Source organism: Photinus pyralis, unplaced genomic scaffold (genome assembly GCF_008802855.1).
Source record: "Photinus pyralis isolate 1611_PpyrPB1 unplaced genomic scaffold, Ppyr1.3 Ppyr1.4_LG5, whole genome shotgun sequence".
Classification (NCBI taxonomy): domain Eukaryota; kingdom Metazoa; phylum Arthropoda; class Insecta; order Coleoptera; family Lampyridae; genus Photinus; species Photinus pyralis.
In genome coordinates, this window is record NW_022170596.1 from 37,743,615 (window position 1) to 37,814,324 (window position 70,710).

At 35.5% G+C, this 70,710-nt stretch overlaps 8 protein-coding genes across 10 annotated transcripts; 2 read left to right on the top strand and 6 right to left on the bottom strand.

Moving 5' to 3' along the window:
* Window positions 1-8,478: 8,478 nt before the first annotated feature.
* LOC116171519 lies at window positions 8,479-15,895 on the bottom strand. 2 transcript variants are annotated; one of them, XM_031488395.1, is made up of 8 exons: window positions 15,761-15,895; window positions 13,235-13,586; window positions 12,800-13,044; window positions 12,614-12,743; window positions 12,484-12,563; window positions 9,529-9,607; window positions 8,778-8,932; window positions 8,479-8,716 (listed from the first exon to the last, which is right to left on the bottom strand). In XM_031488395.1, exons 1-8 carry the CDS (start codon window positions 15,824-15,826, stop codon window positions 8,504-8,506), a joined length of 1,320 nt encoding a protein of 439 aa, XP_031344255.1. In that variant the 5' UTR covers window positions 15,827-15,895; the 3' UTR covers window positions 8,479-8,503. The 2 variants fall into 2 exon arrangements, with proteins under 2 accessions (XP_031344255.1, XP_031344256.1); XM_031488396.1 differs by lacking the exons at window positions 12,484-12,563; window positions 12,614-12,743 and having other exon boundaries at window positions 8,483-8,716.
* A 106-nt stretch (window positions 15,896-16,001) lies between these two features.
* Window positions 16,002-19,376, bottom strand: LOC116171520 (protein C15orf41). The gene is made up of 6 exons (XM_031488397.1): window positions 19,185-19,376; window positions 18,806-19,136; window positions 18,706-18,755; window positions 18,416-18,655; window positions 16,233-16,381; window positions 16,002-16,181 (listed from the first exon to the last, which is right to left on the bottom strand). Exons 1-5 carry the CDS (start codon window positions 19,280-19,282, stop codon window positions 16,237-16,239), a joined length of 864 nt encoding a protein of 287 aa, XP_031344257.1. The 5' UTR covers window positions 19,283-19,376; the 3' UTR covers window positions 16,002-16,181; window positions 16,233-16,236.
* A 265-nt stretch (window positions 19,377-19,641) lies between these two features.
* Window positions 19,642-20,484, top strand: LOC116170719 (ATP synthase subunit b, mitochondrial-like). Its single transcript, XM_031487224.1, has one exon. It carries the CDS (start codon window positions 19,642-19,644, stop codon window positions 20,482-20,484), a length of 843 nt encoding a protein of 280 aa, XP_031343084.1.
* Window positions 20,485-21,880: 1,396 nt separating this feature from the next.
* Window positions 21,881-32,245, bottom strand: LOC116170413 (bromodomain adjacent to zinc finger domain protein 1A). 2 transcript variants are annotated; one of them, XM_031486788.1, is made up of 13 exons: window positions 32,138-32,215; window positions 31,899-32,027; window positions 31,358-31,705; window positions 29,013-29,511; window positions 28,690-28,966; window positions 27,468-28,110; window positions 25,880-26,910; window positions 25,567-25,823; window positions 24,999-25,518; window positions 24,794-24,910; window positions 22,560-22,726; window positions 22,228-22,391; window positions 21,881-22,172 (listed from the first exon to the last, which is right to left on the bottom strand). In XM_031486788.1, the coding sequence occupies exons 2-13, from the start codon at window positions 32,021-32,023 to the stop codon at window positions 22,046-22,048; spliced, it is 4,275 nt and encodes a 1,424-aa protein (XP_031342648.1). In that variant the 5' UTR covers window positions 32,024-32,027; window positions 32,138-32,215; the 3' UTR covers window positions 21,881-22,045. The 2 variants fall into 2 exon arrangements, with proteins under 2 accessions (XP_031342648.1, XP_031342649.1); XM_031486789.1 differs by lacking the exon at window positions 24,794-24,910 and having other exon boundaries at window positions 31,899-32,245.
* A 1,666-nt stretch (window positions 32,246-33,911) lies between these two features.
* On the bottom strand, window positions 33,912-34,987 carry LOC116172624 (probable DNA-directed RNA polymerase III subunit RPC6). The gene is made up of 3 exons (XM_031489861.1): window positions 34,776-34,987; window positions 34,477-34,723; window positions 33,912-34,425 (listed from the first exon to the last, which is right to left on the bottom strand). Exons 1-3 carry the CDS (start codon window positions 34,946-34,948, stop codon window positions 33,934-33,936), a joined length of 912 nt encoding a protein of 303 aa, XP_031345721.1. The 5' UTR covers window positions 34,949-34,987; the 3' UTR covers window positions 33,912-33,933.
* Window positions 34,955-35,533, top strand: LOC116172625 (protein yae1). Its single transcript, XM_031489862.1, has 3 exons — window positions 34,955-35,078; window positions 35,128-35,249; window positions 35,303-35,533. Exons 1-3 carry the CDS (start codon window positions 35,016-35,018, stop codon window positions 35,487-35,489), a joined length of 372 nt encoding a protein of 123 aa, XP_031345722.1. The 5' UTR covers window positions 34,955-35,015; the 3' UTR covers window positions 35,490-35,533.
* Window positions 35,534-36,278: 745 nt separating this feature from the next.
* Window positions 36,279-38,221, bottom strand: LOC116172623 (26S proteasome regulatory subunit 4). The gene is made up of 5 exons (XM_031489860.1): window positions 38,081-38,221; window positions 37,331-37,964; window positions 37,147-37,283; window positions 36,536-36,943; window positions 36,279-36,486 (listed from the first exon to the last, which is right to left on the bottom strand). Exons 1-5 carry the CDS (start codon window positions 38,081-38,083, stop codon window positions 36,352-36,354), a joined length of 1,317 nt encoding a protein of 438 aa, XP_031345720.1. The 5' UTR covers window positions 38,084-38,221; the 3' UTR covers window positions 36,279-36,351.
* Window positions 38,222-39,089: 868 nt separating this feature from the next.
* LOC116172622 (microtubule-associated protein futsch-like) lies at window positions 39,090-49,792 on the bottom strand. The gene is made up of 3 exons (XM_031489859.1): window positions 49,619-49,792; window positions 49,281-49,544; window positions 39,090-43,206 (listed from the first exon to the last, which is right to left on the bottom strand). The coding sequence occupies exons 2-3, from the start codon at window positions 49,537-49,539 to the stop codon at window positions 39,266-39,268; spliced, it is 4,200 nt and encodes a 1,399-aa protein (XP_031345719.1). The 5' UTR covers window positions 49,540-49,544; window positions 49,619-49,792; the 3' UTR covers window positions 39,090-39,265.
* Window positions 49,793-70,710: the final 20,918 nt, after the last annotated feature.

Consider the following 70,710-nt stretch of genomic DNA (forward strand, 5'->3'; position numbering starts at 1 on the left):
TAATAGAATACTGATCTGCCACACAAAAATGCGCTGAGTCCCTTCGATCTCAAACGAGGACTTTGATAATTTTTCTTTATTAAAACCGTTTAAATATATTTTTGTTTTAACTTCCGGGTTTAGTACAAATTAAACCTCGGAAAGTGAAATGCTGGCACACCGAAGACCTTATCTAAGTATCCTAATAAAACGAAATGGGCTTTCCTAAGAGAACTTCTTTACAGTTTGGATTGCTTATTGCTACCCTATGTAGTAAAAATTAGCTTAGAGAGAAAGGCATCTTATATCGGGCAATTGTTAGGGAATTACTACAGTCAATTTGACTTTTTATAAAAATTGTAAAATCTTTTGTGAATGCCTCGTAATCCTCTACCGAATTCATTATAAATAGTACGTTCCATTGTTTGGAACGAAAAAGCGAAACGAGAGGAAATATCGGCGTTGTGAAAAAATGGGTTAATTACCGGCCAAAGTTTAATTCGTTATTACATTTTGCGGTTTTATTAAATTATTTTGTTACAGAACGTTAATTTAATCATCGTTATGGGATTATTGCGGAACACGTATGGCGAAATAAAGGCAAATTAGCTGAAAAATGTAACTCAATTTACATTTTACATGTCGTTGGTTTTTCATTGGGGGTTGATTTCGAGTGTGGAATTATTGACAAAGGATTCAAAATAGAGCGGCACTGTTCTCATCCTTGTTTGCTACTCATCGATAAAGTGAAGCATCGTTCACTGTTTTAGAAGACAGATATATGTGAACACGTAGTTAAAACAAGATTATAATTATTTGTCATAAAAATACACTGACAAATTTTATTTTAAAAACAATTACTCAATCTCTCAGTGCTAACTGATCTATTTAAAAATATTTAGTGTTGCTATTTTTCTCAACACTCCTCCTCAACACTGGCTTTTTAGTCCTCCAGTCCATTCAATCGTCTAAGCTGTTGAACTCGAACGCGTGCCACAGGCTTGGTGAGTAAATCTGCCGCCATGATTTCCGATGGACAGTACATGAACTGGATTACTCCGCTTTGATACAAATCCTTGACAAAATTGTACTTTGTATCAATATGTTTTGTCCTGTTACTAAATTTTTCAGTATGCAGCATTTTCAGACAAGACTGATTATCCTCGTTAAGCTGTATATTTTGAACGTCCTCGTCGAGATCATGTAGAAGTCGTTGAATCCATATTGCCTCTTGTGATGCCTCCGACAAGGCCACAAATTCAGCCTCCGCAGTTGACAATGAAACACAGGTCTGCTTGCGGCATGCCCATGATATAGTACCGCCACAGAATTTGAATAAAAATCCACTGTTCGACTTTCTATCATTTCGGCATTCCGCCCAATCCGCATCAGCATATCCAACCAAACCAGAATCATCGCCACGATTGCTTAGACGAAGCTTCAAGTTGATCGACCCCTTCAGATATCGTACAATTCGTCGCAGTTCATTCCAATCACGCTGCGTAGGATTCGGCAGTTTACGACTGAGAATGGATACAGGAGCAGCTATATCTGGCCTGCTATTAACAGCCACGAAAAGCAATTTTCCCACCAGCTTTTGGTACTCCGTATTATCAGGAAGTGGCTAGTCTTCAGTATTTGGCTTGAAATATCCCACGTCAATGGGAATCGGAGATGACTTAGCATCCTCCAAACCAGCTGACTTCACGATATCCGTTATATATTTTCGTTGCGAAATGTGAAAATCCCCATCATTATCACGTTCCACTTCGATACCGACGTAATTCCGAACCTCTCCCAAGCTCACAATCTCGAAGTTTCTCTCTAATATCCTTCCAGCCAACGTGATGAGTTTTTCTTCCTCACTAGCAATGATTAAATCATCTACGTAAACTAGGATGTAGCATCGTTTTCCATTAACCTGCTTGCTATATAAACATGGATCAGCTTCACTTCTCTTGAAGCCATCACCTACCAGTACTTGATGAAGCTTATTGTTCCACGAACGAGCGCTTTGCTTTAATCCATACAGGCTCCGTTTCAAACGACAGACCTTGTCTTCAGATCCTTTGACGACGAACCCCGGCGGCTGTCGCATGAATATTTCCTCCTCAAGGTCGCCGTTTAGAAACGCTGTTTTTATATCATACTGCCTTACGACCATTCTTCGCTTTGCCGCCACTGACATCAGCGCCCGAAATGTTGTTTGACGAACTACTGGTGCGAACACTTCGTCGTACTCCTTTCCATATTGTTGATTATAGCCTAGAGCTACTAGTCGTGCCTTGAACCTTATTACCTCGTTATTCGTATTTCGCTTGAGTTTGAAAATCCACTTACACCCCAAAATACGTTTTCCACATGGGGCATCGACCAACTCCCAAGCGTCACAATCACGGATTGATTCAAGTTCCTCTAGCATGGCCTTCCTCCACTTGTCGCAATCTGGTCCAGACAGCGCCTCTTTCACCGTTCTCGGCTCCTCCTGAACTCTAGTTTCTGCCGCACAAGCGTATCTATCAGGCAGTTGTCCTTTCGTTGTCCTGGCAGACCTTCTACAGGTATTTTCTTCAACAATAGGTATTGCATCTTGGCAGACATCTTCTTCATCCTCATCCGCTATGGGAACTTCATGTTGCTCACACTCAGATGGAGTCGTTGTCAAAAATGGAACAATTATTTCGCTTGATGAAGTGACACTTTCTGAAGATTGCACAGAGCCGAAGCTGTTCAAAAATTTTACGTCACGGCTTATTGTAATTCTTCCTGTCGACACATCCATCAAACGAAATGCCTTTGACACCTCGCTATATCCCATAAATTTCAACTTTTTCGCTTTTTCGTTTAGCTTACTACGCTTTTCTTCCGGTATGTAGCAGTAAACATCAACGCCGAAGGGATGCACGTGGCTTAGATTTGGTTTTACTCCATGCCAGCGTTCATATGGCGTAACAGGAATTGTACGAGAAGGGAGACGATTTTGAAGATAGTTTGCAGTTGTTATGGCTTCACCCCAGAACCGGTGATCAAGTCCGGCCTCGATTAACATACACCGAGCCATCTCTACTAGATACCTGTTTTTACGTTCCGCAATGCCATTTTGTTGTGGCGAATACGGTGCGGTGAATTGACCGACAATGCCATTTTCTTTCAAAAATCGTTTAAAATTTTTCCCAGTGTACTCACCTCCATTATCTGAGCGAAGTATCTTCGGCTTCTTACCGAATTTGGTGTTGACCATCTCGACGTACTCTTGTAGCTTTTCCAACGTTTCCGACTTTCGTTTCAAGATGTAAACGACTGTATACTTGCTGAAGTCATCTATAAATGTTAGAAAGTAGCGCCTTCCGCCAAGCGTTGCAGTTCGCATCGGACCACATACGTCCGTATGAACAAGCTCCATCACACCTGTCGACTTGCTCCCAGAAATCTTTGGGAACGGAACTCGATGCATCTTCCCACGAATACACACCTCACAATCCTCTGGACAGTTACACTCGCATAATTTTATTCCGTTCGCCAATCTCGGAAGCATTTTTACAGCGTCACGGTCTCTATGTCCAAGCTTACGATGGCAGATATGAACGCACTCGGTGGGCTGAGTCACCAACGACACGTTTTCATTATAGAGTTTTAACACAAACAAATTGTTCATCAATTCAGCCACCGCACCTACAGTCCCGTTTTTACTAATGGTAGCACCTTTCGCGTCAAAGTTTACAATGAATCCCTTGCTTACTAGTCTCTTCACTGACAATAAGTTCACCTTCATTTCTGTTACCAGCAGCACATCATCAACCATAATAACGCGACGTCTATCCGAGCTATCAACTGCGATTAACTTTCCGGATCCTTTTCCAGTAGATCTTACTTTCATTCCGTTAGCAACACTAACATCTTCTTTGACACTGCTGTCAAAGGACTCGAAAAAATCACGATTGTTTGAAATATGGCACGTCGCACCGGAATCAAGAATCCAAACACCCGGAAATGCCAGATTGCCTGCTGTGAATGCCCAATTGGATGATTCATTATCAGTTTTTACCACACAGTGCGCCTTATTAACGAATTTTTCATCTTGCTTTCCGTTTTTCTGCCTATTTTCCTTCCATTTCTTCCATTTTTCGCAGCTTGTTTTCTTGTGACCCACCTTTTTACAAAAATAGCACTTATCATTTTCTTTTCTGGTTGTAGTATGCAAAGCTGTCTCGTTGCTGTTTTCGCCACTCGCACGATTCACTCTTTTCTGCCACTCGTCAATCAATTTTCCTTTTACGAGATCCAGGGTCAAATCTTCATCCGGCCTCGCCTCCAGAGCAGTGACTAGAGTTTCATATTCCTCAGGGAGACTGCTAAATAAAATTGCCACTAACCACTGGTCATCCAGAACTGCATTTTCCTGCATTGCATTCAACCTTTCTACTAGGTCCGTTAGCGTAGCGATGTGTGTCTCCATATCACCCTTCTGTTCAAGACGAAGACGGCAAATTTTTCGCATCAGACACACTTTTGTACTTAGAGTGTTTTTGACGTGAACCCTTTTTAGATTTTGCCAAGCCTCCATTGCCGTTTCAGCTTTCTTAATATGTATCAGCTGGTTATCTTCAACTGCTAATCCAATATGTGCCATTGCCAGCTCATTTTTCGATTTCCACTGTACCGTAACTGGTTCCTGTTTCTCATTGCTGATAGCCTCCCAACATTTTTCTTTTATTAACAATAACTTCATTTTGAAGCTCCAATTGTCATAGTTGGAAGCATTCAACTTGACGAACGACACCAGTTTTTCATTCATAACAAACAATTCGAAAAAATTATCTGCACAAACGACAACTTTTGAATGCTTGAAATTTATTCGCAGATGCGGTATACTGGGCGCATAACCTTTTAGAAGACAGATATATGTGAACACGTAGTTAAAACAAGATTATAATTATTTGTCATAAAAATACACTGACAAATTTATTTAAAAAAACAATTACTCGATCTCTCAGTGCTAACTGATCTATTTAAAAATATTTAGTGTTGCTATTTTTCTCAACCACTGGACTATAAAAGGAACGCAATCGATAAAAAATTGCAAATATAAATCTTCAGGTCCTGTAATGATAACTGACTGATTCAGATTCAGATTCAAATGTTAAAAACAAATATGCTTGTAGTCCTCGTCATCGATTTCAACTCAAATTTAATTAGGTAGATCATCTTATGTCTTTTGGAGAGGCTTCTTCAAATCAAGCGTTCGATTATGCTGCAATTTAGACACAAGTCGCATAAGGGTGGAAGTGAAATAGAAAAATGCTGGTGTGGAACAACACACGACCTTCCAATACTCGCGGCCCGTGGATCGTGTAACGTGTGCAATTCTCATAGAATATGGGCGTGTAGTGTAAACCCCCTGGTTCTACACTGTTTACACTACAACCGCCAGGAATAAAATTAACACGACAACGTTAAAAGTATAAATTGTATAGAAGTCTTTTGCAGATAAAGCGAATATTTTTTAAACCGAAATGGTTCGGTTATACGGTATATCGATATTTACTTTCTTGGTAGATGATCCATAGAGAGGCTCTTTACACATAAACATTCAAAATCCTCCGACATTCCATTCTGCAGATATTTGCACTGAAAACTTTGACATTACCAATAGATATGTCTCGTTCTGACATTCCACTTGCCGTTTATGAGTACCTTCTTCCGGGTATTTGCTTCGAATTCACCAATAGATATGTCTCGTCCAGTCGATTGATTCATTTTGCCAAAAACACAAACAAGTGTTACAAAAAGACTAAAATTAAGACTTAATTACTTACATTACATATCCTGGAAATGAAATCCAAATAAACGGTATCCTTACACAAAACACAAAAAACTATTTTCAATTAAACACTCGCTTAAACAATTACACTATAACGACCGGGTAATCATAATAATAGTTATTTATGCAATGAGTGTATAAATGAGGCGTTTTATTGGTGAGTGAGATGTTTAGTCCACGAGCGCAGCGAGTGGACTAAATTCGAACGAACCAATAATCGCCGATTTATACATGAATTGCATACAACGTTTTTTCGTCGACTTCACTGGGGTAGGTAATTTTAAATTCAACTACAAGAAATTACAAACGAAATTATGAGCGACGATTTTTCACTAAATTACAGCTATTGTCGTTGCTATAGTAATGTGTTGTTTTATGCTGTAGCGTCAGTCCTTGTAATCGCAGTGGAAGATTATGTTGCTTGCTCTGCTGCGGAGACGATTTTAACATTATATCCACTCAAATCAAAAGAAACTTATTGGAACGGTTTCGATCAGTTCGGCAATTGATGGAATACAATGAATTTGAAAGGAGATATTTCCGAAAATGTCACGTTGACATTTTACCTTGAAAAGGTATGTGAAATTAGAATTCTTTTGCAACTGTACTAAAGTACGTGTATTAACAGTAAAAGATATGGAAATGTTCATCCCTGTGGTCGACGTACTCAATGTTGAAGGTAAAGTAACTGAATACCTTAACAATACCTTATCCGAGGAGCTACACATACATACATCAGGATATGCTTTGCTGAGATCGTTTGGCGACCATACTGGCTGCTGATCTCACTACATTAAAACCGAGATTAAAATGGTTAGGTGGATGGAAGTTCTCAGCTGTTGCCGAAAGTGAATTGTTATATAATTGTCATTTCCCTTTAATAAAATGGTTGTTATGTATAAGTGGTTGCTAACGATTAATGGTTGCTAACGTATAATGGTTGGTTGCTAACCATTAATGGTTGCTAACGATTAATAAGCTTCATCATTGTACTCGTCACTAAGGAGTAATTTATATTGTTATCGAGAGGTCGACGAAAAACACCATTTCGGACGCAGAATTACAATATCTACATACTCTACTAGGTCTGATCTTGTTATACCTCGAAAAAAAATTTTGTCACATTTTTGGCCCGATTTCGCTCCACTATCTGGTAAAGTTTTCCTGCCTCTGCCATGGAACCTAAATTTCCTCACACAAAAGTAGGCATGAAAATGAAAGTTTCATATGATGATTTTGGGTAAAATTTACTTGATGCAAATTCATAATTAAAAGTAGAATCTATGTAATAAATAAATATAAATGCATAGCTAGTTTCAGGATCCTATTTATTTAATGCAGAACCTACTTTTTTACAAGACGAATGAAAATAAAGTGTATACGTTATGTCAGTTTTGTATGGCAATTATTATTGATGCAATGAAGCGCTTTCAATTGATACACTATTAGACTTTCACCTTACAATTTCGTTTTCAAATTGCCTAGGTAGTTAGGTACGTCATAAGTAAGTATGCGGATCCTTTGAGAATGGGCGAATTTGATTCCCGGTCAAATGAATGTTTTTTTATTACACATAAACAAGTAATTATGGTCCTACACAGCCATGCGAATGAAGATATGGACGTTGCATCTAACCATGCATCGTCGACCACCTGTTTCACCATCACAGCCGCTACCACCCGGCCACCCACGGAATATAAAGTATGCCAACCGGTACAGGGAACCAGAGGAAGAATTTAAAAAAAGGCTAGGACTCAAAACGTTTCTCTTGAAAACTATGTTTCCCAAACTCCCAAAGTTTGGCTTTTCCGATTTTGTAATTTTTTTCAAGTTTGCTAGTGAAAGATGGCGCCTGCCTATATACAGAGATAACATATTGGCGTGCTCTACTACCAAATTTGTTGACGTATTTATTTATCTATGGGTAACTTATTTTACTTTTGAGAAATGCACTGAAAATCAACCACCTTCTACACAACACAACGGACGCGTGGTACATTGGGCATTGGTTAGATACAAAATACACCTTATACGCTCGTTAATATCATTCGCAAATGCCTCTAGTAGATAAATAATTAATAGGATAATGAAATTTATGGTAAACATATTAACAAATTACGATCCTGCGGTAGGTTGAATTCAATAAAGGGGGTTTATTATGTTCGAAACCGTATAAATGTGAGGGTTGATTTCCTAAATACAATATATGCGCGGCATACAATAGAAAAGTTAATTTCATTCGCCTGGTTTCATAACAAGTACATAATACGGCTATAAATCAAATCATAATGCCTATTAATTTGAACCTGGATTACGAATGTTTGATAGCGACGACCAACTTTATTTACGTCTTATAACGCAAGTTTGCGAATTAGTAAGGTTTAATTAAATTTTTGCAAGTGTTTTCAAACAATAACGCGAGAAAATAGTCTGGAATGGGTTATAAACAAGAAATTTATAACTTCAGATCACGTTTAAGTGAGGGTGAAACTTGCACAGATGTACAATTGAGGTATAATTTTCCCCTTGAATATTCTATTGTCTCCTAAATCCCCTTAATGATTGCGAGGCTAGTCACAATTGCCTGAAGCAGGAGCAAAGTATTTGTAAATAAAAATTCCCAAGTCGAAATCTACATTAAGTATTTTAATAAATAAAAGTGTAAAAAATGTCATTAATTAATTATTATTAATCGCAATTGTATCATTCATTTGAATTTAAATGAATCGAGCTCAAACGTTCTTGCTCTTCAGCATCTTTTACGGCAATTTGGTTAAGCCTCTTTTGAATGTGTTCTAATCGTTGTTGCAGTTGATCGTGTTTCCAAAACTTCCCTTCATTATCAGCGCATTCTAAAACGTCCCCTTCCGACGTCTCCAGTTTATTGCAATCTTCTCCGTACGAATGCAAAATCTCCTAAATAAAAATTGGATTCGTAAATCGATACAAAATTCTTTGCTAAAATTCGCATAGGAACCTGTAATTGTGTCGTTAAGTTCGCCATAAGGGATTTTTCCTCAGTTTTCATTTTGAAATAGTTATAGTCTGAAGAATCCTCTTCGGAGTGCGTTTCATTTGCTTTTTCGCTTTTTTCCACATGATTTGTGTTACTTGTAGGAGATTCCTCGCTATCTGCAAATTTGAAGGACCAAAATCAACCACTTACTTTGACTTAGGTACCTACTCTTTATTGCATTATCAGAAAGCATTGGTGAGAAAAATGTATGCTTGCAGGTTTCGCTATTGCGCTATATAGCTTAGTGTAATTCTATGCCTAGGTAGGTAAATTTTCACCACCAAGAGCACATTTTTTGTGGATACTAGTAGCCAGTAGGTATGTTAAAAGTCGTCGATCGGTTGTGGAAAATGCACATTTTCAGCGTACCTACATCATACTTATTCAAATTTCACATTATTGGTGTCAACATTTAATTTGATAAATAGAGTTTTGCACATTGCGCATAACTTTATAAGCACTCTGTAGGTACTTAACTCACAGAATTTTATTCCACAACATATAATTTTTAAATAAAATATTCTTATATACCTCACTATCACTGCGTCGCTGACGTTTTGTTAACGCGCTTTAACTAATAGAGAAGCAATACATTCTCAACAAAAATTTAAGAATAATTATAAGCCCCTAAAGATTTGTCAAATGTGGGTACCTACGTCGGTACTTTTCTGTATAAAAGCAATGATAAAAGTTAAAAATAGCTTTAACTTACCATCTGCAAGTAAGGTTTCCAGTTTAAGTTTTTCCTCGTCCGTTAAAGAAGATTTCGCCATTGAATAAAACTTCGCTACCTGTAAAAAGTACACTGAATGTAAAGTTTGTTTGATCAATATAATATGGCTGCTTATCGTACGTCAATTTACATATGACACAAAACTTGACAAGCTAGACCTAATGACAAATTTCTCTCTTGCATTCATTTTTTAGTTAACACAACCTTAAAGTTAATTGTAGAACACTTCCCTACATTGGATGTTTAACAAAAATTTAGTCTGCATATAACTGTTTCCAACTTTTACAAATGGGATTTTGATACAAAAGCCTACTTTTACGACATCGATTACGAGTTGGCTATATTAGAAATACCTATATCAAAAATTCTACTATAGGTATTTGCGGAATGGAAACGAAGAGCAATTATGCAAGTTGCACGAATCAGAACTGATTGATTGTGAAATAATTATTTGTACCTACAACTAGAGAAGAAAGTGGAGTTTTTCATCTCGATCAAACACATGAGCGTAACAAGTTTTACATATAATTTTTTCTGAAACTACAATCAAATTTGCAAAATTATCGTATGCAATTATGAAATTTAGAATTATGAAATCTAGATGCGGGTATGCCACAATTTTAAATGTCATTATTAAGATTAACTTTTTACTTTCCTCACTAGAGAGGAAACTCCCATTTTATTCAGCATTTTTAGAGACGAAAGTATAGGTAGTTGTTTGTAAAGTAGTTTCAGAAAAAGTAAATTGTCCAACATTTTGAAATACACACGTTGTTGAAGATGGTTCCACCATGTGCTTAAAAACAACAATTCAAGTGTTGGATATCGTAACTTTTGATGTAGGTAGACAAATCCCGCCTTCCACAAATCAGGAACCTCCAGAATATAACTAAAATATAATAAAAGATTACAAATCAGAAATCCGGGACACGAACAATTCTTTCCTGAATTTTATTAATTATTATTTCACGCCTGCATTAAGCGAGCTAAACAATCTCGAGTACTGGACTGATAAGAGAAGAAATGCGAAGTTATAGACCCAAAACTATTATAATTTAGTAATTAAAAATGATCGTAGATTTAAAAAGAAACCTTTCTAAACAGTGTTTCAGAGTAGGTATTCACCTATTGTTTAAAATCGATGGTGTATTATATAGGTAATACCTATCATCAATCATTAAGTTGTAGTTATACTTATATCAATATATCGATTTGATGGATTGTTGATATCGATATTGCCGATTGTTCATATTATCATATATTATCGATATTATTGATTACTGTTGTATAGATAATTATTGATAATTTTTTCTTATTATGAAAATAAGTGTAAATTCTTGTAAAAGGAGATCCGAATAGGAAGAATTTTTTCAAAATCGTGGCTCACCATTGGGATCTCGGCCGTAACGATGAGAGAAACAGTGTAGGTTAAATGGGGGCAAAGTTGCCCCTTTTTGTGACTAAAAAACGCATTTGGAATTTTTGAAAAATCATTGAAAATAATTGGGATTTCACCGAAAAACTGAAAATGTCAAATTTCGTTTTCATTTTCCCTAGCTTAAACGGTCGAAAATAGGCGGTTTCCGTTAGCACTATCTATTAGCAATTTTTTTTCGGAGAATCTGAATCTGCTATCAGAATTATTCCAATAACACGCTAGATGTAAAAGTTACACGCTACTACTTTCTTTCTTACTTCTTACGGATGCTATATTTGATTTTCACAGATGACGGAATGAGATAGAGGGCAGAAAAAGATACATAATAACGTAACGTACTTATCACGTGCAATACTTTTACATAAATTTATATCATAACCATGTTGATTCAGCAAGATCTACCTATAGTTACTCGTGGATGATTTGTTGAGAAATCGTCATAATTTTTCTCTTTTTTGGTCTTCTATCTCATTCCATAAAAATCTATGACGTCCATAATAAATAACGAAGTACCTATTGTAGCCCAAGGTTATAGTTAGTTGGTAGCCCGTAGTTTCTACATCTAGTGTGCCATAGTCACAAAAAGGGGAAACTCCACCGTATCTCTGAGATCCAAATTTAAACCACCGTGTATACGTCTCATTAATTATCATATCAGATCTGTATATTTCACAGAATAAAGTTGAGGATGGTCCCAAAAAGTGAAACGTCAAACTTAAAACCTAATTATGCTAGCTTGTACGGAAAAAAAGTTGCAAAGAGACAGTGGCATTTGTTCTCAAACAACCCTTCAAATAAAATCGCAAAAAAATATATAAAAGAAATAGTTAATTCTGGTATGCCGATCTCCAACAGTATTCGGAATTCCTTCACTTTCTAAGTAGCTTTAGATTCGACCTCAAAATGCACAACTTTAACTTTTTTAACTCACTTTGTATGTATTACGATTTCCGAGATCCCAGGGGCCACTCTTACATTATCGACAGCTTCGATACCTAGACCTTGATGGTCACCTTCTACAAGGAAGGAATATGAAAGTTCCAAGGCGATTATATTGAGACATATAATAATAGTGCCTTTATTGAGTAGCAGCTGCAAAATATAGAAAGGAAAGTGATCGTAATAATTACAGCTCAAAGGGCGGTGTTCAGCTTGTAATAAAAATTACTCGCTGCTCTTGCACTCAACCCAAGCAATAAAGCATTATACTGTGTGTCCCAGGTTGAAAGAACCATAGGCAAACAGAATTAATGTACCTATTAGGGTCAGTTGAAGATACAACAGCCAGTAAAGCAGCATGTAAAGAGTTTTTAACAGTTCCATAGCAGCGGCATCTGCGTTAAACTTTTTCACGTTTTGTCAGTTATGGCACCAATAAGACAGTTAGCAATAGTGCCAAATTCAGTTGCAACAACAGTGTTATGAATACTGCCCATAGATGTATTCTCAATATGTCTATATGATACTGCGGCCGATAGATACAATCACACACTTACATGTATATTTCGTATTAAAAAACTCTTTCGATATGTTTTAGCACGGATCTTAGGTCGACATTCTTTACTATCTTCAATTTCTAAGGATGTTAATTAATCAAAATTCTGTTTGAAAAATGTCGACACTTACCAGTCGTTTGCCTCTTAACATCAAAATGGCACAATTCAAGAAACTTTTGGGTGTCCCTACGCGGTTCATTATCATTGAATATTAACATGCACATTTCATTCTGCGCAACTTTACGTTGACCTTTCACTTTCTGTGAATTTATTAGTCTATTACTACTACATACTCTTAGTAAATTGCAGATAGTACCTGATACAACAAATCTTTCTCATTAATCTTGGAATCAAGCTGGAACATATTAGCAGATAATGTTGAAACTGTAGCACTACTTGTGTCTTGAATGGGCTGTTTAGGTAGATACTCTTCTGCAATTGTTTCATGAGAAACTAAATGGCATTTTTGTGTTAGTGGTCGTTGGTTCAGACGTCTTACAACAATAGACATTTCAGTATAGAGACCATAATCCATTTTAGACAGGTGGTCTTGAGTTGTCTCTAAATTAAAACAGAACCAGTGATCTTGCGCATGTAACAAATAGAAACAACAAATATTTTATTGCTAAAAGTGTTGGTGCAAAAGGTAAGTATACAAATATAAAATACATGTAAAATGTCAACAACTATATAAATATAACACTCTTAAGAGATTATGGATTGTCTACGGATGTGACTTCAAGTGAAATACCTTCTGGGAAATCCGGCAACTTAATGCTGCCCCGTTTGGGTCTCCACTGAATCATCTTTTCCATTTCAGACTCATCGATCGATTCCTCAGATTCGCTGTTCTTTGAATCAACTGATTTCTGAGAGTTCGCTTTATCAACGGACTGGACACGCTCTGGAAATAAATATTTGGATTCCTGTAGATTTGAAGAGGTTGATTCTTTTTTCGGAAGTTGAGCAAGTGGTGATATTCCTCGTTTCTGTGGTTTATTTCGTTTCATTTTTCGGTGACTTGTGGTGCTTGCATGAGATTCTTCGTCACTGCTACCCTCGGTACATAATTCCTCACTCGATATCCACTGTTCTTCCTCATCCTAAAGTAAAAAGGAGTTGAACAAATTTATAGAAACAGGTCGACTTGTAAGATAAAAATCTGTATTCCATGAACGCAACTAAATCCTAAAATTAATATCAAACCCTGTAGTGAGTAAGAGCCGACTTCTATTAATTGTCGCTAATAAGACGTAAAGAAATAATTCTTTGTATAATATACAACTATAAAGTCAAAATGGCGAACATTAACTTCCTTGTGTGGTAGTTAAAATAAACGTTTTTACTACTGATGCCGAATAATTAGAATTAGTTAATTGAATATCACTATTTGTTGATTATCTAATAGGTCCAAACCAGTATAAACTATGAAGGACAACAAAAATATCTAAGAGTACTATACTATACCATTGTATTGCAAAACTGAAAAATACAAAAATTAAGTTTAGCTTTTTTAGATATGCTTTAATTCCATTTCCTTTGTTTCAGGTAAAAATGGTGTGAAACTCGATGTGAAACTACGAAAGAACCTCCAAATCAAAGTCCTACCAAAACGATACCTAGGAAAGCTTGAACATGGTAGAGGTTTCAAAAAAATTAGCACCAGGAACCTCTCACATACCTAGCACTACAATAGCGAGGAAGGCCAGCAGCACCTCAGGATGGTGTAATATGAATATATTTGAAGCATGGTATTTTAAAGTTCTCCTCTTGCACATAATAAAAATTTGGAAAGCAGATGTGGATGTATTTGGACATATGAGAAAGTGGTGGAGCAAAATTTTAGACAACTGGAAGAAAGGAATTAAAAAAAGAAGAGGCAAAAAATTGAACCTAGTAAAAATTTAGCAATAAATGACACTAATTAATTTGTTTCTTCAGGTGCTAGAGATAAATTTATTGCAACTGTTCTTCTGTCTTCGAATTAAAAAATGCTACCGGATCTTCTGGTGTAGTTATACAGAAAAGAATAAAGACACACGCTCCAATATGCGCTAGAGGAAAGAATGAAAGACAAAAAGTGAAATAAAAGTAAAATGTTAAATGGGACATTTGACAAATCACAAATCAATAACTTGAAACACAAACGCAAAAAACCCACAATTATGCTCTCTTCTTCTGCACGACAACTGTATAATGCATAACAAATTTTTCATGAAGTAATAAACGAATGCGGTTTTAAGGAATTAGAACATGCACCTTACAGTCCCGATCTGGCTCCCTTGCACCATAATCTCTTTCTAACTGTTCATGGAATGAAGACTTGGAAAATGCTGTGCAGAATTATTTTCGAAAAAGTTGGAATAAGTCCTATGTTGAAAAATGAAACTTTGTTTGCCCTGTAACTGCTCCTTTTCATCGCTAGGTAGATAACATAAAAAAACTCCCCACGTAATAATTTCATTTTTTCTTGCAAATTAAAAAATTTACTGCGTTTGCACGTAAAGAAGAGAGGCCCGTTACTTTATCTTCACAACAACCGATTTCTGTTTCACTCTCTTGTAGAAAAAAAATGGTAATAAAAACTTTAATTTCATCAATTTGATATAAAATGTATGAATCCCATCTACCCTGCACATCAATTATCTAATGATTAAAATGCGCAAGATTACAATAAAATTTATAGTAGGCGCCTATGGAAAGTTAGTTAGGAATTTAGGTCGAGGTACAAGAAGTAGGTGAGAGATGGTATTGTACTATACAAATTCCTATGATAGTTATCAAATATATGAGATTTGCCCATCCTTAATTTAAACACTAAATCTCTTAATGTGGGAATTAGGTTCATTGGTGTCTCTTTAATTGGATTAGAAGGTTAAAACAAAGTTGTAATCATTCAATTTTACCAGAAAAGTTTCATCTAACCTGATGCCGCAATAAAATAATAACAACCCTCTCACTGTACCACTACTTCCTGTATACATAACAACTAAATTTCAAAATTGACCACATGTTAAGATACCGATATTGATTTAATTATTTCAGTTTCACTTACTTTATGAGTGTCTTGTAATAAATGTCAAGTTCATTGTTCACATTGCCTTGGTTAATGATTAACCACAAAGGGTCCTTTTTAATTCCAAATTTAAGTTGGTTATTGTCTTTACTAAAGGCAAGGTATAGATTTACTTGAAAATAAGAATATGTCGGTCAATTTGAAATGAACAAAAAAAGCGTTACACAGATCGGAGAATAAAATTGAATATAAAACACATACCTGCTTCCTTAACCTTGCATGTTGTGCAAGCTTAAATGCCTTAATACGTTCTGCTTGACTTGTCATCTTACGAGAACAAAATGAGCTACAGCAAAACTGTCAAATTGAAACAATTAACAACGCTATCCTAATTTGCTAGACTACCTATTTACACTTAACAACATAAAGCAATTTTTACATTCTCAAACAGGATGTACAAGTACTGTCTGTCAGACATTATTTATGTGGGAAAAAAGACATATAAAAGTAAATATCATGAACATCATCTGCTAGCTGAGTCATGCTTCATAATAAGCTTTAATAACGAGTAAAGTACAATTTAGTAATTACATAGTGCTAAAGGACGGCGTCTTTTTTAATTAAAAAAAAATGTTAGTATCATACTATCCTTCTGCTTATTTAAAATCACAATATTGTTGACCTACAATTATAAGTTACAGTAAACAATTTAGTCACCTCAATACTGACTTACGTTTTTAATTGTCTCTCAGACTTTTTGGTGGGAGGATGTGAACTACATCAGAGGGAAAGTGGTCTTTAATTAACAATCCTTGATGATCACTTGATTGGACCACAGATTCCACAAATCCAAACCAGTATATTACCAGTCCCGGTCCGAATCTAAGAAAACATATTTTGAAAACAAATTATTATTTGCAAGTAAAACTAGCCTTTAATTATAAATTAAAAACCCCCTAATATTTGAAAAAAGGAGCAACGGAATTTAAATAATAAACACAGATCATGCCATGCCACTAGTTAAACAGTATTGATAAAAATGAATTAGCCACAAAATCAATAAAAAATAAATGAGCGTAAACAAAACTTTATTAATAGACTTCCTCAATGAAAAAATTTAAAATGTTTGGTGACACTGCCACCTACTTGTCATACTCTACACCACCAGAACACTCACAATACAAATTTAATCAATAGCTCTAATTATAACTTCCTTTAATTTATATCAATTAATTACCATAAAACACTCATACCAGCATAATGTAGTGCTTAGAATTTCCATATAAGTAACAATAGCGATAGAAATATTATTCCTGGACACAGACTTTTGAAAAGAGTTCCCTAATGAATTTTAAAAGAACCCATTTTAATTCCCATCGCAATTTTTCCACGCTTCACGTACTGATTTGGCAATGCCATTATAGTTTTGATTAGGATCAATAAGTGCAAATTAGATTTACAGCCTGCTTTGGCGCAACTTTTAAATGCGAGAAATTGTGCGCATGAAATTATTTTACCTCAAAACTTGATTAAGACAAATAAGTTAAGTCCTCACTTTGCGAATTTGAGCATTTTGAAAAATTATTTTAATAGTTTGTGCGCTAGTGTGTGCTCGCGCTTGGATTAGAGTCTGGAACACTTAATATGTCTTCAAAACTACACTTTATGCAAAGAAGCTTTGTATGGTATCCAAAATTATAAAAAGTTTACTACCAATCTACGTACTTTAAATTACAATCGTCTAAATGGGCCCCTTCGTTCCGCACACTGCGCATGTGTGACGCTTTTTGCTTTTAAAAAAATTAAGAAAACCTTCAACCTACAAATAACCTAATAACCAACTACGCTGAATTGGGGCTGCATTTAGTACCATTGCCACTAGACCATTTGGCACTTGGCACATACTACATCAGCACTGAATGAGTTCATATTCTAAAATAGTTGCAGCAGGGGTCAATTATAACGTTTTTGCATGCGCAGTGAATGGGTCCGTTTAGCTTAAAATCTTTGTGGTCAGTGTCATATTAAAAAAAGCTCATTCTTTAATAATGCATCGAGAAATGCTTTCCATAAAATAAAGTGACCCTCTTAGTTCTGAATGACGCACGCCACTGTAAATAATTTTTAACTATGTAGATTTACTTACTTACTTGTTAATGATTTTTGATACAATAAATTGCTTTGACTTAAGTAACAAAACAATAACTTTTATTTCAATGCAAACTAGTGAAATTATAAAATTAATTATAAAAAAACTAATTTGAGTTTGTCTATTAAATGTTGTTATTTACGTTTCTATATCCAGAAAGGTTCGATGAGACCTTTCATTAGAATACCATGAAGGGTAGAACGTGTGTTAACCCCCCCCCCCAAAGTTTAACTTGGCATGTGTACACCAATTTATTTAGATGAAGCCTTTCATTAGAATACCATGAGGGGTAGAACGTGTGTTAACCCCCCTCCCTCCCGCCCGATCAAAAGTTTAACTTGGCACAACTAAAGGCATGCGTAGGCAAAATCTGAGACCAATCGGTTGTCGTATGTAAAAGTTATGCAACGTATGATACGCTCTGACAGCAGTTTGACACTTTATTATACAAGTCTAGATGGATGTCAGTTGATGTTGCTAGGCAACATTTCCAGTTGAATTGTTTAATATGAAAAACAATCGATTAGAGGCCGGAATCAGGTGTTCTATGACCTGGATTCTCTCCTAGTGACCATTATAGTCACTATCTACATTGCATTACAGTGAAACCTATTAGACACAACACACTATATAACATTCAAAGATTAAATCTAATATAAAATATACCATTAACCATTGATACACATACGTTAGGTGATCCAATCAAACGGTAGGTACACATATTCATAGAATGATTATCATTAATTGTTGAAACACTTGTCACCTACCTGTTGCAATAACTTCCATACTGATGCCGAAAGTACTCTTCGTGCACTTCCTCATTAGCAAAAAGAGCTTTGCTTTCCACCCAATTAATAATAAACCCATTTACAGCGACTGGTATCTCCAATTTAAAATCAGGAGTTTTATCATACCCGTATGTCCTGAGATGTTCCTCATCTCTGAATGCTAAACCTAAACTTAAAAGCTCCCTATACAACTTAATTTCATATTCCTGCCCTAAACTCCTAAAAGTTCGATTCATTAAACAGGAAACTGCAATTTATGTAACACTTGCGCCTTCATGATCTCCACAAGTGGACTGTATAAATCATCATATATCGTACACTAAAATTGTAAAAACAAAAAGATAGTTGTATTTCAGTATACAGTCATACCAAATATGTTTCATAGGCCAATCGAGGGTCGGGGATTAAATTTGTGTCTCGCATGTAAGTTTGTACTATGCTACTTAATTTTCCTACACTGTCAGGTGTTGAAGAGTCCTCTCCGTAAAATTTTTGTAATATTAATTTAGCGACCAAACAAGGACATATACCACTCTCCCTAGACAACTGCACAATGATTCCGGGTGGATCACAGTGATTTAATCGGTCTTGATATAAATTGTAATATCCGTTTATGGTATCTGATGTTTTTATGTAATTGTATTTCATTCGTTTTTGGTATTCATTACTTATAATGCTGCTCAGTGCGTCCGGACTAATACTAAAAAGGCAATTTAATATTTTTTACAGTTGAGGTTAGGTTACGTACCTTGGGAATGTAGTTTTACAAAGAGTTAGGCAGTCCTTCGAAAGTCCGTGATAGCTTTTGATAACGTTCATTACTTTGTTATAAAGACTTTTGTCCATTATTAAAAATAATTTAAATTCATCCAAATAAAAGCGCGAAACTTAAATAAGAATGTAGCTAGACATACGGCACGGCCTGGCACGGCCCACGCATTGCTCCATTACACAAGGCGTGTTACGTAAAAGGCACGTTTACACCGAAGTGTTAATACACCCCAACGTAAAATATTCACTGGCGGCAATTTCAGTTTTAGTTAGTCGCTTTTAATGTGCGATGGGCCTCAGACCGATTGCCGAATAACGCACTATAGTCATTTTATCTGAATTTAAAAGTTTAAAAACGTCACGTTGTAAAGCGCCACCTTGCGCCTTCTTAACTTAAGTGAATGATTGACGCGCAGTAATTCAGGTAATCAAAAATGATGGTACAGTTTAATTTTCTTCGTAATAGAGTAATTAAGTGGTCGCATTGTTTTGCAACAGTACCTGGTTGTGATCCACCACCAGTTTGTAAGCCAATATGCCCTCCAGCTAAAAATGGAAAAGACAGCAAAACCGATAGACTTCTACGCCAAGAGCCTGGAGATGTTCGTTGTGGTTTTATACCAAATGAATGGTTTGAGCTATTTTTCAAACGTACCGGTGTTAGTGGATTTGGAACATTTTGCTTCACAGTTGGAATTACATTAATGAGCAAAGAATACTATATCTTGGAGCATGAATATTATAACGGCCTTTCTATGCTTCTTATGTGCGTAATGGCCAGTAAGAAGATCGGTCCCGGCATAGCTAAATTTTTAGACTCTGAGATAGACGAATATGAACGATCCCTAACTGGCCACCGCAAAGAGACGACAGAGCTATACGAAAATGCAATACAGCATGAAAAAAAACTTCAACACAGCTCGGAAGGTTTCCTAATGCTAGCTGCGGCAAAACGCGAGAACGTTGACCTACAGAGGGAGGCCGCCTATCGTGCACGATGCATGTTCGCCTACCAGGAAACTGTAAAGCGATTAGAGTATTGTGCGACGCGCGATATAGTTGAACAAGCAATTGCAAAACGATGCATGGCCGATTGGGTGGTGGAACAAGTACGAAATGCAGTGACACAGGAAATTCAACAGAAATCTGTGAATAAATGTATAGAGGATCTTAAATATCTGGCGGATACTTATGGTACTCTAAGTGCGCCTTATCCATCTGAGGATATTGATAGTTTGTATGAAGACACAGAAAAACCGACAAATGGTAAGAAGTAATTTAAATGCAGCAGTAAGATAAATGATATTCTTCTGTAACGTTAACAAATTAAAAAATTGTCTTTAAGTACAATGTGTTCAACATTACCCTACGACCGTACTGCGCAAGCCCTCTTAGGGAGGGGGAGGAGATTACAAAACTACTAATGTAAATATACTACAAATCGCTTGGCCCACCACCACCCCTGATTGTTTTGGTCAAGCAGTCCCATTTGGCATAGGAGGTTGGTTCAGCAGGATATGCACGTTAATAATTAGGTAAAGTAAGTATTTCTAAGGTTAGATTATGGTGTGTACCTTTCGGTTTATACCCATAAACAAGGTAGAAAATCCAAAATGAAAGGAATAGGAACAGAGTTAGGCGGAAATTACCGTAGTCGCCGAAAAAGAAAACTGAACTAAAATTAAAATCTTATTCGCGATTCAGATTAACACTTGAGGCACTGGTGTACTTTACAAATAGCATGTATAGGTGGTAGCGCCTTAGCGGTTTGTAAACAATTAAACGTTGAGTTATTCTTGCAGATTTTTAAGTGAAATTCATTCATTCAAGTTCTTAGCTCGCCCACGAATTTGAACGACCCTGTACATTAGGTATAAAGGATGTAAAGCTGTCCAAAAACGATTTTTTTTATATCTGAGTTTTTAGCGTCGTGACAACTTTTTTTTCAAGTAACCACGCAACATTTTGTTTAAATTATTCGAAAGACTTTCTTTTTCTCTGTACGAATTTTAAAAATTGCACTAGGTTTTATCACAAGAAAACGGAGAAAAAAAATGTCAAATTTAAATCATTCAAAAACAGTTTTGATTTTATTAAAATTTTGGCAGTGTGCATTTAAGGCATAAAAAATGTGCCGACAACTTTTTTTAAAATATATTTTTAGCTTAGAGAAGGAAAGAGAGAGATAAATGATGATCGAAAAGTGACGAAAATTTGAATTTGTTTGCCTACAAGCAACGTGGGCGCCTAAGTCAGGGCCTACTATAATGATCCCATGCAATTAGCTTAGCGCGCGGTTAATATTTAGGATAAGTGATTGCTTGACATGTTCGGACGTTTTTTTTAGTTTTAATGCAAAACACAGACATACATTATTATTATCGTACTCCTTTTGCATCTGTATTCATCTTTCCTATTGAACTTCCCGATATTAGGTTCTATTTATGATATATTGACCGATTGTGGAAAAATCTTTAGAATATACGTTTTTCAATTTGTCAATTGACTACACCACATTACTTTTTTATAACCACGAGCATTCTGTAGTTTATTTATCTCTATGCCACTTAAAACTCATAAGGTATGCAAAATAAATTTAAAAGTGATTGGAAACAGTGTTATTATATTTAAATAGTTTTATTTTGTATAAATAAAATACAACAGTTTTATCACTAAAGTAGTTTTGAAATTGTGACATTCTAATATAATAAACAGGCAAAAATTAAAATATAAGGGAAACTGGTTAATAAAAAATGTACAATAAAAAAATAGAACAAGCTACAGTAAAGTTACAGCTACTATGAAAATAATTTACTATACACGCCTAAACTAATAATACTAATAATCAATGCGCAATCTTTTAGGTTTTGAAGGTGAGTTAATTTCATTTTCCATTTTCGGATTAACTTTCAAACCATGTTCGTGGCACTTATTTACAAAATACTTCAACAATTTAACTCCACAACTAAAAAGAAAGAAATCAGCTAATGAGGCCAATCTAATCAAAAGTGAATTCTTACTGATAAACCTCATCATCAGCACTATTATACGTGTTACAATTGTCGAAAACGAGAGCTGCGTCGTCCATTAAATCAGCATCACATTTATATTCCCCCATATTTAGTTTATATTTAATTGTACCAAAATCCATGGGTTTTGTTATTATATCATAGTAATCAGGCACCTATAAAATCAAAATTAGGGAGACGAAATTTTTCGATTTGGAATACATTTAAACTAGAGCTAAAAGAGTTACCCAAAATTGGATGTGTGCATGCAAGTGGGTAGGCATCTTGCTTTTTTACTACAATTTTGTTTGAAATGTGTTGTGTATTGTCTATTCGATATGTACCTCATTTTTCACTACAGGCCGAATAAACGGCCATGCGTATTCTTGTTTTAGTACATCTGCCAAGACTTCTTGTAGTGGCGCATTATGCAATGGTAAATCGTCCCGGCGGTCTGTTTCACGACGTTTCGATCTTCTGGTAGAACCATTCTCACTACCGCTTGTGCTACCTGGATTGTAAAAAATAATGATAAAATATTACTTTAATTTAATCGACGAGCTGAATTTTACAATACAAATTGCGGAACGTTTATCTTTTTTTACCGATGCTTCAGACCTCCACATCAAAACGGAGTACGTTTATGCTGTTGCAATACACAGGAAACATGAGAATTTAATTATTAAATGGATTTCAATAGATTTTAAAAACTGCAATTAAAGATTCACAACTGTGAATGACTGACTAATTGTGAATGTAAAAAGCATATCACAGACACACAGATCATAAGATAGTGAGACTTTACAGCTATAAACAAAACCTAATTTGGACATCATGATGCAACAATGTGGAAAGGGGTGCGGAAATTCTCACCTTTACACAAATTGCACAGATTTCAAATCTTATTTATTCAAATCTAGATCAGTTTTAAACTATACTGCATTCATTATAAGAAGGTAGTAGATGGCGCTGTGTTTGAAGATAAACAAACACAGGAAAAATATAAAACGGCACCAAATTATTGTAAAGTAGAAATATTCAGCACTGCGAACAGAAATAAATCTTTGACAATATCAACTAATGACACTTCGGCAGTTTAGTTGGCAACATAAACTACCACTTTACAAAATTCACCAGTCGTTTTATGTTTCATTGTAATACTGACTCGTGTTTTAACCAATCACAGTGAAGGTCAAAGCCTCCCTATGCTTTCTACCGCTACCTTCTTAAAATGAATACAGTATAAAAAGATACTCTATGACAAAAGAATGATCTTTTCCCAGCCAATTACAAACAAGTACAAATTGTGCACAAGCTCTTATGCAGATAAAGAGCATTTTTTTAATACCCCTACACCCCAATCGCCCTTTGGGGGTAACATCTTCCGACACTCCGTTCTCAACATATTCGCACTGAAAGTTTTGACCCTACCATTAGATACGCCTAGTCCAGATGCTTCAATAGCCCTTTGTGAGTACTCTTCTCAGACATTCCACTCTCGAGATATTCGCACTGCAATTTTTGACATCACAGAGGGATATATTTCTTCCATATGTCCCCAATCGCCCTTTGTAAGTACCCTCCTCCAACAATCCGGTCTTGAAATAATAATAATATCCCTTTATTTTTAGCTCCAACGGCCTTCATAAATATAAAAGAGATTGAAATTAAATGTTCTACCATGAAAGACCCCCACCCCCCAAACTACTGATCACGAAAAGGACTCACACAGGAAAGTTATAATTTTTAGAAAGCAATTTATTTCGATGAGACCTTTCTTTAGAATACCATGAGGGCATATAGCAACCTTTAGAGTATATGTGTTCATTTAAATAAGAACAATGCGGAGTGCATAAACCACCAAACTAACTCTTGTTATGAGATTTATTGTGGAAATATGTTCTGTGTTGTTTTGTTTTCATCAATCGCACATTTATTTTGGCAGCACTAATATAACGAGCAAAAATTAAAAACGTCCTGTCCACATCTATATTTGCTGCTGCTCGAAAGTGGAAGCAGGTTGGCTCACTATCTTATTCATTACACTGTGCTATAGTGCATGACATTAAGCGCTTTATTACACGACGGCACCTGGCGACGCCACAGGTGGTCTGACTAGTTACTGGTGCCGTCACTAGAGTTTGGTGTCCGCCCCACCTGCCATTACCAGACTAAACAGCACCAGTCGCTAAGAATTGTCACTAGGTATTGATAAATAATCTCTGCCTATGCCGCCCGTGGCGTAACTGGCTGCCCATATCATATATCGGTGTCCTCGTCTAATAAGGCACTAATGGGATATACTGATAAAAACAAACGATGCCAAGTAAAACATGCCAGCAAAACACATATCACAGCCAAATACTTCAAACATCGCCTGCTGACAGACTAATAGAAAACATTCCGCAACAAAATTTTTGCATATTCTATTCTATCGAGTTAAAGGCGACAAAATAAAAAATAAATGAATACAACAAAGCATGCCTGTCATTAGTAGCAAATCTGACTAATTGATAACTATTTATTATAGAAAACAACACATGAATGATGCCTTTACAGGTGAAGGGTTTAAACCCACCCTCAGATTCAGTTTCAGATATCCTGCGCAGACTTCTAGCGAAGCCATGGATCTTATCGCGCGCTCTTGCAGCACAGCGCCGCTGGTTACTTATGTTTCCAGAGCGCTGCGCGTCATCTACATATAAGAGAGACAAATTAACAAATCATTTTCATTTTTTGTCAAAAGTCCTCACCAATGCAAAAGAAAAGACAAACAAAGGTACCTGATAAGTGTAGTTTGCAGTTATGACAAAACCATTTCCCGCGAGGCACTCGTCGTAAAGGAGGTTCAGCACACTCGACATGAAACATGTCGGGACAATTGTCACAACACAGCAAAGTCCCGCCCGTCCTACATTTACTGCAAGTGTCATTTTCATCGATACTTTCTTCACTTTCATTTTCAGACAAGTCCAAAGCGGTCAAGTCGGTGTATACTACTTTATAAGTCGGATCATCATTGTTAGATTCCTCTTCTTCATCCGACTCTGTGTTGTTTTCTTCCTCGTCCGTATCTTTGGTTGGTAACACTTCAACAACCTCGTCATCCTCTACAATGTCTAGATCATCATCGTCCACAAGATCCACACAATCATCCTCTATACACTCCACATCACCTTCCCAATCTTCTGGAGTATCAAGATCTATAATTTTTTTCCATCTGGGCACCTTCTCCTCCAGTTTTGCCTCTTTATCCATTTCTTTTTCACAATCTTTGCAATACCAACTATCTTTGGGTACAGCCTAGATATAAACAAAGTGATTAACAGTCAAAATATAGAACTTGATTACCGTAAGCTTTGGTTTAAAGCAAAACAGATGCTGCCCCTTGTTACACGAATCACACAATATCATGCTTTCTGCATTGGCCTGCTTTCGACAGACTTGACATTTAGTTACCAGAGCAGACCGAGTCCAGAATATGCACTTGTTAAGTACTTCATAATGCAAGAATATTTGATCATAGCTAGAGGCGGACAAGAGAGATTGTTCCCATTTTTTTAATAATCCGCCTTTAACGCCTTTATCACTTCTCTGGTGCGTATTTCCTAAAATAACAGAAAACCTGTATCTTAGCCACCGGTTACCTAAAAGAGAATCTCACCTAAAGGTTTCTTGAGATACTGATCCTCCATTCCACGACCTATTTGTACAAGTGCAATAGAAAGTGCTTGAATTGCACTAGTGTGCTCTTTACTTATATTTAGTAATGTACTGTAATCAATACCATTATCTTCACAATTAGTTTGAATAGAACTTAGAAACTGGCCATGGTCTTTGTACTCTTTGATTACTTCCATAACATCATTTGAGTAAGCAGATCTTGAACTACCATTTTTTCGGTTGTGAGCCTCTTTTGACAGTCGTGTTTGGTAGGTGTGGATAAAGGAGTCAAAATCTTTATTGATTAACATCTCTCTCCATTTATTACGGTCTTCCACTTGCAATGAGCCTATAGTACCGGAAGAGATATTAGTCTCCATTACCAACACCTTATCAATGAGAACAGATTGCAAAACAGTTAGCAGATCAGTATCACCCTCAAATCCAAAATTAGCATCATCATATTTGGATTTACCACCCTGCCTCCTGGGTCTTAACCTACTTTCAGCATCAGTTTGGATGTAGGGATTTAGATTAGCAATTGGCGTTTGGCTAACAAAGGAAATCAAATCCTCTTTGTCACTAATGACTGCTTGTTTCAATTCAGACTCCCTTATGCCACGCTCGTTTAACGACGCAATAAGTTCATTAATTTGCTTATCTTCATAAAAAAATGACCACTTCTGTTTCATACTTTGGGAATGTACTGGACACTTTGCCGGATCTGCACTACATATTAAGAGAGATGTCGCTTCATCAGTTATGGGATGGTGTATACCGTTTACTTTTGGCTCATTACCACCACTACCTTCGACTGCTTTGTTTTCGGCTTCACTTCTATTTTCAACATCTTTGTTTTCAACATTTTCTTTATCGCTACTATTGTCGTAAAGTTTGCGCACATGCATCAAGATTGTTGCTCTGTCTGCGCCAACTAAATGTGGAATTTGTTTTACATATTCATCCAAGCAAACTCCAGAGTCATCTTCCATACTCACACAGACAGCGGGAATGGAATGAATCTTGAAATACCTGTTCAAAAACAATTTTTTGAAATTTCAGTTTCAGAAAAGTTATATTTTATTTGCACGAAAAATGTATAGTGCAATTTTATATTTTCAATTTAAATAGCAATCGAATTTTAATTAAAAAAAAACATGCAGAAATAAAAGGTTATTGTCAACTAACCATTTTCTTGAGGGTCTGCCTTAGAATATGCTAATATGAAACCCAATAAGCATAATATAAGTGTGAAGTGAGATAGAATACACAACAAACTCAAAGTGCTGTTGCCATTCATGAGTCTTTTGAGTAGGGGTTATCAATGACACATTTAATTGCTACTGTCAAGTTCAACATTGGTAAAGCTGTCTCTTTCCTCGTCTCTTTCACACTCATATAATGCTTATTGACTTTCTGGCTTAGTATAATTCAGACCCGCAATAATTTTTTTCCATACCAGTATATCTAAAAATTTTAAATACAATAATGACTTCATCTTTCATGTGGAAGGCTCAAATAACAATAATTAAGTAACTTTAAAATAGTTCCAAATGTAAATAAGAGGCAAAAGCTAATAAAATATTTACTTCCTGAAAGCCCGATCTTGACCTAAAAACGTCTGGTTCTTGGCCATTTTCTGTAAGCTTGCTAATTCTTTCGCGTGCTGATACCTTTTCTTATCATACTCTTTCTCTAACTTTTCTAGATTCCATTTTACATTATTGTCAGAGGCCATTATTTTAGCTTTGTCAGCATTATATTCCTGCTCTAGTTTACGCTCCACGGAGGACTGCAGTTTTAAGTCATACTTTGCTTGTCTGACTTTCTCCAAAGTATCCTCGATGTGATCGCGCACGTCCGCGTAAGTCAAAATTTGATCCATTAAGCAATGAATAATTTTTAACTTATCGCTGATCGGTAAATTATTAACATTGTGTAGAGCTAGAGCTTTAATTATGTGTGGGTATTTTAGACGTAAGTGAAGCGCGGGATCATCTTCACTCACATAACCGCCTCTACCTTCAACTCTCATTTTTGTGCCGTAGTATGTTAAACGCGCGCCCGACGATAATAAATGCATCCGCAAAATTTCAGTTGTTGTGAGAGGGAACAAAGGTAGCTTTTCAAGAGGGTATCCTAGATATTCTTGGCTCCATACTGCTGCCTTTGCTGCCAAATGTGTTGCTTCGGATAAACTGATATTACCATTAACATCTTTCACCTTTTCATCTAAAAAGTAGTAAACATTACTTAGAATCATTCATTTACATCACGACATTTAAAGGCACAATTCTCTACAATCACATTCCCAATTACGTGCAAAAACTAAACACTATTAAAAATTGCTTATTGTATTTATGTGCATGTATAACCATTTGTTTTGACTTGTGTTAAGATTTTTTTTTTTAGCAAAATCACTAATAAATATTATTATTATTACAATTGTTAGAAAAAGTATAAACTGCCAGTTATTATCACACGAGAGAGATTACTTAATTACGCCCCTTATTTATAACCGCGTTTTGTGTATACACAATAAAATTAAATACAGAGATAATGAACTTTTAAAATACAACAGAACACATAGTATATTTTGATTTGGGAGGGGGGGGGGGTTGAAGGGGGTAACTGTGATGTGCAAACAGGGAGTTAAATAGGCGTCTGTTAAACGGGAACAACAATCAGTTTCTATAACATTCTTCAGTTCATTTATCCCCCACAGGCTACATTAATTGGCCACCCTTGATCTATGCGATGTAGTGGTCCCAAGCTACGATTAACTTAAAACAGGTTCTAAATTAAACTTACCACCAGAGCAATCAATCCTCGAGTATACTTGAGGCTTTTCAATGTACTGTAAATCAAAAACAGCAGACAGCAACATCTGAATTACGTCAGAGAGAGGCCCAGATACCTCTCTTTGTGTCAGAGCTCTTTCCATTAAATCGAAAGTTAAATCATTAGGAAAGTACATCTTTGGATGAACAAATTTTGCTAACGTATGAGCAAATTCGATTATGGCTATTATATCCCCAATATATTGCTCGGGTACTTTCGACTGTACAGGTGCGGGCACAGGTAATACCTAAAGTTCAAAACTTAAAACAAATACAAAAACCAATTACACCTACCTTGTGATCTTCCAATTCTAAATCCTCCTTAGGCATATACCACTCTTTCAGAAGGCTAGAAATTTTTAAATTCTCTTCCTTAAGTTTCATTTTCTCCGCCATCTTTTCCTCCTCTTGTCGCCTTAATTTTGCCAACTTCTCCAGTACCATCCCATTCTGGTTATCGACTAAAAATTCGGTTATAAATTTCTGTTTCTTTTTCTTCTGCTTCGAGATGCCGAAATTCGGAAGGGGCCCGTCGAAGATCTTACTGAAATTCATCGAGGGTATACCGAAGGACCGTAATACTTTTTCTTTTATCACATATATAAAATTATCACTTTGGGTAATGTATTGCTTTAGAAAAAACTTTAATTTATCACGCGTTAATTTGCGTTTTCGTTTAATTTGTGACGCATTAACGACCATAATGTGTGAACTATCTTCGTCTTCGGCATCTAGCTGTTCCACTTCGTAGCTGTACAATGAAGATGGAGGATAATATTTTTCATTGGCATGCCTGTGGAATGGACGTAGTTAATGTCCTAAATTAATCACCTTCAATCTCCTATAGACAGCTCCTTAAGGTAGACAGATAAATACTGATATAACCACTTGCAGTATGTATTTGATTATTGCAATAAGCATCACTGATGAAGGTAGCTTTTGTAGTCTTTGTATTGAAAGAATTATTTTCTATTATTTTTAAAGGCAAACTTTTAGCAATTCTGTCAAATACAGTTCCTAGTTACTGGCAAGTCAGTGAATTCCTTTGCAATTTATATGGTTCGATTACAATTTACGTACATGCGAAATTATATGTGATGTTTCATTTAGGGGCTCCAATTTTTCAAAAACAACATGTCTACAATTAAAAAAAATGTTTGTTACAACAGGCTAAGGCAGGTTTGTGAAGGGTTGACGCCTTTATGGGGATGTTATCCATACCTTCACAAACATGCCTTACCTGTTATCTTTTTGGAACAAATATTTCCAGATATCCTTTGCATTGTCCTATGGATTTCTTTAATTTCTTGAAAACCATTTGACAATTCCTATCGTTTTTTTTAATTTCGCCAAAACTAGTTGCAATTTTTCCTCAGCTCTTTTCCTTACTGTGATTTATTTGCAGTACCCTATCCTCTGTAGATTTTTTGCGCATTTTCTAACTCTCGTTGGAAGGCGCTATTATGGCCACTTGCTCTGTCCGTCCGAGACCTTAACTACTCCTACAGTTGTCAATAGATTTAGATTGTTCTTTTTTTAAATTGGTAGCTTATAGCTCTGGACCCTGACACAAGAAAAATCTTGACGATTAAAGTGCGCATGCTCTTATTTATTAATATATTTTTTGAAATTTCAATGACAGGTGACTGAGCAATATAAGTTAAACAAGCATATGCACCGCATGGATTTAGTAGATACATGTTGGGGGTATCCTAGCCGGACATGGCTACGATTAGAACCACCTCTCCTTCCAGCATCCTTAGGCTCATTTCGCGGGTGGGATGGCTTGAGTGATATTAAGGGACCCACAAGATCTAGTTCCATATCTTCAACAAACAATACAGAAAAAGGGAACAACAACTTATACAAACCAAGTAAAACTACAAACAAAAAGGGATTAACAATATGTTATTTTCAAATAGTACAAAAAACCTAATAATAAAAAGTTGCTACACTTCCACGCACATGTGCGGACGTTAATAGTACATTTTTCATACGTACATTTCTCAAAATGATGGATAACTATGGGAACAGAAGAAACTTTTTAGTATATGGTTAGCCGTTCTGAAGCAAATATTGATAAACTATGTAACAATTTGGTATTCATATTATACGATATTACTTCAAAAACCATTAAAGTATCCCGAAAGTACACATTACCTATTTAACCTAATATTCATCTTCAATTCAATATGGAAATTACACCTGCATACCATTCACATTCCAAAATGTTTGTTAGTCATCATTACTCTTTAATTACACGGACCAAATATATGAACACTTTCAAGGTTGCACCTGCACACCAATTTCCTTTTCTGACTTCCAACCAGGGTTGAAAAAAACATGTCTTTATTAAAAGAATGTCTCAAAACCTTCTCGTGGGTATTTCCGTGTAACACAACTGCAAATGATGAGTAGCAGCTATCAATTAGCAGAGATAGCACGAAATTTCATAGACATAAACTTAGTTTATGAAAATTTAAAAATAAAAATAATCATTCAAAATGCGAGACTACACTAGGAAACTTCAGCAAAGGTTCATTTGAAAACTAATTTTGTGACACCTGCAGTAATTTGTACCAAATAAATTAATGTATCTTAATTAGCTGTCTATAGGAGAGTATAGTCTTTTCCTTTACCCATTCTTTTGCGAATCTTTCAGTTGTTTCTCCGAGGGAGCTATCACTTGTAGTATGTGCGATTCCTTCCATTTATTATTTGCAAATGATGCATTCACATTTTCTCCTATAAAAAATCGATCTCTCATGAACGAGTATAGGTCGTCAACCATTTCAGTTAATGAATTTCGGTGGGTTTTACTTGCAAGGAACAATACAGCGACGCGTAATTCCGTTGACAACTCTTTTAACAATTCTTGTACCTGCTTTTCACTTTCTAAGGCTTCTAAGTACGTAAGGCCAGTTTTTCCGGTATACTCGCAGGTCCATACCATCGAGTTGCATAATATTATTCTTTGACAAAACTCGCTAAAAATATAAAAGTATTAAAAACATAACCTCAAGTGGTTAAAATAAGACCCATTTATAATTACAATTTTTGGTACACGTAAATTAGTAAATACTACGTATTGCGTTTTAAAGTAAAACCGTTAGGTCATAACCAAGGAATTGATACATCTAAAAAATTGCGCACAGAAATCGAAAACTGGGAAAAACTTACTCATAATCACGAAATATTTCATTTGTGATGACACAATGGAATACATCTTCATCTTGAAGAAGACCATTTGGAAGAGAAGCCTTTTCAAATCGCTTGTCCTTCAGCAGGGGCATCTTACCATGCATTCAACTTTGGAGGGAAAAATTAATTTGATGTAAACGTCAATTACAACGCGTAGTTGAGAGGTAACAACCACATAAAATGCAACTTAAGAAACTAATTATTCACACAGAACATACTTAAATTTGGACATTCGTGGAATTAAGCCACTCACGTAAAATTTAAGCAACTCCACTCTAATTAAACATACATACAAATCGGTTTTTATTCACTGACAGCCACTTCTTTACCGCGCATGACAGGTAGTGGTAGTAACGATAGCGCGTAGGTTTGGTCTACTACCCGGTACTTTATACCTACTAATGTTCGATTTTGACGCAATTCATCTTATACGCAACACATCATACAAGGTTGTGTCGTTGACTGCACCCAGTAGTCATTATTTATAGCAAATCAACTGAAGCTGAACTACTGTTTTTATATTTGTTATATGTTTAGGCTCCCAACATATGGTAATATAGTGTAACTTGATGAAGACGAACATCCATCACTGGAGAACGGTCAACAAGCTGTCAATGCCATTGCTGGTTTGAAACAGAATATCTTAAGATATTGGATGGTTTAAACGAAAATCATGGAGGACCTTCTTCATAAGATCCTTTTGAAATAAGGTCTGGACCCCAGTGAGAACACTATAGCTGAAGCTTCCATGCGGCAGATATAGCTGGAGAGTGGAATGTCTGCCGGGGTGAGGGGTCATCATAATCTGTGCACAGAACCTCCGTAGAGCATAATAAGCATACATATGCAATGACAGTTAGGCGTGCAGCAGAATAGGGGGCCATAAAAAGGCAGAATGAATCAGACAGTCCTTGCCCTAGGGCCTTCTTAACGGGTCCCATTGCAAATCTGGGTCGGTGTCCTTACGAGGAAGTGGATGGTCAGCTATCACCTGCACAACATTGGGCTTGGGATTCTGTGGCGAGGCAGATCAAACTAGGTACCGAGCTTGTGGTCTGGTCAGCTATCTGGAGCTGGGGAGGGTGAGGCAACTTAGGTTAAACAGGGTCCTATCCTTTATTTAGAAGAACAGACTCTGAACCTAGTTGCGAAAGAAAGGAGGTTGGCACAATGGGTCCTTGGTGTGCCCAAGTGCTGCTTGGTCGAGCTCGATTTATGAATAAAATAGAACCGCCTACTCTGTTGTACTAACCTGTTGGTGTGATGTATACTGCTTGCGTCTTCCCATACTGGAAAGTAAAACTGACTTTCTTGTTCTTCTATTTATTATAGGAAGGAATTCTGAAGTTGGATCCCAACCTATAATATATCCATCTTTACAGATGAGCGTCTGCTTAAAAAACAACTCCAAATCACCCAACCACTAGACAAATTCTCAACCATATTTCAAACTGAATTGGTAGAAGTATTGCTCCGTACTATTAAAGTTCTGTGACAATATTGAGAACAAAATAATAAGAATATCCACTGATAGCTTCAGGCACTTGGCCACTGCAAAATCATCTCTAGAATGGTGCTTGAATATCGTCATTTATTAGAGCAAGTATCATCTACCAACCACCTTAAACTTGTGTGGGTTATACAGGAGCAAAAAGGAAAGTAAATGGCAATAAACTAGCCATCATGGTCCCAAAACAATTGAAAGTGCCCAATGTAACTAATCTAATACCTCAAGATACCCAGGTAAAACACAAGACCAGATGGGACTTGATGTCAGATTGATCACATGTGAGAGAAGAGATTATAGGACCATCTGGTCGTTAAGCAGATCATGGCCAAGATTACAACTGGTTCACCTGCAGATGTTCCTTATTCCTGTTTTAAATGATGTTGGGGTAACAACCGTAATAAATAAATAAAATAAATTACTGAATAGGCATAGAGTGAACAGCTACAATGCGCTCTACTAGCATTAATACAGAAACAAAAAAAACACATACAGGACCATTATATTTTAATCATTCAACCACTCAGTGAGATATTTACAAGATTTAGGATTTATTAGGCCAGCATCACCACATCTTTCAACAATTGGGCAAATTCCGCACGTAGTTCGAACAATACCGGGGGATTTCAAAAATGGATTTATTGCCCTGTACAAATACTCACCATTCGGATTAACGGTTCGTTCCGCCTTATTATCTAATACAACTGTGTACAAAATACTTTCAATATCGTCTACTGACAACTGAACTTTACTAATTCCTAATTCAGAAATAAATTTGTGCACATCGGTGGCAGTAACATAACTACGATTTCTGCACATCAATGGTCCTCCACCTAATTTGATAGCCGCGTCCCGTTTCCCTTCTAAAAATCTGTAGCACTGCTGATTTAATACATCAACAAATTCTGATTCGAAATCTTGGTCTTGGTACCAAGCGCCACCTGTTACTGAACTGTCCGGTTCCAAGTTGTACAGCATGTAAACTTTCTTTTTGCTAGCCTAACAGTACGGCGTGATTAATACCCAAAATTATATCTAAAACACACTTACTGCAACGGATTTCACTGCCTTAATATACTTCTTTGTTTCTAAGCTCTTGAGGACTTTGTTAAGTTGCGTCATATTTAAGTTCGATTTGAATCTTATATCTCGAATCCATATTCCTTTATTACCAGCTTCTTCTATGATTTTGTAGACCACTTTCTCTTCATTATCCGAACCTTTTACTTCGGTTTTTGTCGATGGATCCTTGTATTTATACAAAAGAGTACCCTTATCCTTAAATAATTCTAATGTTCTGTAAAAGGAAACACTTGTACAATACTAAAGATAACTAGAATGTTGCGTACCCAGATTTTAATAACTTATTGATACTTTTGGTCCAAATTTCGGGCAACACATCGGGGATTTCATTTTTAATATCAATATTTGAAATGCCATTCGGTTTTGATTTTGCTAACTCTATTATAACATCGTCATTGAAAACGTTATCCTCTCCTAGGGCTGCATCTTCTTTCTGCATTTTTCTTGTGGTTTGTTTTCACTAAATTCTAACCTCACTTTTAAATGCAATACATTTCTGGAGAAGTATGGCTTTGGATGAAACCGAAATTTCACAGTCCTGGAATAAATTTGCAAATGTTGCAAAATTGGTAAAGAAATACCGAACCTTAATAAAATCAATGAACTGCAATATTTTAGGCAGGTTATCGGGAAGGTGTGTCTGATGGTAAAGAACAGGTGTTTCAAAAGAGTTTTGATGAAGGGTATCAGGATGGATTTCAAATAGGCTTTAATTTAGGAAAATATAAAGGTGCAATAAAGTACGTGCGATGTGTTGTTATTTGGTTAATTTAATATAGTAAATTCATTTCAGCGGGACTTCTGTAGGTGGCGATGAAAGTTTAACAGAGACACGAAAAGGGTTGTGCATAATTTGTAAGGATAGTAATTTATTAGAAGGTTCCATACAAGAGGTAAAGCATGTTCAAGCGCAAATTTCAAATAACGTACTAGATGAGTTACAAAAAAAATGTGTTAATATCACTCAGCCTCAGCCTTAATTAGCTTAAGCATAGGTTTATTAAAATTAAACTAATGAAGTATAGATGGTGTTTTTTCATCACTCATTGTAAACGTAGCACTGGTACGGCTTGGGGTTATTAGAATGTCATCAGGGCCAGAAAAAATTTAGTGGTGCTATATGGTTTTTCGTTGTCATAACTCATAAAAATATAGAATATAGGGGGTAGGTAAATGTTCTTCAATTAGATTTAACTAAACTGCAGAAAAAATAGATTCCAGTAAATAACTAAATAATCTAACATTATTCTCAAAAAAATGTTAATGTCTGATGCTACTAAAAACAATCTTCCGCCCTTCTCCTATAAGGTTAGACACCTCCAAATCTTCGTCCAATATATTTTCCACCCTTGCTATATGTAATGTAGTTTGCTGCGAGGGCTCTTTTTAATACAAGGAAAGAAAAGATGATACTTTTAGTCTTCAGTATAATGATTTATTTTCTTCAAATGGAGGACAGGCGTGTGTGAAGGACTGCACTGTATCATGTCTTTGTCTGGAGGCACTATCTTTGGGCGGGAGTGAATGATTTTGCTTGTTGCTCATTCCACTTACAAGAATCTTCAATATTTATTCTCACTATATGGTAATTAGTTATTGGAAGTTCCTTGTCCTGTGTGGAACAACTTTTTCATAAAAGCATCTAAAAAAAGCTGGTAAGCCCTCTGTTTTCAATGGGAATAACTTTTATTTAACGGGCGAATAACGCTTTTTATGAACCATGGATAGGGACCATGAAACAGATGCGGTCGGCGATAAATAAAGTTCTATTGAATTGCACCATGGCGCAACAACAGCACGCAAATTTATTTTATTATAAAATCATACAATGAGGAAATACAATTATAAATATAAACCCTCTGGCGTACCTTCCTTCTTACGATACAAAACACTCTCCTTTGATTTCTTAAAGTCCTCATTCGTGACCTTCATTCTCCTTTCACGTAAAGCCATCAATCCCGCTTCAGTACAGATAGCCTAAAAACCTTATGTTACATATTTTCAAAAATAGCGCGGTAAATCTTACTTTGATATCAGCACCAGACAAATCATCCTTGGCCATAATTAACTCTTGCAAATTAACATCTTCGGCTAAAGTCATTCGAGAAGTATGTATTGTAAAAATTCGCTTTTTTGTTTTCTCGTCTGGCAGAGGAAACTCGATTTTACGGTCAATCCGTCCCGGTCGAATCAAAGCTGGATCCAAGGTTTCGATACGATTTGTGGCCATAATCACTTTTACATCGCCGCGTGAATCGAAGCCGTCCAACTGATTCAGTAGCTCCAACATGGTACGCTGGATCTCACGTTCACCACCTGAATTCGAATCATAACGTTTTGTTCCAACAGCGTCTATCTCATCAATAAAAACAATTGAAGGCGCATGCTCTTCTGCAACTCTGAACAGCTCACGGACTAATTTTGGACCATCCCCCTATAGACAACCATTATGATGTGACAAAAACACCACTGTGAGAAGAATAGAATAGTGACGTTGAACAGTTGAGTAATATATCAACAGGATGGTATCTGCATTCCAATTGACTGATAATCCTTAACAAATGATAGTTTTGACATGCATACCACACAACTCATGATTCCTCACTGTTCTATTTTTTACACTACGGTTATACTAACCAAATATTTCTGAATTAATTCTGATCCCACCACTCGCAAAAATGTAGCAGAAGTTTGATTAGCTACCGCTTTTGCCAGTAAAGTTTTACCCGTTCCTGGAGCACCATACAAAATTACACCTTTTGGTGGTTTAATACCTGTAAATAACAATATAGACAAGTCGCAGACAATACATTAAACTTACCCATTTCTTCGTAGTATTCTGGATGAGTTAGCGGTAATTCGACAGATTCCTTAATTTCTTGAATTTGCGAATCCAACCCGCCAATATCAGCATAAGTTTCTTGCGGCGCCTTCTCCAATTTCATTACTGTGACCATTGGATCGGTATCATCTCCCAAGACTCCAACGACGGCGTGGACCTTATGATTTAAAAGTACAGAGCAACCTGGTTCTAATTGATCTTTATCTACGAACGATAAAATGCTAACGTAGTGTTCACTTCCTACGGATGTAGAGACAATAGCATGATTATCGTCAATAATCTCTTCCAGGGTTCCGACCGACATTGGTGTGCCTCTAAGATCGTCAACCTTAGACCTTTCTTCTTCATTTTTCTCTTCTTGAGGCTTTAAATGCTCTTGATTCCTTATGAATTCCTCCTCCATTAATAGGTAATCTTTAATTCGTTCAAGTTTTAATAATTTTAGCCTGCATCGAGTGTGAGGAGTGACTGCTGGCAGTTTTAATGCAGTATCCGGACCTTTGGTTTTGCGCTTCTTTTTACCTACTCGTGTCGGAATTGGGGGTTCATATTTCTTCTTTTTGTCCTTCTCTTCTTTCTTTTCTCCACTACCCGGACCAGAATGGTTTTGTCCCTAGCAGGAAGAAAAGAAATAACCTCATTTCAAATTCATAGGCATAATATTGGTACAGATAAATATTAATATGAACAATCATAGTAAATAATTTAAATTATTCAAAAATAGCTTACCATTTTTATTACTTTATTTGTTTAATTGAAAATTTTTATTTTCAAAAAGTACACTGTCATGAACAGACAAAATTTATTTCAATTGTACCAACCATATTACCATAAATAAACCACGATGCCAACTCTTTGACTCAAATTTTTTAGTGGTATTGCTCGTTACCAGTGGCGCAACAAACGTCAGGAATCATGTTTAATGCCACAGTTCAAATAAATTTGGAAATCTTGCATCAACACAAAAAGACATTCAATTCTAACTACACTCTACCATTATAGAGAATCAAACACGCTTTAAACCTCTAATCAACAGAGATTTAAGTATCATCAGAGGAACCCTTTCGCCTTTGAAAATGGAAATATCATGGAGTCATGACTGTTTTTGTCCAAATGCAAAGCATTTAAAACCACATTTTATATCATAGGAATTGCAAGAAATGAATTCTTTGACTAAATTCTTCTTTTTCCAAAATTGTGACCAAAAATGCAACTAAATAAATTTAATCCCCATCCGAGGAACAAAATTTCAAAAGGCCATGTATGATTTCCTACTCGATTTTAATTTTAAATTTCTTGGGGCATTTAGCGAAATGTGGTACTAAACTAATTAAAAGTTAGTATCGATATTGATAAATCAATATGAAGGTGAAATTCATAATGTTATAAAATTACTTCTTAATAAACCCCCAGTTGAAAAGTTGTTCACTTTATCGTTATACATTGTAAAGTACTTGTACAGACAAAACACTAAAAATTGTGTAAGCATATTACATGTATACATTTCAACGTCAATAAACATTTTTGGAACATTGTTCACCAATTTTTAAATTTGATACAGGTATAACAATGACAGTTTGCTTAGAAAAACAAAATACTATGGTGCACAGGAAAATTGTATGCAACTTAAGATCTATACATTTGCATTTGTAAAGCAAAAGCAATAGCAATTAAAATTTTGGAACAAATCTGTTATCATTGCGTACTTATACAAACTTGTGAGGTTATTCTATCAAAATTTACAAGCACTGTAGCAGTATTTATTTAAAAAAAAACTTGCGGTTACAAAGGGTAGAATCTTAAGATAATTTAATGAATACCATTGAAATCTTTATAACATGATCAATAAGAAAACGATAATTACAATAATAATGCGACTGAAACAATAAGTCTTATAGTAGGCAAGTAAAAAAATTACACCTTCCGTTTTTCCTTAGATTTTAATAATTCTTTTGTTTCCATTCGCCTGACCCTTTTGGAATCGAACGTCGACCGACCTTTAAAATCCTTCGGGTGATGTTCGGGTAATTTTTTACTAGTTGTTGGCTTCGCGGTCACATTTAACACATCTAAATCCCAGGAGTCTTGTGGATTATTAGAACTAGGAAGCAATTTTGGTTTACGATAAACTGTGGTAGATTTCACTTTCTTTACTTCTAATATTTGTAAGGCCTGTTTAACGTTAGCGGGTAAATATTCAATTTTCCAGCTACCTTCGCTCGATGAAACCTTTTCTGGTATACACTCAACCGAGATGACAGGTGGATTCTTTTTACTTTTGCTCTTGGATTTCAAACCTTCAGTCTTTTCTAATTTACTGTACTTACCATGTAACTGTTCATCTAGATCATCCGACATTTCAGAATCACTTGCAGGTTTAGGCTTGGATTTTTTCCCATCTTTACTTTTAGGCCTTTTTTGACTTTGACTCGGTGCTTCAAGTTCTAAGGTATTCTTACTGTTGGATTTCTTCTTTTTAGTTATTTTCGTATCTTCTTTTACTATGGATTCCGCTAACTTTGTCCGTTTGGATTTTTTGGTTCTAATGTCATCACTTTCGTTTTCTGCAGACGTTGATGGTTCTGCAAAGACGTTCTCAGATTCAGAGATCAGCTCTCTCTTTTTATTTTTTTTGCGACCTTTTTGAGAGACAATATTGTCCTCTTTTCCGGACAATTCAAAAGTATGGTTTAGGTTTGTGCCAAGTGAGGATGCAATATTCTCGTCGTTTTTCACATCTGTACTTGACTTTTTCTTTCCAGATTTCTTTTTGAGCTTCGTTTCTACGATTTGCATTGACTGAATATCACTATGTACAGTATTAGTAGAATCAGAAAGGTTTCGTTGCTTTTTGGGAGTAATCTTTGTCTCCTTAGCAGACTGGTTCTCTTCAGTTACTATAAACGCTTCACACAGGCTTACCTTCTTCCTGGGAGAGAGAGTTGTACCGCCATCGGTTTCAACATTCAAAGATTGTTTCTTTTTTTTAGGACTCCTTTTTGGTTCTGGAATAACTATATCCTCAAGTATATTAATACGTTCTTCTTCTGGCCTAATTTGAGGTATACCCAACTTTTTAGGTGACGATTCTGTAAAGCTGTTCCTTTGTTTATTAGGGAGACTCACATCCCACACATTCGCCTGTTCATCACTATTGATTTTTGTTTTCTTTGAGGGAGACCGAAGGGTTTCATTTTGGGTCTCAACCACAAATGGATCATTGCTTCTCCTTTTGTTCGATAACCGCCCACTGTCCTTTGAAAGTCTTTTTTTGGCCTGATAAAATTCTACTCCACTGTCAGAAAGTACCCGCTTTCTCCCCACCGTTTCATCATCATTTTCTCGTGGAGGTGAAGTACCTATATAATCCAAGGAAAGATTGAGAGAAACATTCCCAGATGATACTTCATGAGGCTGATTAACAGTGGAGCAAAAGGCTTCAACTACCTTCAAAATACGATCACTAACACTTCCATCTGCTATTTCCGCCACAGTCACATTCTCTTTTATATTAATTGACGATTTCCTGCGTCTTTTAGTTTCTGTAAGGGATACATTTTCATGTAAAATGCTGTTGTTGGGGGTGTTTAGCGTTTGATCAGATTGTATATTTGTAGTTTCACTTATTTTCTGAACGACTGATTTTTCCGGCGTAACAGGATCTTTTTTGTGCTCCTTAATGTGTTCTAAACTTTCCAAATTGTCTTCCTTATTTATTAAATTGGCCGTACAAATTTCCTCTTCAAGTCTATTAGTTTGTAGTGTCTCGTCACATTCTGGCGAATCTCTAATCGATATGGCTACAGGTGGAGATAGGCCACAGTACGGTCTTGTCGACATATTCTCCATGTCGGAATCCTCTTTGGCTTTATTTGCTTCGGTCTCACTATCTGCAATATGGATGACCTGTTCTTCTTCATCTTTCTTGCATTCTTCATCTGAACTATCTGGTATCTGTACTATTCGTTTTTTTAATTTACCAGTCTTTTTAGGTTTCTCTTGGCCCAAGTCATATTCTTCACCAGACAGCAATTCAAGCTCTTCTTCATCATCATCAATGAAAGAGTCCACTTCGTAGCTCTCTTCGCTGTCTATTTCAGATGCAGTGCTGCCAACAGATTCGCCTATATCGATAATATCGTTGCTCCCTTCAGATGGGGTGTCTTCTTCGCCTTCCTCTGCCATGTCATCAATATAGTGTGTCACAGATTCTGCGTCACTACTGCTATCAATCTCTAATGCTTCAGTAAGAGTGGAAATTTTTTCTTTTAGTGCAGGATCTAAATCCAAATCGATAGTGGAATTGAAGGTTTTATTAAGCTTTTCGTCTGTATTAGACCGATTTTCCACTACATTCTTCACACAAATGTCTTTACTAGCAGCTATATCTTCGCATACTGTTTCACGATTGTTTTCAACTGGTGAGCTTGCAATGTCAATACTATCCTTAATGCTTGAACGTGAAGGCAAAGCCGTATCTTCGGATACTTTCTCTTGGTCGTTTTTGTCTGGTGAGCTTGTAATGTCAACACTATCTTTCATGCCGGAATGTGAAAGTAACCGTGGACTTCTTCGCAGAGGAGTTATAGTACTTGCTACTAGGACAGGACTTGGTGCATTAGGAGTGTCCAATTTTGTCTTATGGGAAGGAGAGTCCAATTTTTTCTCTAAAGAAGTTCGTTTTGGAGAATCTTTTTGTGAACTTTCCACAATATTTTCACTGAGATCTTCTTCATCAACTAATGCATGTTTACTTGAAGATGACGATAGAGATTTTTCGTGTGGGATCGCTTTTGACATGGTTTTGGATTTAGGAGTGCCTGGCACATCTGGTGGAAGATCTGTGCTGCTATCTTTAAGAGATTTCAGTGTTGACTCCTTTGAAGTGTTTAGTACAGCTTCATCCGAAAGAGTCGATACTTTCTCCACTGTTGAACTTGATGGATCCTTTTCAGGTTTGCGATGCATTTCCTCTTCCTTTTCAGCTTGAGTGAATTCTTGTATATCCATACTTTCCCTTACTGTGGTTTTGGAAGGTGTTGCAGTAACATCTACATCCATAGGTTCATCAAAAGAACTTTCAACTATCGACTGTTCAGTGTTTACCATTTCCGCTTGTTTATCTTCAAAACTGTTCAATAGTCGTTTCTCTGCGTCCTCAACATTTTCTTTTTCAAGCGGATCACCAATCTCTGCGGTGGTATCCATGCCCGAATGTGATTTACGTTTAGGAACTTTAGCACCCGTAGATTGTTCTGTTGAATGTGACACAGTTTCTTTTTCACCTGAAGAATCGGTATTGTGAAGCTCATCTTCAGATTTTTCACATAAATCTGTAACAACTCCTTTTCCCTCTGATGAGCTGATATCATGAAGCAAAATAACTAGTTTTTTTTCTTCAGCCAAGGCACTCTTTTCTGTGCCAGAAACAACTGATGCTTCAGAATCTCCAATGGCATTTCCTTTTTTTTCTTCCAAATGCACACCACCATTAACTTTAGTGTGCCTACTAACCTCATCTGGAACGTTTTCAGTAATCGTTTGCAGTAGTACAGCTTTTTTCTTTTTAAAAGGTAAATCTTCATCTCTCGTTTCTTCTGTTGAAATGCTAGTTCTCGGTGATTTGGTTTCGACCTCTTTAATAGATTCCAGCGTAACAGGTTCAATTAAGGCGGACGTTCTTCTTCTGCCTCTGACCTCTTTCTGAGGGGTACTGCTTTTTAGTACATTTTCCATTTCTGTTATAGGCGAGCAACTCATTGAGCGACCTGAAGTACGCCTACCGATTTTAGGAGGAATAGGCGAGGACCGGGCCATCGTCTCCAATTCTTCCTCGATTAAACTTGAAGTAGATCCTGAAAAGTGATGAACTATTAGAACTAATACGCAACAAAATAATGAACATGCCACAGAATTTGTAGATTCTTATAGGATTTGGAATATTTCAAATCTGATTTTAAAATTATGAAGTCACACAACATTTAGGTTTTTGCAAATAACGCATTAAAAGAATTTTACAACTTAAAAATGAAGGGGGTTTAAAAGTGAAAATTAGCTGAATCAATGAAGAGACAGGAAAAATTTTGACATGGTCTCATTGCCAAGATTTCAAACCCTTTGACAAACATTACACAGGTATTAGTACTAAATGTACAATTCTTGTAAACAAACCCAGAAGTAAAATCATAATCAGGCAAGGTGAATCAACCCTTCAAACAGTTCCCTAAAATGCCTACACACGATGGTAAAGTGGTTTAAAGCAAACTTTTTGTGGCCAAATTGAGGAGCAGAAATGTTTCATTTGGAAACAATGCTTCAAAATTTTAGTTTTTTCAGAATGCTCGAAAATTATAGGAACACTACCTCAATGGAATTAGAGAACTCAAATTCTCATACATACAACATACTCAAATTTCAAGACACAACACACCAATGTATTTTTACACTATATATCTACGTTGTATCTGATATGCTATAACATTTGCAGGAAATCTACACACAGGGGGGAAATGGATATGTTGTAGAAGTATGTTTAATTGTACAGAATGTTTCAGAAAAATATGCCACGTTTTAATTATTTTGTTGAATATCCTAAAAACTACTTAAAACTATACATAGGCAACACATATCAGTAGATGCAGAATCTTATTTCTGCACGAAATAGTGTTGCATTTTCAAAATTAGAGAAAATAGTGTCGACACCCTATTTTTTTAACACCTCGTATATAATCAAGTCATGAGATTTAAAGAAAACTGTCTCACCTGTCTATTAAAAAGAATTATATCCTTCAAAATTCTGAATGGCTACTGCCAAGACTCCAAAAAGAATAACAATTGATGAAGGTCTTAAAAAGTGCAAAAATATACACGGTGGTGGTAGTCATAAGATCAAATAACGCCACACTAAAATTACCTCAAAATGTGTAACGTCCTAAAGGCACTTTTACTTGAAATAATCAATACAATGTTTGGCAAAACTGTAAAACCATTTGTGCGACCCTTTTGAGTTCACTGTTTAACAAAATCAACTGATCAGACCCTTAAAACTAAAAAAAAACAAGCTAAAATCTAACAAATTAAGAATATAAACAATTGAATGGTAGAGGGGACAACAACGAACATTTTTTCCAAATAAACTGAAAGTCAAAAATGTATCCTTTAGTATCTACGCCTCCAGAAGTTCCAAAATTTTAGGATCTTCTTTAATTTTTTCTCAGAACTTCATAGATAAGGAAATGGCACTTGCGGCTTTAGCTAAGTTTTTGAGTATCTTTTCTGGTTTTGAAAAATTCCTACCTTGAACTATTTTAATTTTTTTTGGTAAAAAATTCCCAAATTATAATGGCTAATTTTTTTCCGATTTCCTGTTAAGAGGTTCCGGTTTAGTGGTTGTGATATTTCATATAAAGCAGTCTCGGCGAACTACGTACCGCCTTTGGGAAATCCCGTTTTTCATTCGGTACCCCGTTTCCGTGGGAACTTTGGACAGTCACTTTCAGAGTACACCTTAACCCCTCCATAGAAACCTACGTTCTAAATGTCAAGTATTTTCCTCTGTAAAACATAAAATCCTGTTTTTTCCTGTTCCCAAGGGAATTTCAGTGTTTTACTATATCAGAAACTTTCGCGGCCATACGTAATTGACACGTTTGACTGTCTATTATTTCGCCTTTCGCCTGAACTCGACGGTATGAGTTCTTCTAGAGCATAGATATATAAATACAAGAGTCGTATTTGGCGCCATCTATTAATTATATTGCGATTTAAGTTTCTATTTTTTTCTCGTAATTTGTATTTTCTCTCTTATGGTCTGCGATAATGATTCATTAATTATTTTTTAGAATCAATAAAGTATCGAAATTGTTGGTCGCAGTATACAGGGTGTTACATTTTCTTGACGTGGCTACAATTACTTACTTACACATAATTTCCATCAATGGCTATTTTTACAAATACAGGGTGATTCCTATAGTACCTGCCACCGTTTGGGAGCGTGTAGGTGGTGCGTAGGGGAGTATTTTGATATAGGACACTTGGGGTCGGAAATCTAAAATAAGGGTGCCAGAGCCAAATTTACCTTCTGGAATTTCGCGCCTGTAGGTAGGCAACCCAACCGGCCGGCGGTGCACACGGAGCAATCTCAGGCGGCGATGTGTGGCTGACACTTGATCAGAATTTTGTTTAAACCCACGAAATCCCGTCTGCAACGACGCGTATCAAGTGAATAAAAACTATGGCAATAGTATAATAATAGTTGGCTAGATGTAGGAAGTGCATTGAGAACAACGGTGGCCACGTTGAACACTTGTAAACGTTATTGCTTTTGACTGTCGTTTTCCCTCCTCCCTCCCATGTCGCTTCCTCGCGCTAACTCGCTCTGCATCGCTCCGCGCGAAACGTCGGTCGGTTGGGTTGCCTACATACAGGCGTGAAATTCCAGAAGATAAAATTGGTTCTGGCGCCCTTATTTTAGATTTCCGACCCCAAGTGTCCTATATCAAAATACTCCCCTAAGCACCCCCTATACGCTCCCAAACGGTGGCAGGTACTATAGGAATCACCCTGTATGTAAATCGAAAACTGTGACAGATACGAGAATGGTGCAAGAGATCAGCAAGCCAAACAAAGGAACAGAGAGTTTACAATTCATGCCGAAATTCAATACAGGGTGTTCCAAAAAAAGTTCTGAAAGATAAAATTGTAGCCGATCCAAGAAAATGTCACTCCGTGTATACTGCGACCAACTATTTTGATACTTTATTGTAGATTCTAAAAAATAATTATTAATTGATGTATCAAATTTGAGACAATTATCACAGAAAACGCAAAATACGAGCAAAAAATTGACTTTGCCACCCTGTATAACGAAAACGTCATCCGTTAAATCATGCATATACTGTATTAAATTGCCAAAATGAAAATTTTTGGAGACTATACAAATTTATCCTTATTTTTTTTACTTAAATATTAATAACTTATTAGTACTAAGTATTTTACAAATTAAATTTTGTGTTGCGGGTATGGCTGAAAGTACTGGACCACCATTTCTATTCGAAAACTCTATTGCGCATATGCCCCTTACTTTCCAGCAGCTATGTGTTTGAACCCGCGTAAAGATTAAGTTCAAAATAAAGGACAGAATTTTATTTATGATGAAAATATCAACATAACCTTAAAAGCAAACCAAGCCCGATTAAATAATAACACTTCTAATAAAGAAACAAATTAAATTATGCAAAGCTCTTGGATAAAGCAAAAATCACATTTTGAGCTCCACAATTTTCTACTGTATGGAGTAGAATTTTTTATTACGAATACAATGATGTACGGCACACACAAAAAAGTTGAAAACTGCTGGTTTCAACAGGATGGTACAATGTCTAATCGTGCAAGATTACTTATAGCACAAATTTTCTGGAAAATATATACAATGCACATTTAAATTAACACATTGACAGTAGATATTTCTTGCCCAAATGTTTCAACCGCCCTTTGAGAGTACCCGCTTTTAATACTCAGTTTTGGAGATATTTGCATCTAAAGTTTTGACAATACCAATGGATACGTTTCTTTAGTACATTCCAATTGCTTCTTGTGAGAACCTCCTCTGAGATTTTGCGTGTAAAAGATATACATCTCGAGAACTAATGCATTTCGGGGTAGGGGGACGGCGCTCCCTTACGACATTTGACGGCCATCTGGCACATCTTCAAGGTATTGACCACCTGTAGCAAAAAATTCCAGGCCTTTATAACAAATCCCCTAAAAGTAGTTCAATATAAGTAAGTAGTTTAACAATGCCACCAATTAAAAAAAATTTCAAAATATTCAGACGTCTTGGATAGCTGACATTCGTCCTGGGACACCCTGTACATTTCATTTCCAAAATGCAAGCACTACATCTGAAAGAATTTATACAATTTGGGAACAACAAAGCCAACAACTGACTCTCTGTTGAGCTCTCTGCGGTGAAACCAATACTTGCTCTATGCATATAGGGTTGCCATCCGTCCGGGTTTCCCTGGATTTGTCCTAGTTTAGGGGGCGTCCGGGCGGGGTTTCATTAGTAGTCCGGGTTTTAGGCTACTGAGATATCTATGAGTTTCTGTCAAAACAAGATGAACTTTTAAGGCGCCGATCAGCTTTGGTTACAATTTTTTAAAACACCGAATCGTCATTAAACTTGGAGTTATTGAAAATTGCCTGGTAGGTGCTTTTTTTGCATTCCTGCTCATAATGCCAACGTTGAAAAAATATTTTCACTAGTGGCATATCAGTGGACCAAAGAAAGGAATTTTCCAATACCTACATTGTTTTATTGAATTTAATCCCTAATTTCTGTACATTAACAGGTAATTTTAATCCCTAGAGATTAAAAAAATTTTAATCCCTCATTTTTGTTTTCTTGTAAACAATTCATGGAAACATGGATTTAAATCGATCGGTATTGGAAAAAATAGTATAATCAACACTGGATTAAACTAGTTTTTGTTCCCTTAAAAATATTTAAAAAAATATTAAATTTAAACCATTCTCTCAGGAACAAAAACTCTTTTTAATCCCTTGTTCCTTTATAATATTATTGAATATTGAAACAGTCTAGTCAGTGATCAAAATAAACTAGAATTTCAAAGACTATTTCTTTAGACAATATTTTTTTATAAAATTCAGTTGATATGTCCGGGTTTATAATCCCTAAATCCGGGGTTTTCACGCTTCCTGTCCTAGTTGAGTTTTGAGATGGCAACCCTATATGCATATACTGTCCAAGTTAGGATCTCGGAAACCATACAAGATACGAAGATGGTTCAATTAGGGAAAAGTTGCGCAATTAAACAGTTATTATCATTGTGTAAAGAAACCAGAAAATTTAGATTACTTACGACGATATGCCAGAAAAACCGAAATTGGCCGATTTTGTTTTTATTTTTTCTGTTGTTATTTGTGCCTGCAGACACAGAAAAGTAAAAAAAAAACACTTTCTCATTGTCACTTTTCGAACTCTAAAAGACACCATTGAGAGATTTTCAATACAACGTTTCGCTTCGGAGAAATCATCGACTTTATTTTTTTTAATGGACAGTAGAAAAAGTACACACTGCGTATATAGCATTTTCTACTTGATTTTTTATTATGAATCAGCGATGGGCAGCACATGTTTTGATTACGAAAACAATGAAGTACGACACAAAAAATCAAAAGTTGAAAAATGTTGATTTCAACAGGATGGTGCACCTGTGCACAATGTCCTAATCGTGCGAGAATATCTATCAGACAAATTTACTGGAAAATGGAAAAAATGTTATCACGGATTAGCAAATAAGATGTATACCTACATTTTCAGCGTGTTCTGATTAATGCACATTCAGATTAACGAGTTTAAATATTTTTGAAGAGATTTTTGATTAAATAGCTATTCCAGTCTATCTACAAATTCACATTAATTCTCTAATGAGATGAGAACCCACAAAGAATTGTGTTTATATCATCCCCAGTGCTGGATTACTGTAAACTGTAGTCTGTAAGGGTACTTATAGGCGACCATGAGGAGTGTAGCCTAATTTTGAAATTCGAAAGTCATACACTACATCGTACTGTAATACTAATTTAACTGCCTATAGTTAAAACTTTTCCAATTGATTGTAAAAATGAGTTATACAGTGAAAGGCGAGGTGAAAGGGGAGTTCATTCGGGAAAAGGTTCCTTTGTTTAATTCAGTAGTTACTGGTGATCTAAGAAAAGGTTTAGAATTTAAACTCTTGAACCCAGGAAACTTATTTATTTGATAACTTCAATGGAAACCATTCTTTTAACAACAATTTCCATATGTCACCTATTTGGAAAATTTAAGACCCGTCTTTAATAAGTTTACATTAATTTCGCATTATATTGTGACAACATTCAAAAAGTAATAAGCAAGATTTCTTACCTCTACGCCGAGTTCGTTTTGCAGGCAACTTCTGCTCCTCTTCGTTGGCCAGGGTAAGTGGTGACTTGCTAGCAGCTCTGCTTCGGGTGCTTATAGATCTTTGACTCCCAGTCGAAGATACGCTTAGTTTGTCCACTTCATGATTTTCATCGGTCACTGACGGTCTGCGTACTGCTATTCGAGTCGATCTTCTTACAGGACTAGAAGGTGTACTACTTTCTTCTGCGATTAGTTCTTTTATCGGGGTTCGCCGAGACATTATTTCTGGAAAAACAAATAAAAAAATGTTTAAGAAACTACGTATCGGGTTATCACCGATGGCACGGCATAATTCCTACCTTACAATTTAAAACGATTAACGACTTATACGAAAATTACAATCTAAACTACGGACAACTCGGCCGAAATCTAATTTTTAACGGAAATTTTACACGTGCTTTTGAAGACGGCTGATATTTTGCGAAAAACGAATGAGGAAACGAAATACGGCGGGCAAAATACGAACTGATACGGTCACTAATGGCGACATAACCACAGAATATCATTTATTTTGTAGTGGCTAAGTTACCTGGCAATATCTCTTAACAGTGTTGCTAAATTGCAATTATAGAACTATGGTTAAAAATTCTTGCCTACCGATTAATTTCTGCAATCATTAAGTATGGATTTTATGAATTTGCTACAACTCAGTTAATGGACGTAAGAATGGGAATATCCTTCAGAAGTGAACTATTAATAAATCATACATTTAAAAACCACGTCAATGCGTGGAACAGAGGGATATAGGCAACCAACTCTACACTAATTTGCTTTAAATGATAGTCTGCTATGGAAATAGTAGCTTAATAATTGTTTAATGGCAAATTAAATGGGTAACCTTTGATTAAAGTGTCCACTTCTCTTGAGTCGAGACTAATCCACCTCAACCAATCGACCGTGTCCTTTGGTTAGATCGCCGATTGGACTTTCTGAGGGCTGGCGGCAACATTACAGACTAGCAGAAGGTGGGTCGCTCTTGAATGACCTACTTGATGCGAAGTCATACCTGCATCAACTTCCTGAGTTATATTCAGATGTCCCTTTTTGGGGTTCCGTAGCGAGTGGGGACCTAGGGCGATGAATCTAGTTTTTCCTAAAATCATAGGCATGTTGTCTGCGATATCATGGAATAACTAATGCATTTTTAACATACAGAGGACCCCCTCAAAATCAATTGCAGGTTCCCGAGCCTTAACAATCTAAAGCGAAAAATAAGCGCATTTCCAGTGGTAATCAAGAAGAGAAGAAAAAAGCCAGGATGCCCAACTAGCTCGTATCTTGAGACGTGACCGTTTCCCATTGCACAGTTGTACAGTAGTGTGCACGAGTTTTAATAATCTTTCAATTAAGAAATTATGAGGAAATCCTGCTCCCCTATAATTATATAGTAACCACTATCGCAAATAGATTTTAACTCGAGCTGAATTTTAAAGTTATAGCTAACTTGACAGTGCAAAAAGCCATCGTAACTTAAAAAGCGTTTACAGTAAATCATGAACTGGCGAGAATTTATAATTTTGCAAACCTAGTCATTTACCTACTTGGCTAAATATGTTCAAACAAAAGGCAGGTACCTAGTTTAATAAAATTAAAGTTGGGAAGCCTACCTTTCCCACAACATAATTCCTGTCCTTATGATTTACTTTAAGGACGAAATTGTTTTACTACTATTGTCAATAAACTCATAAAACAAACTTACAATACTATAACGTTTTATTATGTAGTAATTTGGAAATTTATGTTCCAGAAAACCCAAGTAACAGAGTAGGCAGTTGTAATTCATCTTTATGTAGGGACCTTCTTTTATCATAATGTAGCAGGCAAACTTCCGCTAATTTGGAAATTTATGCTTTAATAAATATCGTGTTAATAAGAGTACTGCTGCATGTAGACTTTACATCAGCTACGAGTAAAAAAAGTTACTGACAGATTTAGATAGGTAGCATCGTACATACCTACCTTCTTAAATTTTCATGTTTACCACGTCTGAATATGACAATAACTACATACAAAATCTGTCGGATTTAAGAAAGGAATCAGGGTTCAGGGATCATTTTTATATAAAAATAAAGGATTAGTGAAAATGTCGGGGCACAAGTTTATTTTGTCTTGTATGAAGTTGAACACAACTAAATAAAGGAAACGCACATTCCCTTAATGTACTTGCAGTTCTATTGTAAACTTTCAGACGCTTTTGAATTCAGTTCATGTCGTTGCTTGGCTTTAAGTTAATCTCGGACATCGAAATTGCAATGTTTAGATTATCATATTTACGTTGCTTAGGTGCGTTATTATTTCTTTCAGAACCATCCTTTCAAACTAGCCTTGACCAGAAAATGTTACGCAATTTCTTTTTACTAGACCAGAATATAAAAATTTAGAAACAGAAAAACGAATGTATTTTAATATAACACATCTCTGTTCGACACCACCTTCCGTGATCGTGCAATAAAGAATCAGGGCACGTACACATTTTTCTATTTCGTGCGTTAGTTTTCAGGTCTGTCTTTTAGTATTCCGAACATCAGTTATAGTACCCATAGTATTTCTTGATTTAAAATTTAAAAGTGAGCACGACACGCACCTAAACTTGAGTGAAACGCTTTTAGTCTACTGTTTTACTGCCTCAATATGTTCGAATACAAGTGTGTTTTTAGTCAGTGGTATAAGTACATATAGCTATAAGCCATTATTACTTTTTACTGCAGTAATATAGTAACAGATAAAATGTGCTTCGTTTCCATATACTTAGATGCAATAAGTTTGTTCGTTTTTACAATGAGATTGGTGTACCTAAATAAAAATTTATAGCATTGCCTGCATTTCAAATATCGAGGTTTTGTCAATAAAATTATAGTTGATGTAATTTTCGCACCAAGCGATCTAGTGTGCAAGCCAGTTCATGGAAGCGGTTGCGAGATATTCAAAACAGGAAAAAACAAAGGATTTTAAGATAAAGTCAAAGCACCACCACCAGCAAATGTGTACTTTAGCTATTTTCACTTCTCTCCTCGTGCAATCCCTAAGTAAATTAGTATAGCTATCTCTTACATGACCAAATATTTATTCGATAATGTTAAAAAAGGATACAATATAGGGTTCTACGTTAAAATTTCAGTTAAAAGTGAAATAGCAACAAATTCAACATTACTGAAGTATTTGTTTACTTCCACCTTGGTCACTTTCCTTAGAAAATCTGTTCTCATACAGAACGATTACAAAATGCATCTTTTGAAGGTTACTCGTTCTTTAATTGAACCTTTTTCTTTTGCAACTAAGTTTTCGAATATTTTTGTTGTGTAAATTTTACTTGTTTGGTTTGTTTAAGATCTTTGGTTAATTGCTTTTTTCTCATTAACTTCTTCTCTTCTTCTCTTTTATTGGTTCCTTTTGTATAAGTACATTGTTGTTTTCATTTTCATTTCCTTCGACCAACTCGAACCACTTATCCTTTATCACTTAGCAATAGAACAAGGTACGTAGAGTAAATTAATGTTTCTCCTTGCGAGCTCTGTATTAGTTAGGTGTTCAAGCATGCCCTTTGTTGTAGCCCATTTTAGTAATTTCTTGTGAAATTCCGAGATCAAATTTTTTCTTTTCAATCAAAAGTCAGAAAATGCCAGCCACTGGGACCTGTATTTCCAGATGCCGCACCGCGCCGTCTGGTAATATCGGTTTGAGCTGTCGCTCGTTTTTTTGTTATTGTGCAGTAACTGTCTACTAACTTTTTTCAACGTTTCTTATACCAGTTTACCAGTATGACATAAACAATACCTAATTTTCATACGTAGAATATGTCTAATCTTTATTCGTATTTTAAAGGAAGTAAATAGTAGCACAGATTTAAATATACTAATCTGTGATAGTAGTAAATAAACCAATAATATTCCAGCATGGTCATTTCTAAAAAAAGTATACCATTATTACAATACCGAATTTATTCTTTGAACTCGACCTAGTACCTACATTTATTAAATTATTAATAATTAATAATAAATTGAACAATGTAAACAAAATCAAACAAGGAAACAAGTATGTGAAGGGCCATAAAATGACAGCCCTCACGATAGCCGATCGTTAAGTAAAAGTTCATATAAACATTTATTTTTTATACGGGGAGGGGATATGGCTCTTTACGTACATTAAAAGAGTGGTTCCAGGTTCATTGACCCTGTTGATAAAATTCAACAAGGAAACAAAAATGTTCGTTATGTAAAGTTGTGACCTTATTAAACAATAATCAAACAAAATTTGAATACAAAAATATACAGAAATTATTTGTAGATTAATAATTTTACAGATAGAAATAGAAGACCTGCTCTAGTATGTTTGTAATAAAAAGAATTTTCAAAAGAGCCCATGAGTTGTTACTCTTTTCTGTACACATTCATGGGTGCAAGTACGTCTTTAGTGTAACTTCTTTAAAAAACACAGTAACGTGTAAATTGTAAATGAAGCAGTGGCAGGTTAAACTTAGGGAGTCGAGAAGATAAAATTAAAATATCACGCGCGTCATTTTTAATTGTATATACTATATTATGGACATGCTGTGGACTTTCATACTCGACAGCCGCCAATTACAGTGATTAAGAATCAACACGTTTTATATGAAGCGGGTGAAAATCAACCCTCATTAAATATTTTGTACCATTACATAATATGAATTATAAATCGACCGAAATATGTCCATCCACAATATAAATACACACTCGTAGGTAAAATTAGAAACGAAACGAAACTTTGGTTTTTTTGATAACTTCATGGCTAAATTTTCTATTTAAGTTAAAGTTTGTCCCTTGAATATACAGAAACAAATTTTTTCATTCTAACAGAAAAATCGTATAATACAACCTGAAAAACACAATCAATATTTAAAAAAACCATCGCATCTTTGTAATCCAAGAAAGCATTACGAATGCACAATGAATCGCGCACCCTAAATCCTAGGTGAAAGTTCTATATGCAGTCGACCACTGAGGTATGTCTATGTACTCGTATTCTACGTTACACAAGTAAAAATGAAACCTAAGGGTGGTGAAACTGTACAATAACATTAAGACATCAAAAAATTGATCAAGTTAACAGCAATGTAAAACCAAGTAGGTAACTTGAGCTTGAAATTGTTCAATAAATTGACAAATAACTTCATGAAGTAATTGGTGAAGAAATAGTTGATGTAAAATTAGCTTTACTGAAAGGAAAAGTCGAGTTCAATTTGTGATTGTAATGCAAATCATTTTATAAAATAGTTTATCAACTTAAACTGACAGAAATCTGCAATACAGATAAGAATGCCGTTGAATGGTGACATTTACCACCTGTAAAATAACTTCATTCTTTCGTTTCTACTAGAAAGAGTGTTGTAACTTTTTATTTAGCATTTAACGCTAGTGTTATATATTTAAATTTTCATGTCTTTGTGCATTAATGCGATGGAATGAACAAGCACTTCTGCTACTTTGAATTTGCTACAAAATTGACTCGAGTAAGCACAATTCGGAATCTCACTACGATGTTATCATTATTTATAAGAACTTTTTCTCCAACAAAGAGCTTTGAAGATTCGATTGCATTTTATAAATGAATTAGTTGCTGGCGGAAAAATGAAGCAGTTTCATATTTGGCGCCCAACGTGGGGCATGGTAGATGCCTTCAACTGCATTAGAAAAATGAATCATTCATTAAATTGAATTTTTAAAGTCAACAACCTTATTGATACAGTTACATGAGTAGTGAGAAAAGACTCTTCGTTAATTCCTAATGTACATCGCGAAAAAGGGGTGTGTGTTGAATTTTTAATAACGATGAAAAGCGACTTCTATAAATGTTGCACAGAACCTCATATTTTCTAAGCTTTTACTGAAAAAGTAAGCTTCAATTTGCTTACGAAAAGGTTGTCGTTTCAAAGTAGGTATATGGCTGTGTAGGATTGCTTTTCTTTCGGCAGGTTTACTAGATTATACTTACCCCAAAAGAAAAACAAAAGAACAAATTGTAAGGGTTTTACTACCCAGTTTACGTAAAAATACCTGTCCATTGTGTTTATGCCGGTAGGTAAAGCGACCATTACATTTAATTAATAGGATGTAGCTAGTTGACCAATTAATCCTTTGCGTGCTAATTTATTCAAGATATCCAGATTTGTGGGACTAATTCCACGCATACGTGACGTTAGGGGGTTAGTATAAATTGCTTTTGTGTCTACTCTCACACAACGCTGACCCAAGTATTTCCTTTTTACCTTCGCACTGTAAATGGGAAGGTTTACAAATTCCTCGCTTAAACATTGTAGAATTCCGGCAATATCTTTGCTTACCAAATCTTACACACGTCTTATAGATAAATTCAAGCAATTTGACGGACAGGGTGCACGGTAATAAATTGCAGTAGTAAATAAATAGGGAAATACTTTATTAACTTTTTTCCCGAATTTGGTAGTGACGAAGAAATGTCCAATTTACACAATATATTGCGTCCTATCTTCCCAATGAGGAAACGGGGACAAGAAACAATAAGAGAAAAATTTATTAGGGTTGGGAACAAATGTTGTTTAATGACGGTCCACACATATGTTTCTAATGTAGAAAGATTCATTTATATATACGTGATATTTCTATACAATACATTTACTCCATTAAAGTTATAAAACTTCAGTAAATATAAATGTAAGTTTATGAATCTTTCTAATTGCAATTTTGAAGTTAATCGTATAATAAAACTGTAATGTTCTCTGAGTGTGCGACTGGTTTCCAAAAAAAAAAGCTATACATTAGGCACATGTCAGTGTTTATTGTAACATGCTACACTAAATGAGATCTGTAATGTTATACGTATTCTAACACCATCATTAACAGAGATAACAAAAAATATGATATATTTTTTCTCGATTTGTTACATATTTTTACTAAGTGTAACTTTCATTTAGTGCATCAAGCTGCTAAGTGTTCGTAGAATAATAGACCTGGTCTCGAATCACGTTCTTCTACCACCGATATTTGGCTTTGAGTACATTTTATGGTTTATGCTCTGGAAAATTGTAGTTTAATTACGTCTATGAAGTTGGAGCATCGAGATCGCAATATCCATTTTTATGTCGTACATATGCTTGCAAATAACAATTTCTTGAATTAAGCAAGTAAATAGTAAGAGTGGATTACATTGTCACGTAAGAGATTTTGGTAATGATTTTCGATTATAGAACTTATTTGTGGACCGACTGTATAAATTTGTATAAACGAGAATTTCCTTTTAACTAATTTTTTGTAAATCTTTCCTAATGTTATACCATTTTTTACCTGAACTACCTACCTGGAAGTAAAAGTATGTCCCCAAAGTACTTAATAAAACGAAGAAATTACAAGGAGAATTTACACCACGAACCCGAGAGAATTTTCAACCCTATGCAAGGTACAAGTACAAGTTGGCACCCTTCCACGGGTCAGAATTACCGAACCACCCTATCATTTGTAACCATCCGTTACAGTTATAAAAAGGAAAATAACTCGAAAACGACACAAAATGTGTACCTACGTATTGGCATAAAATGAGCATAAAATTAGTCAGAAGAAGAAATTGAAGAATTGAATATCGTTATCTGTATTCAGTGGTGTTGTATAAAGTAGTTAAGTAACAGTATTTACTGAAAATACTCGTATAGATGAGTTTAAACGGACCAAGTAAAGTAATTTAAAACGTAACTTGAATAATGAAGTAATACGAAGTCAAATACGAAGTAATCATTTAATCAATATTAGATACTATAACATTTTGAAGTACCTACCTATTAGAAATTAGGTAAGCGTAATAATTTTTATAGTAAACGATTTTAGTGCTTGCTTATTGTTAATTTTCAAAAGGTTAAGTGTTTTTGAAGACCCTACTACAAATTTCAAGCACACACTGTCAATTTAGATTTCTTTTTAGCCAGGGACGCTTTAACATGGCAATATGGATTTCAGGTCTCTTCTCCAAAAAGTGAAATGATTTACATTTCCACCAATATTTGGTTGAGAAGCTACTTCTCGATTAAAACAACTGCTCATTTTATTTAAAGAAACCTTTAACTAAGTAACTAATCTAAATGAACAAAAATACGATTTTCAGTAGGGGAATTTTTTGCCACTCAGCACACATTCGGAATTGAGACTTTTAATCCTGCTCATTCAATAGCATTAAACCTTCAACTCATAGAAATCGATTGGTTGTCTCTTTTCGTTATCGAGATAGATGAGGAACAGACGGACAAGACCATCACATAAGAGAATTTTTTTTCTTTTGAAAAATTGCCCTAATACAATTCTTGAAACGTTCGAATCGAGTTTACTTTTCAAAAACGGCAACAGTTTTAATTTTGGGATAGCAAGAATAGCTAATATCATTTGAAAACCTACTGCCTTGACACCATTTTCTACAATTTTGAATTCAGTAGTGTTTATTATAATAATCTTCTGTATCTGTATCTGCAAGATTTTCATTTCCACTCCGGCGAGTTGATTTCGAAAAATTATAGCGAACTTCACGAGAGCACCTAACAATCCCCACACTAACCATTAATCAAAATTCAATGTAAGTACCTACCTCAATGTTCCAAAAGGGTTTCAAAAAACTGATAGGTGCTAAAAACAATGTAAAGATCCCTGAGGTAAACATTTTATGTATTTTAGAATCTGACGAATCTAAAAACCAGAAAAAAACAAATGAAATGGAGGAATGTGAAGAATCATTCAATTTTTAAGGTTGTGATGGAACTAAACAACCTGAAAAAATTTAAAAATGGGAATATAACTAAAGAATCGGAAGAACCTGAAACATTCAAAGAAGTGAAAATATTAAAGCAATCTAAACGTCTAGAAAAAATAAAACTAAAGAATCCAATAGAATACGAACAAAAGTCTGAAAAATTTGAAGAGTTCGTTGAATCTGACGAATCGGAAAATTCGAATAAAATTGAACAATCTGAAAGGTTTCAAGAATTTGAAGGAACTGAAATTTACTGCCAATGACTAGGATAGTGTTCGTTTTTTAAATCTCTTCTCTAATTATAAGGTTATCTTATTACCTTATTATTATAAGATATCTAATAATTTAAAAAAAATTAAAAAAGAAACACCTACTATCATTAGTCTGTAAAAAATCAGCTTCAGTTATCCAACCGTAATCTAGTTATATCAGTAGAAAGTTCCTGAAAAACCGACCAACAATTGTTTTTTACGGAGTTATAAAATGTTCGCGGTTTTTAATAGTATATTAAGATACAAGTGTATAATCAAGTCTTTAAAGCACGCGCAACGAGTTTAAGGGCACGACGCAAAGCGGAGTGCCTTTAACGTTGCAAGTGCTTAAAGACCAATTATACACGTGTATCTTATAGTATTTTTTATTATACCTGCAGTATAATTTAAAAATAGGAAATACAATGAAATCATATTGACGTTATACTCGAATACATGTCTAATTAAGTGGGCTGGGTGTTCGTAATTTCACGATTGCCATGGAAATGTCACTTGACGTTTGCTTATAAAAATCATCGTCTTTGTGAATTAAACGATTTCCGTTGAAAAAGATAATACACCGTCCATTAAATCGCTTGTTGTAAAATCTAAACAAACGTTGGTAGGTGTAAAATCCAAATCCAGTAAAGCCTATTATAAAGAATATGAAAAGTTGTTTCCATGGATGAATAGGAAGTTACTTACGAATAAAGTCTTAAATGCATCCATAATGCTGGCATATATGAAGGAAATGTCAAAGGTATTTAAATCTTCTATATTTTGGTGCATTCATTCAAAACTTTAAAGCAATGCTGCGATTAAAAAGTGGAACAGATTTGGAAGCATACCCTAAATTACGCGCGTTTGTGAAAGCTTCAACCAAAGGATAGGTACAAAAGCCAAAGAAATGTTCTGCATTTACAGAAAGCGACCTAAGAGGATTTTTTATTTCATCCAGATGACAGTTTCAAAAGTCATACTTGAACTATCGTTACTTAGCAACTTTAAAGCACGTGTGTTTTAAAGGCCCTTTTTCGCACGCATTTGTGTGTTTAAAACGGAGATTGTGATTCAGGTATAATAAAAAAAATCTTTTTTAAGAGTTCTTATCAACTTATTTTCTTAAAAAAAATATTTGGAATTGGTATCGCAGCCTTAGGCGGCAGTACCTCCTGTACTGTATACCTAATTTATTAAGTCGTACACGGAAAGCGTTTCCTGATCTCAAATTTTCCGCTTTGTCTTTGTTTGACTGATTCCAAGAACCTCTATCGTTCTTCTCACAAGGTCTTCCGTCTAACTTTTTTTCTTGTTCATCAGTGTGGCAATGTTTCAAATTCCAAAATTTATTCACAGATATTATTTTTATATAAAATGGATTTTGTCATTGTCCTTATACGTTACAAATCTCAACCGCTGATCAACAAGAAAAATAAATGTAAGAAATAATAAATTCCAATTTGCCAATTTTCAGCTTTTTATATTGGCCTGGCCAGTTTAATTCTCATCATCTATGAACATCTGTGGAAATTCTCTTGTATTTACATAGTTTCCAAAAGTTAATCGCGACTAGCACGTTATTAAGTAACAATCTATTATATAATTTAAATATGAACAACATCCGAAAGTAGCCACATTTTTTGAGGCGGAGAAGTATAAAAGTGTTTCCAGATAAACTTAAAAAAGTTTTGAGGTTGCCGACCTAATGGAAACTTCTTTAATGTAATATTTAACGTTGGGAATTAAGCACTGGATGCCGATTAATTTACTCACTAAGGGATTCTTATAAAGTCATTGATTAATGGACTGAAAATAATTGATATCATACTAAACCTTGCATTAATAAATAGCGTACAGCATAAATCACAAAATAAAACGGAGGGTTTATGTGATCGGTACTGGCCATCGAGAAAACAAATTTTACATAAATCAATGCGCATTTCAATATTCGGGTATTAATAACATTTGCAACGACTTGCTGTTTAATTCATTCCGTTTAAAAAACTCTGACGGTTTATAATGCCGAATTTGTCCAACGCTTTAATATCTACAGCGTCAGAAGTTGAAGGAATTCCATACGTTTCGTGAAAAAAGTCTTGTGGCCAATAAGCGTTTTTTTTTGCTTTGTGTCTATCTATAATTCAATGAAGTTTTCAATCGATGTAGGACGGGTACCCAACACCGTTTGAGATGTACAAATCTTAAATTGAAAAAGAAGGAGTATCTCTGATAACGCTTTAGCACACAGTAGTTTTTCACATATCTAGGTCTAGGTAGAAAAAAGTAAAGAAAATTGGTGTAGGAAGAGTCCTTTGTATCTACAACAGGAGTTGCGCGCTATCAAATGTGTATTGCCTGCTTTCTTTGTGAAATCATTTCTGTATACTGCGTAATGTTAGAAAGCATAATATTAGTTATCCTATTTGATTGAGATAGCAAGACAGCAAGTGAAGAATCTGACTATTGATGCCCAAATAGAAAAACGCTAACTGCACACTACATAACACGTTAAAAAATCAACCCGGAAAACTTAAAAAAATTGACCACCGGAATGACTATTCCTCCCAAAACTAAAGAGATCCTGCTTAAATTTGAAATCGAAAAGTGACACGTGATAAAACGTCTAAGGCAGGGCGCCCTTGTGCTGTACAACAGAGTTGTACTTTCTTGTACCCTTCTGTTAAAAGGAAATTCTTCCTCCAGAAGGTCGTCACTTTTGAATTCACAATTCCCAATTCCAAGGCGCTCTGTACATAATCGATCTACCTTCATCGTAATTTGAAGATCCATTGCCGTCCTAACCCAACCAAAAGAGAAATCAGAAAACAAGTAACTGTAAATATGCGTTGTCTTATATAACTTATGGAAATCTCAATAATTAGAATTAGGAAGTATTAACCAGATCGATACAGTTTTTTTTCTAAAACTGCTTTAGCATCAACTACTTTCGTCTCTAAAAAGGGCGAAGAAAATGTGATTTTCCTCTCTAGTGAGGAAAATAAAAAACAATTGCTGCGTTAATCTTAATAATGACATTTACAATAGAATCATCCCGTATCTAGATTTCTATGTACCACACTTCATTATTACATACGATAATGTTTCAATTTTTATTGCAGTTTCAGAAAAAGATATGTGTAAAACTTGAGGAGAAAGTGTTTTTCAACTCTCGGTCAATTGACTCACTCGTTACGCTCATGTGCCAAACTTCGAACTCCAGTTGAAAAACTTCACTTTCTTCTCTAGTTGTACAAATAACGATTTCCCAACTATATTGAATTTATAATTATTTTCCAAACGTAAAAGATGATTGGGCAAAAGTTGCATAATTTTCAATTGCTTCTATAGAAAGCCAGAGAACAGATGTGCTGCTAACTAATTTAGTATCTATAAAATGTTTCCAAAGAAATTTCGATAATATTGTAGCAAGAACCAAAAAGGGCAATTCGCAACACAAGCTGAGATGCAAAGCGAAGGTTGTTTAAGGATTTCTAATTAAATTATTACGCAAGGAACGCGAAAACAAACAGACTACGAATAAATTAAATTGCAAACAAAAATTTGAGCATCATCAAACTTCCGCAATAAAAAATATTCCGAACAGACTATTCAAATTCAATTTAGGATGGGAAATGAACTCGATGCCGCAGAATACAGAGGGAAACAAAATACAACAGACCTTCCTAATCCTATAACCAAAGCCAGTCTCTTCTAAAGAGTTAGTGAATTTAGTTATTGTTTTACTCTCTAATGTTACTACGTACCTCTAATTGCGGAACGTACGTATCCCAATTTTATGAAGAGAAATTATTAACGAAGGTATAGGCAATTAAAAATAAGCGCTCTCCAATTTGGTCTTTATTATTAATTTGGATTGATTAGCTATACTGGTATGCGACACATGCAGAGGCCAAAGCGCAAATTCAATTGTATGGCAATTGCAGAGGGGTACGTAACTTCAGTTTAACAGAATTGCCTTCCATTTCGATAACACTCCTCTTTGTTATCCTGTTAGTTTTGTATCTGATTGTAACATTTCGTACTGTCCTACCGCGGCCATTGAGTGATGATAAAATACGTACTCAACCAAATGGCAGAAATCATCTCTGAAAAGGTGGTCACATTAACCTTTGTATACAAAAATATTATCACTGTTCTCCCTTTGTTATTTCAAACAATCATTTCCGGAAGAATTACGGCCTATCATGCACCTTCATCAATTCACAAACGATAATAAAGGGCTTTTGATATGTTTTTAAAATGTATATGATTTAGCAATACAGAAATACTGCAATGTATTGTCAGTGTAGTCAAGGAACAGTATTTACATAAAAATCAGGAAAATAAACACATTACTTGCGAGGAAATATTGAAGTGCGAGGCCCCTTTGGGACCGAGTACTTTAATTTCCGAGAGTTTTGTATTAAATTTCACTAGAAATCGTATTTTAATATAAAATTTCAGTTTTCATATAGAACAGGTGCGGAAAAGTGACAGGTGCGGCCGATAAAGTGACAGGCGGCAGGAAAAGTATAGTCTGGCCTGCCTCTGTCATGGAAACTAAACTTTCCTGACAAAACGTGGGTAGGTATATAGTTTAATGAGGATTTTGGGTAAAATTATTTATATGATTTGAAAATGTTTGATCTTGATTTTTAAAAAAAATTCACAGTATACTCATGGGAGACGTTTGTACCCAGCAAAAGTTGCTGTGTGCCATATGGCATCGCCCGATGAAATAATGTAAACATTCAAATGGAGATGCAATAGGTAATATTAGTAACTTTTAAGCGTTATTTACGAGTATCAATCACTGTTTACAGATTTTTTGTGACCAACATCGGATGAAATGAACAAGATTTCGCAATAACCCCATACATACATACAAACTTTGAGTTTTGACTAATTGAAAAACAAAATGCAACAAAACATTTTTAGTAAGTGACAGAATAAATTCGTATAGTTGCGCAAGAAAATATTGTTTCTGAATATAAATCCTTAGTCGTTCCAGTAAAGATAAAGATAAAATCATGGATTTTGTTCTCCTTAATAATTTTTCTCTGCATCTGAAGTTGTAACGTCAGATTTTATTAATTACTTTACAAAAGGTTTTAGTTAAACTTCTAGCTAGTGTATCGTATGAAGGATAAATATATTATAGATTTAGTAAATATCTAATTCGACTTTTTATTTTTTGCACCTTAAATCTGATTTTTACCTTTCGAGGATGACTTCACTTCAAAACGAAACGTAACTCATTTCTGCACAGTATCACAAAAAAGGTGATAAACATAACAACACGAGACGAGGTAACGTTTAGTAACTGCTCACGTGTTTGGAAGGTTAAACGGGTCAACGAGGAATATTCCTCCCTTGCGGAATGAAACACAAGCCTGCGTCACTGTGAATGCATGACAATCATGGCCCATGATGGTCAAATAACTGACTAAATGGCGAAGAACAGTTTAAAGTTGGCACAGGTAATTCCAAAAGTCTAATTTCTGACGAAACTACAATGGTCCAGCTACCATAAATGTAAAACTCAAATTAATTGAACCCTACTCAATCACTTTTGGGTTTTGGCAGTGTATGCGATTTGTGTTTCTGGTAATACCGACCAAAGCTCTCCAACATTAATTTTTACATGCAATTGCAATCCGTTTTCTTCAAATTCTGCAATTAAAAGCGCCATTTTGTGCACTAAATCCTTTTGGTCACTTATACCAACGGTATAAATTGTGGGATAGGTACATTTTTTAGCAGGGATGCCGGCGGTTGTGGAAGAAGCGGAAATAAAAGGTTGTAGGGAGTTCGAAAAATATCAGGATAAGCGGGAGCGGAGGAATGGATGTGAAGTTCGTAAATATTAACCAAAACGACACTGTTCCTTTGGTAGTAGTTGGCGGTGATGAAAGAGGAGGTGTGAACGGCATCAAAACGCGTCATCGTCCTAACCAGCTAAATTTTCAACAAGAAATCATTGTTTAGACTATTTTTGTTATCTATTTAAAACGACAAGCAGTTTAATTCATTTTTTATAAGTCGTGAGCTTTCATACCAATTTTTTCTATTACGTAAGCCACCGAGTAAGCCACTAAACGAAGGGTTGCAGAAGCTCGCACCAAATAATGAATTTTTTACCTTGGCAAAAAAGTTTTGCATAAAACTATCTATTAATGAATTCAATTTTTATGATTCGATACTATTCAAAAATGGGTACAATAATTGCACGTAAGGCCGACGAATTTTCATGCCCCAATTACACTTATCTGATATCTGACAGTTAATTTTCGTGGAAACGAAGGTATTCACACAGGAAGTCATCTATTTGACCAGCTTAACAGAAATATGAAATATTGGCCCTTTGGAAAAGAAAATTTCATCTGTTTGACGTTCAAATTATTTTCCTACCATACCCAACTCGGGATCAAAATAATTGTTTGACCCACCCAAGCTCACTTTTTGGCGATCTTTACCAGACTACCTCCCCCCTATCCTATATACTTCCCAAGCATTGACTGTATCAAAATATCCTCCCTGTTTTGGAGATTAACAGCACAATATGAAACATTACTGTCTTAGAAGGGATAATGTTGAACTACGACCATTGCTCAAAATTAATACATTGAGGGATGCACGATTGCAATTTGCAGTAAGAGGTTCAGAGTAAAATGGAATTTTTCTCCTAGCACTGCGATTTTCTGACTTGAAGCCTATTTTTTGTAAATAAAATATTCATACGAGCAATTTCGCATATTCTACTCATTGAAACAAACTACTCTCCTGCAGGTCGAGAAAAAAAATCGTCGCACATCAAGTAGTTATCGTCAAAGCTCAACAGTAATGCAATGCGACTACGAATGAACTCCAACAGTTTTTTTAACAGAAAACAAAATTGAGCTTTTTAAACCTTTAATTAGCAAAATCAAACGTCAGCGTTAATTGAATGTTGTTAATTCATCTCGTTCTGTAGCGGCCGACAGTGCTTTCCGCATGTGCATGCAAAGCTCGTTTCGACACAATTAAAACTACGTTTTTTTTTGCTTTACGGACTCCTAACTCATTTTATTAACATTATTACCGTAAACGTTACAGTTTTATTTAGAAATTAACGTTTCCCTACCTTGCAGTTTAGGGCAAAAATGTAGTCGGTAATTTGAAATAAAATTGTTTTATGTGGAAGTAATGTCACCGAGCTTTCGTTTATGTGCAATGGAACATCTATAATTCAAAAGGTAGTGAAAAGCTTTATGTCTGTAAATGTGAACATATATGCGAGAACGGTTTTGTAATGTGTAAAACTGCACATTAAAACAAGAAATTAAACCAATTCAATTCCCTTCGGGTATACCTATACCCTATACTTTTAGTCCAGCGTACGTAAAGAGCTAACTAGGGCAATGCAATGATCCATTTCTTTGTAGCCATGCAATACTTTGAAAAACTTTTCATTTACCTATATTTAATTTTCAATTAAAAAATTGATCTTTTTATTATATCCTTCATAATATAATCAATAAGTTTGTCCCATGGATGGATTAAATATTAATTTCCAGAAAGTCAAATAGAAGAGATGTACATTTTCGATCAGCATAATCAATTTTGAAGAAATGACCGTTTATCACTTTCGTCTATTGCTGCTTGTTCAATTGTTGTTTGACGTTGACGGGTCACGGGGGTACAGCAAATCTACTTCGCCGATTTTAATGAATGATATGTAATTGAACTGTACTTTGAATATTTATGTAGCATCAAAAAGGTTATTTCATCCCCAAGACCTCAATCACTTCGCCCCTCTCACCAACATTCTCCTCTCATCCTCCTCCAATCTCTTTTCGTGAGCCTTTTTTATCGGCCAGGTCCCACTGCCATAAATCATGACTAAACACTCCTTCTTTAATGTATTTCCTAATAGGTAACCCTTCTGTCACTCAGGACGCTTTTCGAACTCATCCACTCGGCTTGAATGCCATGGTTAATTTCCCTGTGGGTATCCCCTGGTCATCAGTAACGTAGGATCCGAGGTATTTGAACTCAATCTCTATTCTAGTAGATTTATGCGAATTTTTTTGGAGGTAAATATTCCGGGGGCAAATATTCCGGGGCCGTATTTTCGGTGCCGAATTTACCGGGGCGAGTCTTCCGGGGCGAATGTACCGCACACCCTCTCAAAGTTTTACGATATTGTTTTTAACATAATTTTAATTGAATCATTTTTTTTGCAGGTAATACGATATAGGCAACGCACATCACTTTGGGAGTTTGGACTAAACAATGATCTTCAAGCGTTTATTGTTGTGAAAAACTTTCTATTCCAGGCTGGTTTTCCCCTTTCTCCTAGGTACTTTTGTTCTAAACATTAAATCTTATAACTCCACATAATATATCTATTTACACTTCTATAGTCAGGTGACAATATTCCATACGTACAGTAAATTCCTATAGACTCACTTTTTTAGTACTTATTTGATTATATTATATTCTTATGATGTCACATTTGATTGCATTACGTTACATTCACACCACATCACACTATATGTCTTGCTTTATGAATTTGATTTGAATACATGAAATCTTCCCATTTGAAAGACAGTCAAGTTTACATTGTTTACTTTTATAACTACCAATTAAATAACTGCTAAAAATCTGCGTACCTATACTCTTATTGGGGGAAATTGTAGAGGCTTTGCCAATGCCAGTAATAACCTACCTATTATGTTTAAAAAGTATAAAGAGTAATCACGGATATCATTGCGAAAACGTCAGCACTAATTCGAAATTCTACCACAAAAATGTAATCTTTTCATATAGAATTCACGATTTTCACTGAATCGTAATATTTTCACAACCGGAAGAAGGGATTTAGTTGCCAAGCAGCGAACGTTATTAAGTTAATCACAATTTTCAGAATCGGACTAAACCTATTTGATGGTATGCAGTAAGAGGGTTTTGTCTGAGGGACTGCTTTTGCGTTTGACATTTCTGTTTCCGGATCTTGAATTTTGTTCATTGTCAAACCTTCGTTGTGGTTAAAGATTAATGAATCTGACACGTACTTTCAGCCTGCATAAAAAGTGAATCTTTGATACGATCAAATAAATTGTAGAGGGTGTACCAATTTTTGGTAGGAAATGACACTCCAAATTGCAGTCGATCATTTTGTGAAGCGCGAAGCGGTATTGTTTACGGCAATGGAAAGCTTGTCGAATTTTGCTTTGAAAACTTTTATTCGCAAGAAATTAATAGGCTTTATTATCGGAAAAAAATGTTACCAAAACAAGAAAGTTGAGGTAAATAGCGATAAAGGTATAATGCTTTTGATTATCGTTTCACAAGTAGGAAAGCGCAAGCTCAGTTTTTTAGTGTAGAATTGTGGGGTTGCTAGCAAAGCTTGTTGAGGGGTAGTAAAATAGTCCTTTTGCAGCCTTTGAGCGAACGTTTTCAAGTGTTGTCATGTACATGTGAAAACGAGAATCAAAACGTGTTTCCAGCATTTCTTTTTAAGCTTGAAATGTAATTGGCTTATACAAGATATATTATTTTTTTATTACGTACACACTAAAAAACATGAATAATAGAAATTTCGCGTTTATGTGTTTTTTATTGCTAGTTTACTGCGTTAAGCGAGGTACGTATATATCACCTTATTAGACGCGCTATTGACTGCATATGAGGTTTACCTTTGCATTAAATCAATAAACAAGGTTGTCTATTCGATCAAAATGTAATTTTATACAACTTACACATCCATTAGAAACACTCATAAGTTACGGAGGAGTCATCTCTCAAAACACCACAAAGTACCTGAAAGTGATATCCTTGCCGCACTTTCAGCTTTTATTTAAACGTAAACTATTTTAGGCGCACGGAATTGCAAATCAAAATTGCTAAGCGGCAATATCCTGTTAATTTGAAATCTTGTTTGAAAAGCAATTATGGACCACAATTTCTGCAACTTTGTTTTGCAATTTAGTTCCATTATTTACTTTGCTAATGAAGTTTACTTAACCAAACTACTGTAATTATAGTTTATGCCATTTCGATATTTAACAGTCAATTTGTTTCTTACAGATGCGTTTGCCGATAAGGAAAATAAAAGCGAAGAGGTAAGTGGCACTTTTATTGTTTATTTGTCATCGAACTCATACAGTAACGAATATTGGTCGGATTTACTTCCGGTTTTTAATATTGAAAGACGCATTGAAGACGCAACTTTTTAAAAGCTCACGTCTTCGCGTGCGATGTAACTTCTAACGAGTTATGCAGAGAATTCAATTTGTTGAGTTATGCAGGCTGTGCTTGATAATAAAACATTTGTAGTGCAGCGTATTGCAGACCTAGACTACAGATATTTTAATGAGCCTCTTGGCACAAAAATGTGCAAGTGCGTATAAGGGTTGTGGGGGAAGCAAATCATAAGATCTTGTACAGCGATCGACGCACAACCATCACATTCCAAGAACCTGCATAGTATGCGGCAAACATTTTTAAGTATCTAAAGAATGTTTCATTAATCCTACTCCTCATCATCTATACGTAGGTCATTAGTGCAGTATTACAAAAATTACATTATCGACTTAGGATTCATTCAAACGACTTGAGCTTTCAACAACTGGCTGATGGAGGGGTGACGGTGGAAACCGAAATCAGTAGGCTAAAGGCATGTTTGGGTGAAAAGGGTTAGCTGGAGCTTACGAGAATTCGTATACAGATGCCGACTACAGAAGCTTCTTTTGTTTGCCTACAAAAATGTGTAAATAATAACATTAGATTTATGGTCACGTAATCCTATGGACGTGAGCCTGGAACACTAAAATTTCAGAAGGGAAAGTACGATCAGTATTAGGTATTACAGCTTAAGGTTATTAAAGAATTTTTTTTCGCGTTTCGATTAGCTGCGTTTTCGTCATTCGCACCTGAAAGTCTCGAGAATAACGGACTACCTATACTTAATGCAACGTTATCTAACGAGAATAAGATGGACGAAGTACCTATTTTCATAATGTGTGTCTTTTGAACGTTTTGTAGATCTGTTGAACCTACAATGGCAGTCACTACAAAATTTGTTTAACGGAATTATTATTGTATTGTTGTTAAAAATAAAAACAACCTCATATGAGGTGTCATTATGGTACCTACCTATAAGCTGTGGGGTAGAAGCGGTAATTCCTCAAAGTCCTTCAAGAGTTAAATCACCATTTTGCCATACACTCAATAGGCTCCGGAACAAGTTAATCAAATTTCGCGTAAATGTGTAAATAAACCATAGTGTTAGGGTTTCCATTTCAATCCGACGAAGAGAAGGAAGTATAAGAATCGGGAATATTTTCCCCTGGAATATTCAACCAGGGAATGTTCGTTCTCGGAAGATTGTTCGCTAATGTACTCGTAGGTTAAATCGCTTAAATTCACTGATTACAACTCGCCCGGAGAATGCGTATACCATAGAAAGCTTCTCAAAAAATTCGTTTCCCAAAAATAACGCCTTTAAACAAGTCGGTAAAAAGATTCTTCCGTCGATAATCTGCCCTCTTAAGGCTAACCCTCCAAAATCTTCGTTTCCGGAATATTCGTTTTTGATATGTATTTGGGAAATACAAAACAGTTTTCAAAAAATTTCACTCTCCATCAATGCAGTTTGAAATCCCCTCGCCAAATTTACTCACGAGAATTTCCTGCACGTTTGCCTTAGGAAAACTACTCAAATAGCTCAAGCCGAAAGCGAAAGAGAGTTATCTCACCGAGAATGATTTCCCTAAGAAAACCTTGACCAAAAAGTCACCAAATGGAAATGATTGGCTTTCGGAAGATTCATACGTAGGGGATTGCCTCCTGAACGTTGATCTCCAGGAATTTTCGCTTCCAGGGTATAGTTGTCCTCAAAAAATTCGCCGCAGCGCTTTTAAGGAAATTTAATAGAGGTTAAATTTTCCTGCCAAATTCACTCACCAGAACTAGCCCTGGGAATGCTTACCCTAAGACGTTCGACCAAATTAATATTTAATAATATATACGGTTCCAGTAGGTATATTCGCCTTAGAAATTTTGCATCTAAGATAATTTATTCCCTAATCGTTGTCCTGTTTTGGTGGTCCGCTCATACCTATTCTTAATTGTTGATAGCAAATCTTATAACGTAAACAGAAAACCACCAAAACAACCCCTAACAAAAGTCGAATGAATGATCGTACGAAAAATCATACGGGAAATGGTAAGCAAAATCACATAACGTAAACTGCAAGTCGGTGAAATGAGAACTTACGGAAATTCACCTCCTAAAAACAACGCCATTAAAAAGAGTTTCCCGCTGAAGATTCACCTCTCGGAATCTTCGTCTCCTGAGTGTTTGTCTCCAAAAAATGTTACGCTAAGGGAATTAAATGCACAGTTTACAACAACCC

Coding starts and splice junctions, on each gene's coding strand:
- LOC116171519 (XM_031488395.1), bottom strand. CDS start 15,826: ATGACAAGTCAAGCAGAACGTATTAAGGCATTTAAGCTTGCACAACAT. Junction 12,744..12,799: donor AGAAAGATTTGTTGTATCAG/GTACTATCTGCA, acceptor ATAAATTCACAG/AAAGTGAAAGGTCAACGTAA. Junction 9,608..12,483: donor TTTTAATACGAAATATACAT/GTAAGTGTGTGA, acceptor TACTTTTTACAG/GTAGCGAAGTTTTATTCAAT.
- LOC116171520 (XM_031488397.1), bottom strand. CDS start 19,282: ATGGACAAAAGTCTTTATAACAAAGTAATGAACGTTATCAAAAGCTAT. Junction 18,756..18,805: donor TGGCCTATGAAACATATTTG/GTATGACTGTAT, acceptor TTACAATTTTAG/TGTACGATATATGATGATTT. Junction 18,656..18,705: donor CTTGTGGAGATCATGAAGGC/GCAAGTGTTACA, acceptor TCGAACTTTTAG/GAGTTTAGGGCAGGAATATG.
- LOC116170719 (XM_031487224.1), top strand. CDS start 19,642: ATGATGGTACAGTTTAATTTTCTTCGTAATAGAGTAATTAAGTGGTCG.
- LOC116170413 (XM_031486788.1), bottom strand. CDS start 32,023: ATGCATGGTAAGATGCCCCTGCTGAAGGACAAGCGATTTGAAAAGGCT. Junction 29,512..31,357: donor AAAGATTCGCAAAAGAATGG/GTAAAGGAAAAG, acceptor TCCATTCCACAG/GCATGCCAATGAAAAATATT. Junction 24,911..24,998: donor CTGCAAACTACACTTATCAG/GTACCTTTGTTT, acceptor TCTTATATGTAG/ATGACGCGCAGCGCTCTGGA.
- LOC116172624 (XM_031489861.1), bottom strand. CDS start 34,948: ATGCAGAAAGAAGATGCAGCCCTAGGAGAGGATAACGTTTTCAATGAC. Junction 34,724..34,775: donor AATAAGTTATTAAAATCTGG/GTACGCAACATT, acceptor TTCCTTTTACAG/AACATTAGAATTATTTAAGG. Junction 34,426..34,476: donor AGGCAGTGAAATCCGTTGCA/GTAAGTGTGTTT, acceptor CCGTACTGTTAG/GCTAGCAAAAAGAAAGTTTA.
- LOC116172625 (XM_031489862.1), top strand. CDS start 35,016: ATGGCTTTGGATGAAACCGAAATTTCACAGTCCTGGAATAAATTTGCA. Junction 35,079..35,127: donor TTGCAAATGTTGCAAAATTG/GTAAAGAAATAC, acceptor GCAATATTTTAG/GCAGGTTATCGGGAAGGTGT. Junction 35,250..35,302: donor AAATATAAAGGTGCAATAAA/GTACGTGCGATG, acceptor AATTCATTTCAG/CGGGACTTCTGTAGGTGGCG.
- LOC116172623 (XM_031489860.1), bottom strand. Junction 37,284..37,330: donor AGAATACTACGAAGAAATGG/GTAAGTTTAATG, acceptor TGTTATTTACAG/GTATTAAACCACCAAAAGGT. Junction 36,944..37,146: donor AATTAATTCAGAAATATTTG/GTTAGTATAACC, acceptor GGTTGTCTATAG/GGGGATGGTCCAAAATTAGT.
- LOC116172622 (XM_031489859.1), bottom strand. CDS start 49,539: ATGTCTCGGCGAACCCCGATAAAAGAACTAATCGCAGAAGAAAGTAGT. Junction 43,207..49,280: donor AAAACGAACTCGGCGTAGAG/GTAAGAAATCTT, acceptor ATCACTTTTCAG/GATCTACTTCAAGTTTAATC.